This window comes from Rhinolophus hipposideros, assembly GCF_964194185.1.
Source record: "Rhinolophus hipposideros genome assembly, chromosome: 4".
NCBI classification, from domain to species: Eukaryota; Metazoa; Chordata; class Mammalia; order Chiroptera; family Rhinolophidae; genus Rhinolophus; species Rhinolophus hipposideros.
This window is the reverse complement of record NC_138050.1, coordinates 103,391,256-103,463,020: the sequence shown is the minus strand read 5'-3', so window position 1 is coordinate 103,463,020 and position 71,765 is coordinate 103,391,256. Positions and strand designations below refer to the sequence as shown.

The 71,765-nt window shown below is 43.7% G+C and overlaps 1 protein-coding gene across 3 annotated transcripts; it reads left to right on the top strand.

The window, feature by feature from the left end:
• The first annotated feature begins 15,099 nt into the window (after nucleotides 1-15,099).
• AGPAT5 (1-acylglycerol-3-phosphate O-acyltransferase 5) lies at nucleotides 15,100-68,551 on the top strand. Of its 3 annotated transcripts, XM_081046990.1 has the most exons (9): nucleotides 15,100-15,450; nucleotides 27,888-27,957; nucleotides 36,288-36,403; nucleotides 40,662-40,751; nucleotides 47,705-47,795; nucleotides 57,730-57,891; nucleotides 63,913-64,036; nucleotides 66,028-66,235; nucleotides 67,630-68,551. In XM_081046990.1, the coding sequence occupies exons 1-9, from the start codon at nucleotides 15,232-15,234 to the stop codon at nucleotides 67,633-67,635; spliced, it is 1,086 nt and encodes a 361-aa protein (XP_080903116.1). In that variant the 5' UTR covers nucleotides 15,100-15,231; the 3' UTR covers nucleotides 67,636-68,551. The 3 variants fall into 3 exon arrangements, with proteins under 3 accessions (XP_080903116.1, XP_080903115.1, XP_080903117.1); XM_081046989.1 differs by lacking the exon at nucleotides 67,630-68,551 and having other exon boundaries at nucleotides 15,102-15,450; nucleotides 66,028-66,389; XM_081046991.1 differs by lacking the exons at nucleotides 15,100-15,450; nucleotides 67,630-68,551 and adding an exon at nucleotides 15,771-15,901 and having other exon boundaries at nucleotides 66,028-66,389.
• The last annotated feature ends 3,214 nt before the right edge of the window (nucleotides 68,552-71,765 follow it).

The following is a 71,765-nucleotide window of genomic DNA, read 5'->3' as shown; positions in this document are numbered from 1 at the left end:
AACAACACATAACAAAACGCTGAAAAGGCTCAAAAACACATAATGGGAGCTGTGCTAGAAGGTATCAGTGCTTGTCCAAATGAAGCTATGGGAAAGACTGAGAGGCCGGATAATGAAATGGTCATAGGCCAAGGCAAGTGACACATGTCCAGGGTCCTCAGAACAGATGGAATGACATTATATAGGATGGCTGTAGACATCACTTGGCAGATAACAAGGGGAATTATCATAGGGATTCTCTACCAGAGCAGAAGAGTGATTGATGTTTAGTCGCAAATAGCTGTAGTTCATTCAAATGGTGTGTCTCCAGTGGTTGTGTTTTCTTTACAGAAATGAAAAGAAAAAAAAGAGGAACAGGAACATTTCCAAAATACATATCTTTCAGCACAAAAAGAACAATGTGTTTAAATGCCATAAATTATTAGATGAGTACAGATTAGAGAAATGGTATGGCTGAATCTTAGCAGTCGTGTTTCAGAAATGTTAAAGCAATTGATAAGAAAAATAATTTTAATAATTTTCAACATTTGTTTTAAAGCATGAAATGCCTTAAGCACTGAGTATAACAATACCGTCACCATTTCTAGCAAATGTAAGTATTACTAGATTATAGACATAAAAGAAAACAGGTTGTGAGTGGGAGTGTCGCCGAGGGAGAGGAGCACTGGTGACGACAATACCCAGAAAGGAAGCTGGAAAGCCCTCCCACACCCTGGTGACCTGGTCACCTTGCCCGACCAACTCAAACATATACTTTCATTTGCAAATTCCTCACTTAACTTGAAAGCAAGTCTTAAAATGTGATTGTTGTTCTACTGGGTGAACTATAATAAAATGGAAGTCAAGGTACAAAGTTTAGTATAAAGTCAATTTTATCTGCCAGGGTGAACAGGAGTGTATGAAGCCAAATTCAAATCTGCATGAAAATATCATGGATTTCCCCGATACGTAAACACACGGGCCACATGTAGATACAGTGTAAGAGTGAAGGAATGGAAACCAAAGGCTTGGAGCTTGATCCCAGCGTCACCTTCTACCAGCTGTGTGACCTGGGCAGACTCTGACTTTCTTGTGCTCAGTTCCCTCATCGTTAAGATAATAGGCTAGTTCAACATTCCAACGGTCCTTCCTAGCTTCTCTTCTAACTTTTGGATGGGTGGGATGTTCCTCCTTTTACCACAGAAAATAGAAGAATGCATATTTCTGTGTCTGCAGATGCAACCTAGCCCTGCAACCTAACTACCATGAGAAAAAAGAGCTAGAGATCCATTATCCTAAAGCACAGCTGTCACTTTTAGTAGGTGCCTTCCAGCTCGTGACGAGTTTTCATGTAATCATCACATAGAGCAAGCCAACTTAAGCGAGGTGGGTAGGAGAGGCTGAGACGGTCTCAGCGTAAGCCACGTGCCTAGTGGGGCAACCCACCATTGGGAGGGAACCTAGGGACCCAGAGCTCCCTGAAGAGTGAAAGGGTCCGTACCCCACATCAGGCACCCCAGCTTTTAAGAGCTGCACCAGAGAGATGAGTCCCCAGAATATCTGGCTTGGAAAACCAATGGGGCCCGTGTCCACAAGACCCAAAGGGCTATAGTGAATGAAAACCTGCTTTTAATGAGGTTGTACTCAGACTCACCTCCCCGCAGGGCCCAGCACTGAAGCAGCTATCTGAAAAGCACCCAGAATGTATGTATGTGGAAAAGATTTATTTTCTAATCTTAAAGCATCAGCAGGATGGGTAGGGTGCCTATTGGGGTGCTCTCTGGGGGCAGAGTCGCTGGCAGGCCTTTCTTGCTCTCTCCTTCTGCCTTGCTAAAGCCAGTGGGTACCATCTTTGCATGCTCACTCTGCCTTGCTCAGACTGGCAGGCGTCATGATTGTTTTTTCATCTCAGGTGCCATCTTTGACTTTTTGTGCCCTCGTTTGGGAGACTACAGCCTAGGGGACACCTGTTGATTGCCTGGTTGTCGAGGCCAGGGCAGGGCTGTGTTCCGGGGTCCTATGAGACTGTAAGAATCAGAGAGACAGGTCTTGGCTGACTAACACCCTAGGTCATCCAGAAAACAGGCCTGTTTGCTCGTCCAGGAACTTTGGTCTGGCCCTTCTAAGGGCCCGTGGAAGTGCTCTAATGGAAGGCCAGTGGACCCGATCTCCGTGCTCTCCTCTGCCTCACTCCAGCCTGCAGGTATTTCACAGAAAGGAGCTCACATCCTTGTCCGGTGCCCTGATTTTCGCTGCTGATGCCAGAGGACACTTCCATAGCACCTGGCCTGGAGTCCACAGGGCTTACAGTTGAAGGCCAACAGGACTCTGTGTGTGTGTGTGTGTGTGTGTGTGTGTGTGTGTGTTTGTACTTTAAAAGCTTCTGCCTGAGGGTCTGGCTTCCAATTGGCCTGAATCTAGGTGCTGAGAGCCCGCTTTGGGACACTGACAGGTCTTGGCATACCCTCCAAAATTGGGAGCTGTTCAAAATAAAATAGGCTGCTTGGATCATCATAAGGTTTGAGAGCCAACCAAGAGCTCAGGAAAAGTTGAAGGATGAGGCTCATCTCCGATGGAAGGCCACTCCTTCAAGACTGGGAGACACAGCTGTTTCCCTAATATAAAGAAACAAGTAGAGAGAGACAAGCAAAATGAGGAGCCAAGGGCATATGTCCCAAACAAAAGAACAAGATGAAACCTGAGGGGAAGGGAGGGAAGGGGAGTTTGCGGGGGGGACCCTTAATGTAAGGGAGATAAGTGATTTATATGATAGAGTTCAAAGTAATCATCATGTACCAAACTTGGGATAAGAATGGAAATGAGAATTGCAACAGATAGAAAATACCAAAAAGAAGTCACGGAGCTACACAGCACAGTAACTGCACTGGCGTTTCCATGCCCATCAGTCGATGTCAGCAGTGGTTGCAGCGTGTGTGGGGGGCTTCCCCTCGGGGGCTGTGAGCGTGTGGAAGCATGGTTGTCTGCTTGATCAGTGTGTTTGGCTGGCTCAGCTGCCCACTGGTACCTGGATCCGACAGACCACTGGAGAGCTTCTACCTGGTCAGCCTCCCATGCTGCCGTACCGACCTTAAGCTATGCACTTTACAGGCAATTGCTCCTGACGTGTGACGTATCATTCAGTTATCCTCTGCTGTTAGATTACTTGTACTTCTCCCGAGCAACTTTTATGGACACTGGGCTCTGAAAGCCGGGAGCCTCCTTCAGGACATGGCTGCGGCCTCGGCACAGAGGTCTGCGCGGCACAGACCTCATCTGGCATCATGGTACCCGCCTCTCCTTAAGTTCTCATTTTATTACTTGTTTTAGTCTCTCTTCTGCATGCATCGTTGTCAGTTCCTGGAGTTTATTTGTATTTGTAACAAAGGGAAGTGCGCCTCCAGCTAACAAAAACAAGTTATCACCATATGTCAAGTTTAAATATTTCATGGGGAGACGAAATTCGAAAAGAAGAAACGCAAGTGAAACCAAAAGCCTGCAGGAGTCGTATCTGAAGCAGGAGGCCAGGAGACACAGGTGTTCACTGTCACCAGATTGTCGCTTGCAGGGCCGGATGGCAGGCACATGTGGGTCAGGCCCTGCTTGAGCATGCAGCCTGTGACCGCCCTACCCCCATGGTGCCTGCACAGGACTGTGGCTGCAGGCCCGGATTGTGCGAGGCCGGGGAGGCCGCCGAGAGAGTGTGACTTGATCCTTAGAAAAGAGGTGTCATTGAAAGGTTCTCAGAGGGAGAAGGGTGAGGCCAGATTTGTTTTAGAAAGGTGGCACTGGCGGCGGTGTGAGAACGGATTTGAGCTAAGATGCCAGCCGAGTCCAGGTGAGAGAAAGTCAGGGGCTCGGCAAAGTCTGTGGCGCCACAATGGAGCAGACAGGCCAAGTGCAAAGGCACCTCTTAGAAAAGGAATTAGAGGAAAGGCACTCCACCAGCCAGCTGAGTAATAGAGGGTGGCGTGTGTGTGTGGAGGAAACCACAGGAAGCCTGCAGGGCAACTTCCAGTCTTCTAGCACCAAACAGACGATTCGGGAAAGAGCAGGGTTGTTGTGGACGTACTCTGCTAAAAACATTTCAAATTCTTCTAGAATTTCCAGGCTGAGATGTCAAGAAGGCACAGTAAGGAAAGACAATGTCTGCAGCTCAGGGGAAGTTATTTGTAGACTTGGGGGCCGGCGGCAAAGAGTGGGGCAGCTAAGCCCAGAGATGGGCATGGACTCCCTGAAGAACGTCTGGGGACTGGAGTGGCTGCGTGTGGCCGGGTGTCTGCAGGAGACCAGGCTGACCACAGCCAGCCTAGAATGCTGAAGGAAGGACTGAGCCGCTGACGTGCAGAGGACAATGGTCGGGCCGAGGCTACAAAGAGGAGGGAGAGATGGCAGCCTCACAGCACCTCCTCTGGTGGGACAAACACCACCACGCATTTCAACCAACTGCAGTAACTTACGGTAAGTCCCGCATAGAGGGACTGTTCGGGGGCAAAGGGGGACTTCATGCTGTGGGCCATGGGGAGGGGACAAGGCCCCAGCGGGTGCACTGGACAGGAGGAGCATCTAGCAGAGTGAATTAGAGGACAGCATCGGCAGAAACGATAGCACCCACCACGGCGTGAGGGCACTGAGCAGCACGGCGGGAGAGGAGCACAGGAAGGAGCCTGCATGAACGGACGCAGGTTATTAGGCAGCAGTCAATGTGGTGGCAGGGAGGAGCTGTGGAGCAGACCGGAAGCGCCAGAGCACATACCCGGGAGAGATGTCAGGACTTCCCGAAACAAAGAATGCAAACCCACGCAAAGGGGATTAGGCTAAAGTTGATTTATATGAAGAATCAAGGAACTTTCTTGAACCCAGTTGCTGGACCTCAGGTGGAAATCACGAGACAGACAGTGGGATGATATCTCTTCCTTCTCTCTCCCTTTTGGGGCACCTGGGCTGAGTGCATGCTGCATGTTTCTCTCTCTGCAAGTTCACTTGTTCCCACTCTCCCAAAGCGTCCACACGTGTGCCGGTGGGGGTTTCCATGACGCCAGTATGGCTGCAATTCTGCACCACTGCTGTGCTCTAGTGCTTAGTTGTTTGGCTCGTCGTCTCTCTCTGAGGATCTGTGACTTCATTGCCCTGGATCCGACACTGGGGGGGACAGAGGGGCCCCTTGTATAATCCTGAGTCTATCCTCTCTCTCATTTAGCAGTGTTTCTGGGCAACAGTGACAGAGAAGGGGACACGGGTTAGGAAAGCACCCCATAAGTATATCCATAGTGGCAGTGTGCCAGGGGTAGCCAGCGTATCCTAGGAACCAACACGACGCATCTTCCTGGAGTGCAGATTTCCTCTTTAATTCATCAAATTTTCATTGACCTCCTGTTGTTCGTGAGGCATTGGTCTAGGCTGTAGAAATTCATCAAAAATCAAGTCCCTCCTCTCAAGGAGCCTGCATTCTAGTGAGGGGGAGACAGGTAACATGTCGCATAGAAATATAATATAAAGCAGGATCAGGGAGCCTGTATTAATCAGGCTGCAAATAACAACAACCTCAAATGAGCTTAAAGAAGTTCAAATTTTCTTTTTTGCTTTCAAGAAGTCTGGAGGCGTAAGGCCAACGCTGGTGTGATGCTCCATGTCAGGAATGAAGTTTCCTTTAGTTAATCTTCCCTCCATAGGGAAGAATATTCCAGATTCTGGGAAGGCCCATTCAGCTCCATGCACAGAAGAGGTCAGAGTGGCTGATGCTTTAAAATGACCACCAGTGTAACACTGATGGAGAAGAACGGGTTAGTTACTATCGCAGTAGGAAGAGAGTCATCTAGATAGCGTCTTGGGGGGACCCGGAGGGAGGAGAGAGGGCATTTACGGAGTGGTATAGTCTGGGTTTGAGTAGTTTTAGGGACGTGTTTCAACGTGGTACCTAACTGGGCTTGGGCAAAGTTTGTGATGGCAGGTTCACAGCTGAGACAGAGGCCTCGCAACCGTCTGCGGCAAAAAAACAAAAAAGAAAAAAAAAAGACTTTGCCGAGTGCCCCGTGGGGACCTGTTGTCCTGTGAGGGCAGTTTACCCCGACGAGCCCTCTGTTCTGACAAGCACTGGCTGCGCAGTCTATTGTCTGTACCATTGGATTTCTAAGTGATTCCGGAAAAACACAACGAAGTTTCTTACTGGTTTACAGCCTTATCTTCCTGGCAAGAATTTCCTGGGATGAAGAGCAAAGTCATATTTAGAATCACTCATGGGAAAGAGTAAAGGTGGGCTCGGTCCCATTAGGCTGCTGGCAGCTGGAGCTCGGGCGAGGCAGTGCTGTTGCAGGTGCAGGTGGGAGCCGGACCGTGGGGACCCGGGCAGGAGAATGAGGATTTTACCGAGATCTGTGTATCTTGAGCAGAGAAGTAACAAGATACGCTGCTGTACTCATTTGCTGGGGCTGCCATCACACAGTGCCACAAACGTAAACAGCAGGAATTTGTTGTCTCGGTTGTGGAGGCTGGAAGTCTGAGGTTAAGGTGTCGGCAGGGCTGGTTCCATCTGAGGCCGTGAGAAAGGAGCTGTCCCCGCCATCCCTTCTTGGCCTGTAGAGGGTCATCTTCTCCCTGTGTCTCTACGTCATCTTATCTCTTTGTGTGTCCCTGTCCCACTTCTTATAAGGACACCAGTCACATGGGATGAGGGCGCACCCCAAGCACCTCATTTTATCTTGATCACCTCTGTAAAGAGCATATCTCCAAATGAGGTCTGGGATACTGGGGGTCAGGGCTTCACTGTCTGAATATTAAGGACACAGTTCACCCCCAACAGCTGCTATGTAGAAGATAGAATGAATGGGATGGGGTGTGGCGAGGGTGGAAATGGGGAGACATGACAGGAGGCTGCTAGTTACCTAGGTAAGAAATGGGGGGTGCCCGGGATGAGGGTGGTCACGGCAGGGTGGACAAAGGGCATGGACTCTGGGTGGGTTTTGCTGGTAAAGCCAATAGTTAACTGATGGATTGGATCTGGGAATGGGATGGGAGAGAAAAGAGTCAAGAATGTCCATGAGGTTTAATCACTGGTGGATTAAAACTGCTGCTTACTTGAGCTCCTGCTTTCTTGCCTCAGGACCTTTGCACGCTCGTTCTCTCAGCCTGAAATGCTCTCATCTTAGATCTTCTCATCGTCCCAATTTTAAATTAAATGTCTCCTCCTTAGAGAAGCACTTCCTGACCTGATGATTTAAAGGAGCCACTCCACAGCTCTGTCTGACATGAGCCTATTTTAACTCACTGCTTGCCCTTAGAACCCACTGAGGTGGTTTTATTTATAACCCATCTCTCACCACTGACATGAAGAAACACTAAGACAGGGACCTTATCTGCCTTGGTCACGGCTGTATGACCAGATCCTAGTGCAGGGCCTGGCACATAATAAGCACTCAATAATTGATTGAATGAATGAGCGAATGAATGAATGACCTAGCACCTGAATGTCAGCAGGTGAGCACAGAATAGTCTCTAGCTCTAGGTTTCCAGCGTGATTGATGGATAGATAAGAGAAACACCCCCTCCATCCTGACTTTAACAAAGACTCATTTGCTCCAATAACTATTGGTTGGTGCAAAAGTAATTGTGGTTTAAAAGGTTAATGAAAAAACCGCAATTACTTTTGCACCAACCTAATAGAAGGTTGAGAAGGAAGGTGGGGTTCACAGATGGCTTGACTCCAGAGCCAGAGGGGTTCATCGAAGGCTTCTTGTCTTTATTTCTCTTTTCTGCCTTCTGGGTGTCAGCTTCATCCTAATACACTTCCCCTATCACGGCCAAGTGGCCAGGCAGTTTCAGGTTTCACCCCAATTAAGTCACCAGCCAGAGGAGTGTCTCTGTGAAGAGCCTTTCACGGCTTGAACAAGCTTTTGCAACATTCCTGAGTCTCAGAAGCCCTAAGGGGGTTCCTCCCTAAACTAATTTCTTTCTGTAGAAACAGAGGTGGGGCTACTTTGATTGTCCTAGCCTAGTAGTTCAGGAGCTGATGAGAGAGAGAGAGAGAGAGAGAGAGAGAGAGAGAGAGAGAGAGAGAGAGGGAGGGAGGGAGGGAGAGGGAGAGAGAGAGAGAGAGAGAGAGAGAGAGAGAGAGAGAGAGAGAGAGAGAGAGAGACTTATACCGATTGGTATTTACTGTACTGAAATTAAAATGGGAGTTTTAAAAATATTTAGTAATTCCTTTAAAATAACAGTAATAAGTTCATTGCATATAAACATTTTTATGAAGAATGTTTTCAAAAACAAAACATTTACTAAGAAGAGTAGCCACTGTTGTACTTTTTCTTTTTTTTTTTTTTCAAATCTCTACTGTCCGGCTTAGTTGAATACAGCCGGATTCTCTGCATTCAATCTGTTGCATGTTTTTTTGGTTGAGGCATATGAAAAAAGGGTAGCCTCAATCAAGATATGTGACTGGGAAAGGGTGGAGTATTTTAATAACCTTTTCAGGTAATGTGAACATTCTTTCTCAAATACTAAAACTCGGGAACTGGTAATTTCCCAAAGGTTATTAACTACATGGAGTTTAAAATGTATCGATAAAATTTTTGTACCATTACATTAGAGTCCATCAGTCTGTCTTGCACTCCGAAATAACCGTTTACCCATGCCAAGATTTTTAGACACCACTGATTTATAGTCTTATTACACAGATCTGCTAAATGCTGACATGCATACTGAAGAACCCCAGTGATTCATATCACCACAGCATTCAAGAGTTATTAAGTACTGGCAACGTGTAACCCTCATGGGGGCAAATCTAAGTTTTCCAAAATTGTAATTTTCATTTGAAAGCTCAAATTTTAGTAGTGGCAATACCATCAGTTGTTTTCCTTGAAGTGATAGAATCATTCTGTCCACTTTTGAGAAAATGTCTGCCAGAAAACCATAGCTTATCTGTTCTTTCAAGTAAAAGTGATGTCCCATGAAGAAAGCAGCTAGTTCAGCTCGCAGATCGAAGGTTTATCCCCCAAGAACTATAACATCTCACATGCTTCCTGTGTACGTCCTACTCACGCACACAGGCTGTTACAGGGATGTGTCCTCCAGGGCTCAGATTTAGTAAAATTAGTATAGTATCTTTGTATTGAGCATCAGGGATGGTCTTAAGTGAAGCAAGTGTGTTTCCTGCCACGAGCACGTGGTGATGAAGACCACTGGCCATTAGTACGCTTTGGTATCACTGCCTGAGGCTGCCAAGTGCTAGCAGCTTTACCCACCATCATCACTGCAAATCCAACACAGTGAAGAAGCCAGTCACGGCTCACTGTCTTTAGGAAGATTTTTGACCTGGGAGTACCCAAAAGGGGCCCAGGGAGCTTCAGGGAGTCAGGGTCCACACTTCAAAACACACTAACAAATGCTGCCTCACACTGATCCGTGGCCCATCTTTTAGAACAAAAATGCCTTCTTGTCTTTGTTTTACCAAAAAAGACGAGCATGAATGGAAGTTGACCAACCAGAGGCAGAGTACCAGGCTACAGTTTTGTTCGTGAACAGAAGGTATTCTTGTGCAGGATCTTTCCATTCCTTCACAGAGACAGGTACGTTTCTCCAGCTGCGAACGGCACTGCACTTAGACAAGCACCTTTCTGGAACCACTCAGGATAGTCAGTTTACAGCACAGCTGATTAGGTTTCAGCTTTCTTTCGTTACACTCCACACCTAATGTGGGTGTTCCCCCCAGGCCCTCAGCGACACACTACAGATGTGTTTGTGGCACAATCACAATCATTTATTCAGATCTGCTGTCACCTGGCTCTGTGGAGATTCCAGAATCTTTATAGGGCATCAGTACTCTAATGATTGCCTTAGGATCATTCCAAGTAAAGTCTTCACCTGAACATTGTAAAACTATTGCCCTGTATTTTTTTCTAGTATGTTTGTCGTTAGCTTTTGAATATGTTTAAATCCCCTCTGGCTTCTATTTTGGTGTAGGTTGTCATGTTTGCTTATAAAAATTTTATAACAGCGCTAACCTCATATTTTGACTAATTCATTCTTTTCCCTTGGATTTTAGATGCCACTTTCATAAGCTACAACACAAAATGCACATGGTCCGTTGGTTTCTGGACTCTTCATTTTGCTCATCAAGCCACTAATTTCTGCACTAGTGACACACTGTTACTGTTGCTTTACAGTATATTTTGGTACCTGCTAGGAAAACCCCGCATTAGTTCCTGTTCCTGCTATAACAAATTACCACCAGTTAGTAGCTTAAACAATGTAACTTGGTAGCTTACAGTTCTGAGGTCAGAAGTCCAATGTGGGTCTCACTGGACAATCACGGTGTCAGCAGGGCTGGTTCTTTGTGGGGCTCTGGGCGGGGGAGAGGGGGTCCTCTCCAGCTTCTGGAACCTGCCATCCTTCCTTGGCTCCTGGCTCCTCCCTCCATCTCCAAAACCCGCAAACGGGAGCAGAATCCTCCTCACACTGCGTAACTCTGGCTCCTTTTCTGCCTCCTCCTTTCATTTTTAAAGACCCTGGTGATTACATTGGGCTAACCTGGATAACCCACGATTATCTCCAGGTCATCTGTCAATCCTAATTTCCGCTGTGCCCTAAATTCTCCACTACCGTGTAAATTAATGTATTCACAATTTCCAGAGCTTAGGTGGGTGTCACGAGGGGGGCATCATTCTACCTGCCACACTCAGCGTTCCTCCTTCTCAACACACATTTTTGAGTTGTTTTCCTACATACATTTTAGAACGTATTTGTTGAGGTCCCGTTTTACTCTGCTACCCTCCTCCTTCACACCTCCCCCTACAAAAACACCCTTGATTTCTGAGTGTTAAAGTCATAGCATGAGGCTAAGTATTTTATACATCCTAACAATCGATGATAAAAAACAAATTTGTTTATCATGCTAGAGGAAAGAGAATTACTATTCCTTCTATATAAAGAAAATATTACATGGTTTTCATAATCAAAGGAAAGGTATACTCTGTTCCAGATATATGATGGCTACATAATGTTACTTTTCTGGTTATGTCAGCTTTTCCAGTCTTATTTTTTAAGAGTTTTCTCATTCTAAATAAATATCCATGTCCAAATCTAATTTTGCATTTGTAAACTTGTGTTCTTTTTCTTAAAGGGCTCCCTACTTCACCAGCTAAGTTCCATACCCCACAGAACCTGTTTCCACCCATCAGTAGATGAAACCAAATTCCAGTGTTCAAGCCTGAAACATGGAAAGCATTCTTCATTCCTCCCTCCTCCTCCTTTATCACCTATCACCACCAGTCAATTTACTCCTGTAGATCACACCTTGGAAGAGGTCCCCTTTTTCTTTATTCATCTTTTTCCCCCCTCTTCTTCCCCCCCCCCCACTCCGGTTCAAGCCATTTTCTCAGTGTGGGGACAGAGTCCGAGAGAGCAGTTTCCGGGCTCTCGGCCTCACATGGAAAGCTGCTGGCTCGGTTATTAGATGACCATCAGCTGTAATCAGATGGCCATCTGCTCTGGCTAGGTGGCTGCTACTGGTTAGCCATTAACCACTAATGCCGTGGCTACACTAGCGGGTTGGTTGGTAGGCAGAGAAGCAGATGGAGGATTGCAGCTAGCAAGTGCGGTTAGCAAGCGTGGACGGCGGACTGCGGATCATACTTCCTGTGTCTCGCCTGGCTGCCAGCAAGACTGGGGTGCAGGAAGACCCCTTGTTGGGGTACTGACGGATGTTTGCTTCCGGTATCTCCAACCTAGCCGCCAACAAGAATACAGTGGTATGAACCCCCATCCATGGCTCCGTGGGTGTTCCTTTTTGGCCTCACCATGGCCTGCGTTTTGGCCTCACCATATCCTGCGGGGAGCGGGAGCTGAGATCCTTCGTTACACTCAGTCTAGGTGTGTAGGACACAGCTCCCTGGCCCACGCAGGTATTATGAGCCTTGCGCTGCCCCCGGCTGAGACAGGTAGTAAGTCGCCGGTTGTCCACTCACGGCAGCTCTTGCTGGCTGCTGGTCACTCACGCTGGATGCCGGCTGCTCATGGCAGCCCACAGCAGCTCACAGCAGCTCAGGGCAGCCCAGCTCCAGGGAGAGCTGTTGTTCACAACCTTAGCTGTAGAGTGCAGCTCACTGGCCCATCGAACCAGTGACCTCGGCATAAGGGGCACAGTGCTCCAACCACCTGAGCCACCGGGCCGGCCTCTTTATTCATCTTTAATCACCTGTAAATCCTAGTAAATCCCACTCCCCACCACACCAAGGGTCATAACCTCCGGGCTAAATCTGCCTCTGTGACCCAGCACTACATAGGTGGCATACGCAATAGGCACTGACAACGTATTTGTCAAATACGTAATATAAGACCCGGTCTTATTTTAATATAAGACCGGGTTTTATATTAATTTTTGCTCCAAGGGACGCATTAGAGCTGATGGTCCAGGTAGGTCTTATTTTCGAACACGGAAATAAGAAAGGATGTGGCCATGAGGAGTTTAAGGGACCCAATTTTCAGATGCTTAACCTTCTTAAAACTGATCTCCCTGTGAGACTCCCTTAAATCCAGACCCACCTTGCATTTTGCAAAGGCCCCCACCCATCCCAAATCTTCTCACTACATTGTCCTGCGTTGACATAGAAAGCTGTAATAATCTTGATACCAAAACATAATTTGACAATTTCTTTTAATTAAGGCACCACTAAGACAGGCATTTCAAATAAAACTTTACTTTTATTTACAATTACATATCAGATTTTATGATATATATTAATTATATATTGCTAACAATAGTAATAAGCTCAATCCAGAAGAAATTTTAACTCTTAGAACCTTGATAAACTACTCTGATCAATGAAAGGCTTTGAAGCAAAAACAATACTCCACTCCATTAAGATAAATTATGTGGTATAAATGGAAAGAAAATGTTTTCAAGGAGAAAACGGAAGGATCAATGTACAATTCTAATTGGTAAAAATATTAAGTATTTTTTAAATGGATGACGGTGGGTATTACATCACTATGGTATTTATAACTCATGGGGTCCATGTAAAAAAATTACGTAACCACTTATTTTAAAACGTCATTTACAACTCATCAGAACTTCTTTTGTAACTAAACTTACGATGGAAATAATTGTAGATACTAACTTAACGTGTGAGGGAAAGACAAAGCACTCCTTCATGGGCACCTACATTAAAGCACAGAAACGTCTGGCCCGTCAGTGCTGCCCACGGGGTCTCGGCGCCTTGGCCATGCTGCACTCCTGGCTGCGGGCCCTCAGACACGCTGTCCCGACTGGGAAGGCGCCTCCTTCCCTCTCCCTGCCGCTGTGACCAGTATCCCGTTACCAGAGGGCAGGGCACCCCGGTCCGTGCCGGAGGGAATTCCGGCCCCCCCGGAGCAGCGGTCTGTCTCCCGACTCAGTGGGATCTTTACGCAAGTCCACGCGGTTCCGTGGCCTTCCCCTTTCCCAAGACTCACCGCACCCCGACCCCTGTGAGCAGCAGGTAAGCGGGCAGTCAGTGTCCACTGCCGGCCCCAGGTGGACACGGAGGCAGCGCGCACGGGGACACACCTACAGGGAGAGAGAGCGAGGGCAGACGGTGCGGCTGCCGGCAGCTCGGGGTGGGGCCGGACGGGGGGCGAGGGTGGCGACCGCGGGCGGGGCGGGGCGAGTAACCGCGCGGGTGGGCACGGCGGCCGGCACCCCCGGGGGACACGGGCACTCCGTGCGAGGGCACGACGTCACGACCCGGCGGCCGATGGCACCGCGGGGGGACAGGCTCACACTCGGACCGGCTTCTTGTTCACTTAAAGCGCGTGGCGCTCTTTGGAGGTGCACCTGCCTCCGACACGGGTTCCCGTGGAAGCGGAGCAGGGTGTCCGCAGCGCCGCGGGACCCGGCCTCACAGCGGCATCCCGGCGGCCGTGGGCGCCTCCTGCGGGCTCCACGCACGTGCAAGGCACAACGCACACGACACGCGGTTCCTTAGGAAATCAGGAACGAGTCCAGGGGCCAGGCCTGGGGCCGCGACGCGAGGACCGAGTGGAAACGTCCGACACGACGCACGCGGAAAGCACCGCGCGCGCAGGAAGGACAGCTGCGCGGCGGGGCAGAACCACGGACCACCGGGGTCACGCGGGGCAGACCACCGGGCGGCGGGGAGGCGGCGGGGGCCTAGCTGGGCGCGACCGTGACACGGACGGCACCCACGTCGCCAGGCCGCGCCGCGGGCGGGGAGCGGGGCCGCGGGCGGGGAGCGGGGCCGCGGGCGGGGAGCGGGGCCGCGGGCGGGGAGCGGGGCCGCGGGCGGGGAGCGGGGCCGCGGGCGGGGAGCGGGGCCGCGGGCGGGGAGCGGGGCCGCGGGCGGGGAGCGGGGCCGCGGGCGGGGAGCGGGGCCGCGGGCGGGGAGCGGGGCCGCGGGCGGTGCAGCGCCCATGCCACCCTGCTGGAACGTCTCCGCTATTTCGTCGGCCCTTTCACACGGGCCGGACAAGTACCTCTGACCGCGCGCGTCCTCTCGCTGGGGACGGCGGCCGTGCAGGGCACGAGGTGCGCGCGGCGGGAGCCTCTCGGCCTAGCGGCGCGCCTGCGGGCCGGGGGCGTCCCCTCAGACCACCCCGCGCCGGGGTCCGCCCGCGGGGCAGCCGGCTGGCCGGCCCTCGCCTCCCTGCGTCTGGCACCCACCTTCACCTGTTCAGCGCACCAGTCTCCGCTTCGCTTCCCGCGTCCACCGCGAAGACAAGCTTTGGAGCATGCGCAGAGGGCACAGACGGCCGTCCGCGCCTCCCGGCAGCAGTTGCGCCTCCACCGTCTGTCGCACTAGACCAACCAGAGGACGTGTTATTTGCGAGGGGCCCCGCCCCCGAACGGGTAACTATGGAAACGGGCGGCCAATCAGAAGGCTTGTTGTTGATGTGGAGCCCCGCCCCCGACAGGGGCACAGAGTGACGGGCGAGGGTCATGGGGTGTGAGCGCTCCTGAGCTACCGGGCCCCCGAAGGGCCGCGGCGTCCTGTTGCCCCGAGGCCGCCAGGAGCTCCCGGGACCCCGCGCTCCTCAGCCCGCCTGCCCACCCACCCCGCGGCGTCGGCGCGGCCCATGCGGCTGGGGGCGGAAGCCGGAGCGGGCGCGGGCCGGGCGTCGCAGGTGCGGCCGGCGGCCCGGGGAGGCGAGGGGGTGGCGGCGGGGCCGCGCGTGGCCCGGTGATTGGCCGCCGGCGGCGGGCGGCGGGCGGCGGGCGGCGGCCCCGGTGGGGAGGAGACGCGGGGGCCTGCGCGCGGAGCCGGCACGATGCTGCTGTCCCTGGTGCTCCACATGTACTCCCTGCGCTGCGTGCTGCCGGCCGCCGTGATGCTGGGCACGGCGCCCACCTACGTGCTGGCCTGGGGCGCCTGGCGGCTGCTGTCCGCGCTCCTGCCCGCCCGCTGCTACCAGCTGGTGGACGACCGGCTCTACTGCCTGTACCAGAGCATGGTGCTCTTCTTCTTCGAGAACTACACCGGGGTGCAGGTGAGGCCCGCCCCCGCCCGCCCCGAGCCCCGCGCCCCCTCCCCCGGGCCCGCGGGGACTCGGGCGGTTACGCCCCGCGCGGCCGCCCCATCCGCCCCTCCCGAGGTTCCGCGTTCCCCCCGGAGCGGTTGGCCCGGTGCTTCCTGGCCCTCCGCGCGGGCCGCTGCGGGGCCGTGGGGACGCCGTCCCCGGCTGCGGGGGCTTAGCCGTCCCCGCGCCCCCTCGTGAGTGGCCGTCCTAGTGCTCGGGGGCCGAGGAGCAGCTAGTGGGGCCGCTTCCCGCTGAGAAGTGGTGCTGTTGGGACTCAGAAGTCCGCCTCTACAAGTGGGAGCCCTTGTCTTGCAACATTGTTACTTTGTGGACCAGAAGGACGGCTTTGTGTTGCCTTCTGCCGCCGAGGGAGTGAAGGCCGGGCGAGGAAATGCAGCGGGGTTACTGTAGAGGCCCCACCGTAGGTAACATCCTTGCCAGCTTTGACTCGGCTTACGTGCGGGGCTCGTCTTCTGTCTCATTCCATTCTGCTGCTTTTTCTGTAGAGACTGGATTCGTAGCTTAAATTTCTAAAACACACAGAAGGATCACAGAAGGGCCTCTGAACTTTGTTTAGTTCTCTTATACAAAACTACCAACTGAGCATTTTCCCTTCACTCCTCAGTTCGAGAAGAGAGCATGATTCTGGGTCATTCCTCTTGTTGAGTTAGTCCTCTGTGTTTTCTTTTATCTTGGTTGGGACGGTCTGAGGGAATGGCTTGGCATTGTTTTGCCTTTTTGCAATTGCCTTTTTTTTGCCTGGAGCAGCTGTTTTCACCTGTTGTCAGCCAGCTGCTGTTTTGACTTCGCTGTTGATGCTGATGACTTGAGTTTGCCACAATGGGAGGTTATTTGGAGCGAGGGATTAGGAGAACCAAGATCTCCATTTAAACCAGTGTCTGTGTTACTAGGGGAGAAAGAAAGATCGCCCTTCCAGGAAAGTGATTTCCTGATAATTGACTTTTAAAATGGGCCTCATTTAAAATTGTCACTAACCGCAAACCAATCGTTTGCCCCCACGCTTTTCACTTTTGTCTCAATGTATGGTTTTATCATGATTAAGTGTTTAATTTCTCATCATTTGACAGCTGGCCAAGGCTAACATACAGACTCAGAACATATGACAGAAAAATAATTCTACCTGTGCTGGGGTGTTTCATTTTTGCTCAAAGAATATAACATTAGTTCCATGAGATATAATATACAATATAGAAATTGATATAATATACAACATCGAAATGCTTTGTGTTTAACAAGGGTCTTATATTAAAAAATGATTGTAAAATTTCACATTGTTTCTGAAATTGTGTGTGTTACTCTATACCCTGTTCAGTATAGATTTCAATTTACTTGTGAGTTCTCAGCACTTGGTTTTTAAAAAATTTAATCTTTTGATGATTGGGCAATCAGTTCTAGGATTCCTAACAAACTTCACCAGCAGGACCCACATTAGATACAATTTTGAATTATACGTGAGGGCCATCAGACATCCTTTTATGAATGTGGGTCCCTTAATAAAGTTTGTTAGGCATCCTGGAACTGATTGCCCACTGATCGTCAAACGCAGGTATGAACACTTAATAAAAAATGTAGACCCCATAGTTTCTTGTCCACGCGTTATTTAGGAGGCAAGGCATTATTTGCTGGTTAGTAGCAGAGAGCAGGGCATTTTAGGGGGTATTTTTCTGTGATCTGGAATTCTTACGTAGATAAGGCTACCCTCCAGTATTTCTAATGGTTTCCTTTAAGATAAAATCAAAGGAAAAGTCGTATTTTCAAATATAAACCCAAAAGTAAAAGATTTGTAGGAATGGACATACCACCTTAATCTTAGTTTTTTCTTAATAGTTTTCTTCAGTGACTTTGTCATTTCAAAGTTTCTATTAAAAGTTTAGCTCGTTTGTCTTATTTTGCTAGGGGACCTTTTTTAATTGAATAGTTTATCAGCTTTCTTTGCAAGGCAAGGGATGATGCTCTTGTTCTGTATGAAATAATGTCGACTTCTGAAGAAGTTTTAGTAATTTGAGAGGACATATGTTTTTGAATGAAAGGAAGTTCACAGTTAAATTGTATTCATTGCAGGATTATTTTCAAACTATAATTGTTTTTTTAAAGGGCATTTTAATGCTTTTAAATTCTAGATTTAAAAAAGAAATGGTTCGGAATAGTTGTGAGACAGGGTATTTCCTTATGCGTTGAATTTTTAAGCTGAACACAAGTAGGTCCTTCAGGTTCATGATCTGTGCTTGGCAGGTAAACCTGCTCCCAACAAGTGCACTTGGATGTTCTTTTGGATTCTAGGTAAAATCTGTTCTTTCCTAATTTCACTACTTTATTTTCATATGCAGCTTTGAGACAGGAAAACATTTCAATAGCTATTGCTAAAATTACTGTTTATCGCTTGTCTTTTTAGGTTCTTCTAGAGTCTCGTTAGTACTGAAACTCAACGGGGTACCTTCTTCACCATTTATTCCTGTGGAATAAGCAATAAGGATTTTAAGTTTGATGTAGCTCTCTTAATTTGAGGTCCGCTGAGATTCACACCTCTTTCCTCTTGTGAGAGCACTGATTCAAGTACCTGTAGTACAGTCTGCTGGCTGCCATAACAAAGCACGTCAAGTTCAGTGGTTTAAAACAATAGAAATTGTGCTCTCCAGTTCTGGAGGCTCAGTGTCGGAAATCAAGGTATTTGCTGGCCTTCACCCCTCCTGGAGGCTCTGGAGAAGAATCCTTTCTTTGTCTCTTTCAGCTTCTGGTGGCTGCCAGCCGGCCCTGACTTGTGGCCACATCGTTCCAATCTCTGCCTCTGTGGTGCCCCTGCCACCGTCTTTGTGTCTATCTTAAATTTCCCTCTGCCTTTCTTTTATAAGAACACTTGTCATTGGGTATAGGGCTTACCCAGATAATCCAGGGTGGTGTCCCCAATTCAAAATCCTTAACTTAATCTACAAAGACCCTTTTTCAAAATAAGGTCACATTCCCAATTCTGCGCTTAGGACGGGACACATCTTTTTGGGGTCATCATTCAAACCACTACAGTAACAGCTCCTGGATTCAGCCTAGTCAATGTCTTGTTTCTTAGTTTTAACTTTGCCTTATTTCTTTATATTAAAGAATTTGGGTCTCTACTTTTTTTTCACATACTAGAGTAAAGGGAGCTTGGTTCGATATGCCAAGGTTACTTTTAAAATAATTTCCCATAAACTTTTACTTTCTAATTTTCAAATTGACTTTCACATATTCCTCAAGTAGAGCATTTGAGTAATCTTATTTTCAGAACCAGTCTTCATTCTGTATAATAACCAATGACTTATTCGTGTGTTGGTGTTAATTCTTGATTCTTATGTTACCATCTTGTGATAGCTTACCATAAACAAAACAGCCCTGATAAATAAGATGTACTATAACTTCCAAACTAAGGATTGATTTATGCAGTGTGCTGAATACACCGACATTTGGTTATGGTCACCACGGTAAAACCCGTAGAGTAAGAAATAACTTGAATGTGGGGTGCTTGGAGACTCCAGAAGACCCCGCATGTATATCTTGGAGCCGGAGTTTAAAACTTGTCGGAAGTTAGAAAGAAAGTGGAGCGTGCTGGTAGAGAAAGTGGTTGGGACTCATGTAGGAGTGGAGGTGAGTTGCTTACTATAACCTCTAGTTGAGGTGAAAACAGATTGATTGTAGTTTCGGTCCTAGAATTCTAGCCTAAATGATATCACTGCATGAACGACACTTGGAATAGTTATGATAGATCATGAAAAATCTTATGTGTTGTTTTGGAAGCTGGTAAAAGTTAATATAATTTTTTCTTAATGTCAGAATTCCTTACTCTTTACTTTTAAAAAATGTTCTACTCTTTCCCCTACTTCCAGTGGAATATACTAAAATTGATCATGGATTGTTGCAGGCCAAAAATATCTAGTGATTATGATACATGCACCTAATAAATATTTTAGTCACCGTTTTCTTCCTGCTTCAATCAGTTGAAATTTACTTTAAAATATATTTTACACTAATCACTCTGTCTGCTAATTCTCTCTTCCCCAAATGCTAACGTGATACATTATAACAATAAAATGTGAAATATGATATAAGTTAGTTTCTCAACTGACCTGCTTCAAGTGTGAAATAGTTCAAAAAATACTGGAAGCGGGATATAGAATTTGTAAGATTTTGATATTTACATAATCCGTTCAGTTAGCATACTCTTAAATTCTCTAATAATACATACTTTTAATTGAAACAGTATTTCAAGTTCTCAGAAACAGTCAAGGCCTTCATACCTAGAGATCATTTATGACTGGTTCTTTCTGTCACATTGTTTCCTCAAAAATGGTCCTAAACTCTTAATGGGTTAAATTTGTATTGTGTGTCTTGCTGTAAAGGCAGCTACCCTATTAGAACAAAACATGTTTATTTAATTTCGGAGAAAGGACCTTACTGGTCCAAGCAACCCCTTTTTATCATGTCTGGATTCTCTGCATTTCTGCTCAAATGTCGTCCAGAGCCTTCTCCAATGTCAGTAGTCCTAAGAGAATATAACTTGTCGTTCATATCCTTAATTTTCTTTTTCTCTGCATATGTATCATCCATGTGAAGATTTTAAAAAGATTTTAGCTCTGTCCTTCAGTTTAGCTGGGGGTAGCAGAGCGGGCAGGTTTGGGTTTGCCTCTATATTTGCATAAGTAGAATGACACTAGCCTATGGCAGGAAATCAAACATTTCCCAATCAAATACTATTTCAGACTAGCCACAACTTAAATCTGGCTGGGGAATAGACTTATAAGAAAATTTTAGAGAAATGTAATTAGAACTCTTTTACACTTTCTGTAAATGTAAGTCCTGGCCTGTGAGGAAACCAGTTTTTGGGGGGTTGCATTTTTGTAAGATTTTTTTTTAAGGTCTTATTTTTCCATTGTAAATCACAGCTGCATTGAAACACTGCCAAAATATCTTGAGAAAGTTAAAGTTCCCTTACTTACATACACCTTTTCCAGGTATGCAACAATTTGGTGTCACTGGGTTTTTCCAAGAGCTTTTAAATAAATGTGTGAATTGTGGGAAGACTCCTTCCCTATTGAATTAACTTTTTGGGTGGGTTTTATAGTAACACTAAACATACCTATGTGACACTTATGTTATTATGATGGAAAGCAACGGAAAACATGACTCTATATACATAATTTACTTTCGTTCTCTCTCTTAAATTTGTCTGATGTTGTTAAGCTGAATAAACTGAGAGTTGACTTTTCTTAAATGGAATTTTACTATGGTTTCTCAAACAAGTTGATATTAATAAACAATCCAAAACTAAGTAGTAACTTCTCACTAGGGAATCCCTAGAACCTGCTCTTCATTTATTCATTCATTCATTCATTCAGTATGGGAGTGTGCATCTCATTCTAGGTCCTTTGCTGGACACTGCAGGATACAGTGAAGAAAAACATGGACAAGGTCCGTGCCCTTATGGAGCTCATATCTAGTGCAACAGGACACAACAAGACAATTAAGATGCACTGTGCTTGTCAGATTGTTAGCTTAGTGGGGAGAGTGGGGTGTTGGGGAAGCTTCCTAAGTGAGTGCTGTTTGCCTGGAGCTCTGAAGAACCAGTTTGGGAGGTATTCTAATCCAGGGAATTCCATGGTCTGAGTGGATGTGGAGAGAATGCAGAATCCCAGGTCCACCTTAGAGGTAGCTGGTAGGGCTTTGTGACTGGATGTGTAGGGAAAGGGAGAGGATGGCAGGAGTAGCAAAATTAGCATTTAGCAAGTGCTGACTGTGCCAAGTATTGTTCAGTTGTGTAAGTCATTTCCACAAGGGAGCCCCATGCTTCCCATTTTACAGACGACTGAATGAAGGCATAAATAGTTCACGTTTGTAGTGGTCAAGCCAGGATTCAGCCCAACGCTGTCTGGCGTCAGGGTTCATTTTCTGAAGATGCTTCGCTGGTGGTGAGGTCATACTGGTTGAAATGAGGTCCCCCTCTCTCTGTATTTCCACTAGGAAAAACATGGACGATTACTATAGAAGAGAATACTGAAAGTGGAGTGTTTGTGTTTATTAGCTTTGCGAAACAAAGATACAGTGACTTTGCTTGGGATATTCAAGAAGGCTGTATCAATCGTTAGAGCTGCTTGGACTCTTGAAACAGGAGGAAGTAGCATGGCTTGTTTAGGAAAAAGAGGTTCTCAACTGGTAACCAAATAAAAACCAAACTCCTACATTCTGCCCCGGCTAGCTTTTCCACTTAGGGGTCTCACTGGCCCACCTGCTGCTTCCTCTGCAGAACCCCCCAAATGACCAGCGCATGCTCACCGATGTGCCTTTGGACTGCTCTTCTGTGCCTCCTGCCTGCAATCCCAGCCCCCGCCATTCCTCATCTGTCCTTGTCTCGCCCCATCTCAATGTCAGGATCAGTTATGTGTAACACTGACATTACAGCAGCATAGCTTAATGTATGTGTTGTCCTCGCTATGAGATTGTAACCCCTGGGAGGTGGCAATAAAGGGGAGAATGACTTGGTGATTTTTTTTCCTTGTAGCAAAAGGGCAGAGCCGTCTACAGGGGATATTGGTCTGTGTTCTGTGCAAATGTACGTGAATCTCGCCTGTAAGGGGGAGGGTTGTTGAATGACCGGCCTTGGTAGTTGACAAGTTTTGATCTAACAGTATCTACAGGTGTAGTGAGTCCAATTGCATTCTTCACTTGGATAAAAGAAGAGACATGACCTCCATCCTCAGAAGGAAGACTGAGAGGGAATAAGGGCAGGGACTTTATAAAAGGGAGGGAATTCTGGAGCAGCCAGCAATACAGAGAAACCTTTGTTTACTTGCCCATAAAAACTTGTACTTTTTGCAATTTTCGAACCCATGCAGTTCTCTCAGGTTTATTGTTCTGTTTCTCGTCGGAACTGGCAATGCACACCCCAAATAAGCAACAGTCGCTTGGGGGTATTAGGGGGCTGGCCGGCTGTGTGTATAGTGTGAGTGACATTTGGAAGACAGCTCTGCCCCATCTCCGGTGGGAGTTCCAGCAGCATAAAGAAATGGGGGGTAAGGGGGTGATACCTGGAGAGGGGATTGTATTAAGTGCTAACCACATGCTGGGCACTAGTGCTTTAGCTTCATTAAATGGTCTCCACCCTCAAATAACACACCCTTTAGCATTGTAGAAAGAAGTTAGTTTAAAGACAGGCGAAACTGTATAATGAGGTTACAAAACAAAATGAACAAGGCTGAGGAAACACGGGAGTAATGGAGCTGATAACCAGGGGTCACCCAGCTGCGTGGGAGGTGTGCGCACGTCCCCGCGCCCTTCCCCTAAGTTAGATGCAGGAGCTGGAGTGTGTGGCTTTGCTCCCGTTCTTAAGTTGTATTTCTGTAGGAAGATTTTTTATGTCGGTTTTCCATTTTTTATGACAAGTTTTTTTCTCTTTTGATGAATATTCAATGTGAAAAAAATTATATACGTTTCTAATGTATGAGAAGCCTTCTCATTAAAATTTTGTATTTGGAATTTTTGCAGAGAATAGATTTGTTACATTTGAAAGATTTTTGGATCTTGGTGGGAGAAACCTGAATGTCACTCCTAGTTCTCTGTCACACTGTATGTCAGCTTCTCAACTCCTGTTCTCATCCTTGAGTGGAATATTTCCCTGTTACCTTGAAGACTAAGTGAGATGGTCCGAGTAGCTTCCTAGTTCAGTGACCGTATCTCATAGATGCTCAGCAAAAGCACACCCTTAGAGTACGGACCACGCCCAGAGACACACGTGATAAATGAGGAAGAAAGCTTTGTGATTTGTGAGGTTCCACTTACGAGGTGTCATCAAAATACACAGTGAATGTTTAAATAGAAATTCATTACAGTAAAAGACACACTGCCATTAATCCCCCTCAAAATACCCCCCCTCGCTTCGAACACATTTACCTGTGGTTCATGCCACTTTCTGCAGCAGTTCTGGAGGTCCTCTTTCCTGAGTGTCTTTAGTTGCACTGTCATGGCTGCCTCGATGTCCTGAATTGATTCAAAACGTTTACCTTTCTTGGTTATTTTGACTTTGGGGAAGAGCCGGAAGTCGCACGGTTCCAGATCCGGTGAATAAGATGGGTGAGGAGACACTAATGTTTTTATTGACCAGAAATTGCCATGTACCAGAAGTGGTGTGTGTGACATGGAGCGTTGTCACGATGGAGGATGAAGTAAAGACACTCACGAAAGAGGACTTCCAGAGCTGCTTCAGAAAGTGGCAAGAGCGATGGGATGAGTGTGTTCGAAGCGAGGGGGAGTGTTTTGAGGGGGATTCATGGCAATGTGACTTATAATAAATATTTTAAAATTTAAACATTCACTGTATCTTTTGATCACACCTTATAAATGTTGCATGATCATATTGCATACTAATTATTAGACAAATGACTATATTTGATCTTGTTTTAAAGGGTCATCATAACTTTTCTACTCAATAAAATTTTTCACATTGGGCGGAAAAAGACCATAGTTTTTGTATGCATTACAGTAGAAATCTTGTACTGGTGGGTGATATATTTCATTCGCATAAAAATGCATTTAAAAATACATTTCAAATGATTATAAGTGTCATAATTAGATTATGAATTATACATGCAATCTTATTCAAACTGAAATTTTTTGTCACTGCACTATCAGAGACTTTTCTTTTAGGAAGGTAGACTACATAGCTGTTTTTCTTGTTCATTAAGCACTTAACATAGTGTTGAATAAAAAATTTCACACAAAAAAAATTTCACAAAATTGGATGATGATAACAGTTCACATTTTTTTTTAGATTACTATGTTCCAGGCATTGTGTGAAGTAGCTTATATGTATAGTTACATTTATTTTACCACAACCCTACAAAGAGTAGTTACTGTTACCCTGTTTCCCCCAAAATAAGCCCTTCCCAGACAATCAGCTCTAATGCATCTTTTGGAGCAAAAATTAATATATATTATGTGATGTTATGTTATGCTATGTTATATTTGTTATGTTATATTAAGACTCGGACTTATATGTCTTATATTAAAATAAGACTGGGTCTTATATTAATTTTTGCTCCAAAAGATGCATTAGAGCTGATGGTCCGGCCACGTCTGATTTTCGGGGAAACACGGTAGCATACTCCTGTTACAGGTAAAGAAATAGGTGTGGAGAGGTCAGGTACTCTTGTTCAAGTTCATGTAGTTAGTAAGGTGATGGACTGGGCTTCAAATCCAAGCTGTTTGCACAGAAGGCTCCATCCTGCACAACCAGTTCTGTAAATGCATCTGTCCCCGTCCAGACAGCTGGCAACAGTCGACTGACCAAATGAAAACGAGGCTGTGTGACAAAATCTTTCTGTATCGCTGTCTACTGAAGTTACAGTTTACCCTTCCTGAAAATGAACGTTTGCGTTTCATGTAGTGAGAGAATTAAAACAGTCCATTGGCCAGTGAGATGTTTCTCATCCTTGCTCAGCATTTCGAATTGTTGCGTGATCACTTCTGAAAAAGCAGTTTGTTTTTAATGAAACCTGTGGTGTCACCACAGCAGACACAGCAGACCCCACCCACCCTTGGTAGATGCCTCCTCCCCTGACTAGTGTGTGAGCAGGTCCTGTCTCTCCCTGAGCAGCCTGGCCTGCACCACGCTCCCTACGGGGCTTGGCTGGTTCTGACCTCATGCACCAGCTGGCTGGGAGGCTCCATTGGGCATCTGGGGGTCAGGATGCTCAGAGTGGGGCTCTTCTCCCCAGTTCCCCTGCCAGCCATGGAATCAACTGACACCTACGACATCTGGCTCACCTGTTTTGCCCAACTGAATTCATTACTTATGTTGCTTTCTCTAAATACCATTAAATACTGAGCATATTTCGCTCTGTGAAACTAATCGAATAGCACATTGAAAATGCCAGGCCTTTGGATGCCATTCAGGGGTAGGGGAAAGGAGCCAGCCTTCCAGGGCGTGCAGAGAAGGCTTCTCCTGCCAAGCTTTCAGTTCAGGTTTGTGTCCACAAACAAAATAAAGTGTGGCATTTCAAGGCCAACAGGGTATAGTGAATGGACTAAGCCCAAAGAGTGGAGCAGTGGGGGCGTCTTCAGCTGGTGGTGTCGTGAACTGACTATGGGTCCTGAATAAGGCGCCCACGGCCTCCTTCAGGGTCAGGTTGGGGGGTTGGGCCCAGAAAGTGCCATTTCGTGTACAGTGAGTGTATTCACGACGGGACAGTGTTTATCGTGACAGTAGATGTTCATGCTTATGTTGGTGGTTTCCTTTCTGCCTTCACCATCTCATTTTATTTAAAAATGGGATATACCGTATTTCCCCCAAAATACGGCCTAGCCGGACAGTCAGCTCTAATGAATCTTTTGGAGCAAAAATTAATATAAGACCCGGTCTTAGATAAGACTCGGTATTATATTGTTATGTTATGTTATGTTATGTTATATTTTATTATACCTGGTCTTATAGTAAAATAAGACCGGGTCTTATATTAATTTTTGCTCCAAAGATGCATTAGAGCTGACTGTCCGGCTAGGTCTTATTTTTGGGGAAACACGGTATTTAGTTTAATGGAAGATAAAATTTGCAGTGCTATGTTTTCTATGATTGGTACTATAGCCCTGTGAAAAATGCCTATTATTTAAAAACATGTTATTTTAACAAATACAAAATCGTATGTATTTAAGGTGTGCGTTGTGATGTTTTGATATATGAATACACTGAAATTACCACCACAATCAAACTAAAATGCCTTTTAATCGCTTGTTTGTCATTTACCTTCAAAGGCTGCAGCCGGGCAGTCTCTTAATTGGTCTGAGAGCAAGAAGGGATGGGGGAGGGGAGCTCTTCTTGGATGGTTCTGGTGCTGCCTTCCCCTTGGGGCACAGATCTCCACAGTGGTGCTCAGGCTAAATCAGTCACACCTCAGCCTTACATGTGACATCCTACCCAAGAAGGTAAGCCAGAAGTCCCCTGCCCTGTGGCTACAGTACCTGACACCAGTGTGTCACACCAGCTGTCTGGAAGCAGCTTTGGCTCACAGCCAGAATGCCACTTCTCCCTGTGTAGATTGGCTGTTGGTTTGCGGTCTTGTTTGCGGTCATGTTTGTTTTTGTTTTTGCGGGTTTGGGGCACCGATAAACTTCCTTAATAAAAAATTGAGCAAATACTGTGAACACATATGCATAGCACTGCACAGTTTTCTAAGGAAGACAATCGAGACCTTAGCCTGAGTTCCTGCTTCCAGAACTTTGTCATCTAGCTCCATTTATCTACAGAAATGTTAGGTTAATGTCCTTTTCTTTCTTCTGTTGCTAAGATATGAATGAGTAGTGTCGTGAACAAAAGATAATCTCTGGGCATCTAAAAGATAGATCTAGAAAACCTTAGCTAATTCATAATCTTGCGTGGTCTTTAATGATAAGCTACAGAAACCAAAATACCTTGAACAAAAAAATACCACTGTTAGCAGTCCTGTCCTTTGAAGTCTTTTAAAATGTACTTCTCCTTTCTTTAAATAATTTATTATGCAATATTTAAGACACACAAAACTGCAGAAAGACTCCTGTAATGAACACTTATGTACCCACCACCCAGTTTAAGAAATGAAACTTGACTCTCAGAGTTGAAGCCTACCATGTACCCCTTCTTTCTAGCACCCACTTTTTCCTAGAAGTCACCCTTATCCAGCATTCCTTCTATTCCATTCTTTATAGGGATAAAAGAGTCCTGACCATGGGACACGTTTCCCTATAACATACAAAGTCTTCACCTTGAGCTTGCTCTTCAGAAGACTGTTTATATTCTGGTTCCGGTCTCCCTGCTGGCCTCTTCGCCCAGGCCCCCTCTGCCGGCAGCCTGTGTCTGACTGGGACACTGCCAAGTGTACCCCAAAGGGCTCAGGCGCTGTCACCTCCATTTCATTGTCGATCTTTCCATGAGCATTCTCCCTTCATCTTACCTGCTGAAATCACACCTAATGAGTAGTACTTCTGCTAGGCAACGGACAGTTCTTGACAATAAAATGTGTTGTAGTTTTATAATATTTGCATTATGTCTCATGACAGTTATTGTATACACATCTCTCTTCCATTACACATTAGGCTCTGAAAGAAGATGTATCTCATCAGTAAATTTCAGCAGTCAGTAAATACTTACATTTTTCTCATGAGAATATTGGTCATTCTTTATGACCATTAACCTGCTCTGCAGGTAACTACTTTATAAACATGCATCATTTATGCTCTCTGAGACTTCTAAGAGAAAGTTAGTTTGGGTTAATCATGGTTGGAATATTCATGACATCAGGTGTTGGTCAATTTTTTGACACTGTCCTACTTTGTGTGTTAACAGTGGTACATGCTTTAAAATGTCAAAGTCATGTTGTTTTTGTTTTATCTTTTAGGTATTGCTATATGGAGATTTGCCAAAAAATAAAGAAAATATAATATATTTAGCAAATCATCAAAGCACAGGTTTGTATTTCATTTGCATGAAACAAGTTTTTCTGCAGAAAGTACATGGGCATTCAAAGTAATGTTCTTGCATATTTAAATGAAAAATTTTTTTTGTTATTGAAACATGAATTTTCAATGCACATATTATACATGATCTTGTATTTTTCTGATTTTACCTTTTTGGAAAGTCAGGAATGTGAAAGCTCTGAATTTCCTATACTTCCCTTTCCCTCTGATGGGGGTAAATAAGCTGTTTTCTTCCTTTCTTTTTTTCTGTGTCTTTGAATAGTTCCTTAATAGTTGATGTCTTCTTCTTTTTGTGAGTTATGTTTTTGGAAGTGGAATCTGTGGGTCAAGGGGTATATCCATTTTATATTTTTGATTTTTAAGTACAGAAAGGTTGTACCAATATGTGAGTCCTCATTTCCTAAATACAGCCTTTTTTTCCCAGTGCCCGCAATTCCTTTTGCCTCTTCAAATGGTTTAGTTTAATTATAGCTTGTTATTATATAAGAGGAATCGCAGAAGCCTGTGGTCTCCAATACTGTAGAATATGTATTAGGTTGGTGCAAAAGTAATTCCGGCTTAAAAGGTTAAAAATGCAATATCCGCAATTACTTTTGCACCAACCTCATACTTTAAAGCACATCAGGGACTTTTTTTTAACTCTTTATTTTGTAATAATTATAGATTCACAAGATTTTGCAGAAATAGTACCCCGAGTCCCACGACCTCTTCAAGTAACGCCCCCCAATGACATCTTACCTAACTGCATACAGTATCAAAACTTAAGAAATTGACGTTGGTTAAGGTAATTTTTAGTTCAAGAAATAATTCATTTCAAAACTATCCCACTTCATATTTTTCAAACCTGTAACTGCCTTTAATGCATACTTCCTAAATTCCATTTTTATTACTTTAAAAACACAGCACCTGGAAGTTGACATCTGGAAACAACCTGACCAATGATAGCACCTGCATGGAAATCTCTTATGTCCATGGCTGTCCTTTATCTTCCTGCTGTCAATAGTCACTTCGTGGCTTATTTGCTTTATTTCTGCCCACACCATAGATACGGTACAGAACGTAAAAGGAGTCAAAAGCATCCTTCTCAACTTAGCTTAGTAATGATTACATTCAGGTTTATAGGCCAAGTGTTGACGTTCCCGAGGGTGGATAGGAATTTTGATGTCTCTGTGTAGTTTCCTCATTGTATCAGCATGACTAGCTCAGAGGATTTGATTTCATTACATGTGCTGACTTTAGCAAAGCAAGCAGCCCTGTGGTCAGCATCTGCTTCTAACTCTGGCCTACAAAGGAGCCTCTCTCCTTCCTGTATTTTGACTCTTTCTCCAGACACAATTGGGGTTTTTACTAGTGGCACAGTCTTGCTATTCCTATCCTGTTGCTGATGGCATGTTTCCACCAGGGTTCCCGTATCCGAATACAAAGGATTTATGGGCCCAGGGAAAGGAATGGATCAGGATAACCTGAATTCCCTTTATGTTGATCCAATCGTTAATTTCATTCATAGCATTTTCTTTCTGTTTTACAAACTCTTTTTTTAAAATTCCTTGTTCGTACTCTACCAACTTCCCCTTTTCCAGGTTTCAATGGAAATATAGTTCTACTAAGAGCTTGGTAGTAGTGTCACGTGTGGAATAAGTACTCTGAATACTCCTGGAGGTGGAACAGTAATAATAATACAATTACAACCATTAGTGTCATTGATGTGCTTACTATGTGCTGGCCATGATCGCCATCACTCCAGAGTGAGGACTTCTGGGAAAACATTGGGAAGGAAACAGATTTTTTAAATTCTTCTTGAGTTTGTAACTGGAAGGTCACCTGGGAAGTAGGAGCGCCACAGTCAGCCCACAGCTGACCTGAAAAGTAGAGAAACATTTCCTGCCCCTCGCACCTTCCCTCCAAGGACCTTTCTAGTGAAAGGTTCCGTGGCAGTCAGCTTTCAGGACTTGAGAAGGCTACTTTTTAATGCCTTTGGTTTTTTCTTTAACTTTTTGTTTTAAGGAGGGCGCAGCTCACCGTGGCCCATGTGGGGATCGAACCAGCAACCTTGGTGCTACCAGCACCGCGCTCTAACCAACTGAGCTAACCGGCTTCATGCCTTTGTTTTTTTAATCCTTAATTTAGGAACACAACTAGGTAGTGATTTTAAATTATTTTAGAATTGCAGACTTCAGTCAGAATTATGATAGGAGAAATGGAGCCTTTTCCCAGAAGAAAGTGGGCACATAAAACTTTCCATGTGGTATTAGGTTCTAGCGGCCCCTAAAGCTCATCCATGGACTTGGGTCATTAACCTGTTGTATCTAGGTCCCCGTTTTAAAACCGTCTTGAGATATTAAGGATCACTACTGAGTTTCTCAAAAAGTAAGTATCAGAAAGAACATTTCAAGGACTGCTGTTCAATCATTTTAGACTTCTACCGTATTTCTCTGAAAATAAGACTAGGTCTTATATTAATTTTTGTTCCAAAAGACGCATTAGGGCTTATTTTCATAGAATGTCTTATTTTATCATGTACAACAATCTACATTTATTCATTTATTCATGTACAAAAATCTATATATATTTATTCAAATACAGTCATGTCATCTTCTAGAACATTGTCATAACTCTCCAAACCCCGAATTTCAGCTTGAATTTCTTGCGACTCCATTTCCTGTAGAACCATTGGCCCCAATCTCTCATGTCCAGCAACAGAACTCTCCTTAGATGAGCACTTCTTGTTCATGTAGCCTGCTCGTAGTGCATTGGCAACACAGCTCTCAGTGATTTTATCCCAGGAATTCTTCACCTGTCATGACCTCTCTATTCTATTTTCAATATAGTCATTGATTTCCATGCACAAATGGGCCTTGAATGGTTTGTTTATGGCAATATCAAGAGTCTGGAGACAGGCAGTCATTCCTGCGGGAATCATTATTTCATCTATTCTTCTCTCTGCAAGGAAGTTCTTCATGTCTTTAGCACAGCAAGTGCTGGCTGAATCCCAGACTAGCAGACCTCTTTGGCCACCTCACAAAACAAGTGGCAGCATTAAATCGACCCACTTCCTTATACCTGCTTGTTTGCACCAGATTTTTTCGGTTTCAAGAACATAAATGCCTGAAACACATTCAACCTTATCTTTCTTGCCCTTAGTGATGATTAGAGGTGGGGCTTTCTTTCCATCTAGACGAATTGCCAAAATACAGGTAACACATGGTCTTTCGTAACCAGTGGAGGGAATGTAGATTGACGAGGCACGCCTCTGATCAATTGTCGTTTGAGATCCTTGGCTCATAAACACTGCAGTTTCATCCATAGCAATCATGTTGGAGAGCTGGTATTTAGAAAAGTCGATGCCATCAACAAAGGGCTTGAATGCAAGCACATGTTTAATAGTTTCAGTATTTTCTAGCGTGAACAGTATTGTCGTTCTTAGAGACAGTTCATATCGCTGAAGGAAGCCATCCAGCCAGTGTTGTGATGCTTTGAATTCTCCTGGGAATATCTCTAACTGTGGTGCCATTGCAAGGGAAGATGCTTGAATATCAGCCCTGCACACAACCAAAGCCTTTGCTCTCCTTGACGCAATCCATTCACAGATAATGCCTTCCAGCTCAGGAAATAATGGTTGCCGACCTGATCCACACTTGTGCTTCTTAGCATTTCCCTTGTCTACCTGTTAGCTGAGGTTATCGTACTCTGCTCGCCATTTTCAGACCATTCTGAGATCCAACTTCTTTTTTGCAGAAAGCCGTAAGATTCTTGCTCTCTTGCGAGGTGGCCAAAGGGAGTCCTCCACGATTCCTTTCTTGTACTCGACGGAAATAGCTCTTTCTTTTTGCACTCATCTTGTCTGGGGGCCAAAATATTTTTCGCTTTAAACCTACCATTAAATCAAGTGTTAATTGAAGACATACGAGACAGGAGTGGCAACAAAAATGATGACAGTGAAGAATGATGGTCCACACAAAAGTGACAAAAAATTGCAGGCACCAAAATTCAGAAAACGTTTCTTTATTTCACACGAGTGCATTAAGTACGTCCATTACAATACTTGTATTGAATTATGAAGATTGATATTAGACACAACCATGTCCGTTCATTATCAAGTGTGCATGTTATTCGTGTGTTGTGTCTGTACTCCGATTGGTCATTCGGCAATAAGTCTCAAGTTCATCTGTTTACAGAGGCATTTACCTGTCGTCCAAAGGCACCTGCTTGGGTATTTAGAAATACTTAATTATAATTTATATTATCATTTATTTTAAGTATTAATGTCAATAATATTATTTATATTTAATTATATAGTAATATTATTTTATAATTCAGTACGTCTGTTGTGTGTTGCAATGGACATACTAAATGAGTCTGTCTGGCTGACAATTTTAACTGGGGCTTATTTTGGATGTAGGGCTATATTACGAGCATCCTGAAAAAATCATGCTAGGGTTTATTTTCCGATTAAGTTTTATTTTCAGGGAAATACGGTAGTTTACCCTTGCCTGTGCCAGCCGAACACAAGTCTCTTCTTAGCCCGATGTCCCAAGGAATCGAGTCTCTCTCCTCCCTCATTTTCACTTACTGTGTCCTTGCTGTCTCATCTGTCTTCGTCTCCCTTACCTTATTTCTCTTGAGTCGGCAAGGATGTAGTGGCTCTTTGTTTTTCTTCCCTCTCACCCTTGAACTATCTGCTTTGGACTCTACTTACCTCGGTAATCTCATGAAATGCTCTCTTTTCTTGTTTTACGTGACCTTTTTTCTCGACTAACGTGTGTTGAGTACATTGTCATAAAAAGTCTTGGGCTTTGGGGTCAGAGAGAGCCTGGTTCATATACTCTCCTGCAATGGGCTGTGTGTCAGTGAACAGATTGCTTAGCCTCTCTAAGCCTTGTTGGTAAGGTGTGAGTAATATCTACTTGTCAGGATTTTCAGGCAGTTTTCATAGTTGCCTCGTAACCTCAGAGTGCTTGGCTCATGGGGACATTTAACAGCAGGGGTGATGAGCGCTCACCAGGGTGCCAGGCAGGCACTTCCTGCAGTATCCCTCTGGGACTACACCATCCCCTTATGAAGTAGGAACTCTGGTCTCATCATAGCCAAGACGAGGGAGTTGCTTTTCTGCCTGCCTCTCCTCTGCCCTCTCCCCGTCTCTTCCAAGTTAATGGGGAGGATGGCTCTGCTTTGGCTGGATCACCATGGAAGAATTCTTACATAGCTACATTTCCTGATATCCTTTTTTTTTTTATTATTGGGAAAGGGGAACAGGACTTTATTGGGGAACAGTGTGTACTTCCAGGACTTTTTTCCCAAGTCAAGTTGTTGTCCTTTTAATCTTAGTTGTGGAGGGTGCGTTCAGCTGCAAGTTGTTGTCCTTTCAGTCTTAGTTGTGGAGGGCGCAGCTCAGCTCCAGGTCCAGTTGCCCTTGCTAGTTGCAGGGGGCGCAGCCCACCATCCCTTGCGGGAGTCAAACCAGCAACCTTGTGGTTGAGAGGATGCGCTCCAACCAACTGAGCCATTGGGGAGCTCAGTGGCAGCTCAGCTCAAGGTGCCGTGTTCAATCTTAGTTGCAGGGGGCGCTGCCCACCATCCCTTGTGGGACTGAAGTAATTCAACTGACAACCTTGTGGTTGAGAGCCTACTGGCCCATGTGGGAATCGAACTGGCAGCCTTCGGAGTTAGGAACACGGAGCTCCAACCACCTGAGCCACCGGGCTGGCCCCTCCTGATGTCTTAATTAAATCATTTATACCAGAACACAAAACGTGAATGTTATTGTAAAGGTAAAATAAATTACCATCTCAGCTGTCAGTTTCTCAGCCTTGTCTAGTGTTTCCTATCTGAAACCTAGTTGTAAATGAACAGGAAAAGTAAAAAAGATAATGGAGTAGGAAAAATTGATGGCATAAAGCGTGTGTCTTTTGACACTTAACTTAGTTCTTCAACTTCTCTAGTAAAATTTTCCAGGGTTTAAGGGCCTGGTCCAGGACAGTTCATTACAAACATGACATATTTTTAAAATGTTACACTTTATCTCTTAAAAGGTTTTGGAAGATGCACCCTAGGCCTTAATAGAACCATGTGTGTTTTAATATAAAAATGCATTAAAAAAATTTTCCCCAACTTTAGTTGTTCAGGAAAAGATACCAAATCTTATTTTTAGCCTTGTAGCCCAAATGTGTTCCAGGTTGTATGTTAGCTTGAAAACTATACACTTAGTTCTCACAATTTGCTCAGAGTTGATGTACATTAGGTACAGTTATAACAAGCTTGATTACAGTGGTACCTCCATTTTTGAACGTCTCCGTTGACTAACATTTCTGTTTATAAACGCCGTAAATTTTGTGGCTCTCTAAAATTCTAGATAAAATCATTAGATAGTAAAATTCATGCTAAATTTGCATTTTTAGGGGTTGATTTTAAAGGTCTGGAACGGATTAATCCATTTTGCATTACTTTCTATGGGGAATCGAACATTTCAGAACTCTAATGGTCTTCAGAACTTCGAACGGAACAGATTATGTTAGAAAACCGAGGTACCACTGTATTTAGATTCTAGGACAGAATCAGAAGGAAAACTTTATCAGTAACTGTCTAGTTGATTTGAACTAGAGGGAAGGGGACAGGGCAGGGCGTCTGTAGGAAGTTACAGACTTAGAGAAAAGTGACAATTGATAGTTCCATAGCGTAGGTCTCTCCAGCTGGTAGACACTGTGCCAAACAGAATTCACTGTAGGGGAAAATCTTCACTTCACTATTTAAAGGAGCTGTAATAGAATTTATATACTCATGTGTAATAATTGTAACTCTTAAACCATCATGAGTTAACTTGTGAATGATAAAAAGATTGAAAAGGGATTTATAATACTTGATAAAATGTTTTTCCAAGGGGATAATATTTAGTGTTTAAGTTGGGTAAATCTTCTTTGGGGTATTCTGTCTAGCGGTGCATTGCCGGAAGGATTTCACAGAGCTGACGGTTGTAAGGTGTGTGAGATCTTTGGTTTGAATGCTGCTATAACCTAGTATTGGGTCCCGAAACTCACTAGTAAAGGGTCCTTGCCTTTTGTGGAGCATGTCAGTGTATATATAGGAGATTTAGCCGCCCATGAGTTTTGTTTAAACATTTTTTGCTTATCATTTTGTCACGTTTTCTGTAACTGTGCAAAACTGTCCCTTTTGGTTAAAACATGATTGTAACTCCATTAAGTTCTCGGCTTTTACTTCCTACAGGTTTTGATTTGTGTGTTTTAAGACATTTTCCCCTCTAACTTCTTTTGTTCTCTCATTTCCGTGGCTTTGAATCCACTTGTGATCCTAGGACTATATTCCTGTCACAGATTCTTAACCAGTTTTTTTTCCCCAAGTATCCCATCGTCCAGTTCATCCATAGATACTAGAAAAGTCTCCCTTACATTTCTTATTCTTATCAAGAGAGGGTAGTTGTAGCCATTTACTTTCAAATCCAGACCAGTCTGGTCTCGGAGACCCTTTACCATTTGCCCTCTGCTTGTCATTTAATTTCCTCTAATCTCTCTCCTTTAACGGTTTGCTCTGTGTACTACTTACTGTCTTCTGCACTCCACTCAGTTTTCTGGTTCCTGTGTCTTGGCAAGGGAGGGTCCTCCTGTTCAGAGTATCTTGTCTTTGAAAGCTCAATTAACAGCTTACTTCTTTCTACAAATGTTCTTGTTGTTATCAACTCACTCATGCCTTCTTATTTTTGCTTTTGCAACCCTTTAGTAATAACATATCTGTGTAACTAGATTTGTAACAGCCTGGATACGAGTCCTTTGGTCGTGTTTGTCTGCCTAGCACTATTGTAAGGTGTGTGAGATCTTTGGTTTGAATGCTGCTATAACCTAGTATTGGGTCCCATAACTCACTTGTAAAGAGTCCTTGCCTTTTGTGGAACATGTCAGTGTATATATAGGAGATTTAACCACACATGACAGTTTCGTTTAACCATTTTTTGCTTATCATTTTGTCACTAAGTTTTCTAGACTAAGAATTAGGGAAGCTTGTTTTATTCCTTGTTCATGCTGCTTTTGGATTAATTTGGGTGGTTTGTGACTTTTGACTTGTTCATGAAATAAGCCTTTCAAGAAATGCAAAAAACAAACCATCCAAACAGCAACAAAAAAACAATTTTTTTTAAGAAACACAACATTTTTGTTTTTTAAATGCCTGGTGTTGCTTTAAATTTTTAAATTCTGATCATATTTTCAAAGCATATTCCTTACACAGTGTTGTGAAGAGGCTTTTTCGGGTTCTGTGAAGGTAGTGCTGGATTCACCTGTGGGTGGTGCATGCACTAACCGGGGCTGTCTTTGCAGTGGACTGGATTATTGCCGATATCTTGGCCATCCGGCAGAACGCTCTGGGACACGTGCGCTACGTGCTGAAAGATGGCCTCAAATGGCTTCCGCTATATGGCTGTTATTTTTCCCAGGTAACCTTTTCTATTCTATTTTCTTTATATATATATATATGTGGCTTATAAAAAGTTCAGATTTTAAAATTTAGCATACACTTAATTTAAATGTATGGGTTCAGGGTGGGGGGTATTTTTATGAGTTTAATAGCTTATTCTAAATTGAAGTTATTTTAATTCATGTTTAATAGGGTATATTTATATACCTGTCTGATTACCCAGATAGTTAAATAGCAAAAATGTAAATGTACAAAAATCAAACAAATAGGAAAATTTAAAAGCATAGAATTTGATAGACAATTACCATAAGAAACTAAAAGTAATTATGAACTGTAGGATATAAAAAAAACAGTGAGCTCTATATGTAAAATATTGTGCTGAGTGTGAATGCCAGGTACATAATAAATATTCAACATGTGTTATTGCCCAAGATGCCCTTTAAAATTACATAAAACCTTCAGGGCACGAAACTGTATAACAGGTTCTTTTATATTCAGAAAGGGATTACTAGCATTTTTCTATGCCTTTTCTGAATAAATTATCTGATGCTGAATGTTCTAATTATCAAGTGTAAAATTTGTATGGAAGTCATGCCTGGTAATAAGACTTTAATAATAGATGAAAGAAAAAAGGCTAAAGTTACAAAGAGCTTTGAGAATATGTAGCTCAGAAAGTGCGTGCCTGGACAGATGCCAGCAGTGCCCCCAAGGCCTGTTGTCCGGAAGCCGCTGACCAGTGTGTGTGTGTGAGGTTGGAGTGCTCCAGTACTCGTTTCCTTTCTCCTCTTCTCCCGAGTCTTTAAAGGAAAGTCACTTTCGTATGTATTTTGATGAAAAGCATGGTAAACTACTGGGTGCATATAAAAAGTGGGGTAGATTACTAATAGGTGGACTTCACGCCAGGAAGTAAATTTTCCTTTTAAAGGGGCTCCTTTTCCACGACTTGAGTGAAGCAGAAAGAATGCTATTCACAGATAGCTGTTTACAAGCAAACTATGAGGAAATGGACTTTCAAGTTTTGAATTTCTTATAATTATTGTATTTATAAAATACTAAATATTTTCTCTGAATAGAAAAATACATATTAATATAGTACAGATATTCCGAAAAGCAAACATTTCAGACCGCCAGCTTGTGAACATTGTAAGGTGCAGTTTACCTTTGCAATCTGTTACCAAGTTCTGTTCCCCTCCCTGCAACCCCCCACCCCGCCCCAGCAATCAAAAGCAGGCATCTTGGGAACCGTATTGTTGTGTTAAATTTTTAAAAAATAAAAGTGCCAGGGAGTGCTTTTGCTTATTTAAGCCTTGTGAAGATAACTGGAGATATGTATAACAGCTGTGAGTGACCTCTCATTTACTCATTGATGTCATTTGTAACTGTGCACCTGTTTATATTCTTGTGCCCCAAAGCTGATGGCATTTTAAGTAGATCACAGATGAGTATTAATACATGAGTTGTAAATGATATTCTTCATGGAAAGAATTGCTTTTCTCCCAAGTGTTTTATTTTTACAGTTTTGCTTATAGGTATTATTTCTTCCTTTATTCTTTTAAACACAAAAGTCACTATTACACTTAAGTAATATTTAAAACAGAGTATTTGGGACTTCATTAGTCCTTCCTATAAAATGATGAACATACCTATAAAGTTTAAATGATTTTATAGCAGATGTAACTGTCTGATTATTAGGCAAGTTGAGGAAGGCCTGACATTCAGAAATAGAGGAAAGAAATGTGCTTTTTCTGAGACTTTGTTGCCTGATTCCATGAGGAGTCCTAGTGGGGTAAAGCTTTTTATGTGGAGAGAAGAACATTTGTGAATAGATTCTATAATGTTTTGCAAGAAATAGGAGGCGGCCAATGCACCTTTTGAAATAAAAAGCCAGTTTACACCAAATGTTCCCAGTCAGGGGCCTTGTGTCTCGTTTCCCTTTTTCCTTCATGTCCATTTTACTAGGATCCTTTCTTTGTCTTTCCCTCCTTGACCTTCTCAACCCTAAGACAGGCTAGGTTCTCAAAAAAAAAAAAAACACAGAGTAGTTTCAAGAAAATATCTGCAGACGAGCCTCACACATTCAGAATTCCTGGAAGTATGCTTAGTTTGGGGGGTTGTTAGGATTATAACCATTTAAATAGTGATCTGGAGGGTTATTGCACAGAGTAGACTGGGGATCTCGGATCTTTTTGTAAGAACATTAAGCTCCCATGACCAACCACAAAAGGTTTTTAATCTTTCCATTGTACTAACTTGAGATCAAACGGAACGTTTTAGGCTCCTCAAGCGGACTGGGGTTGCTTCAGACCAACGGGGTTGGTCATGCCTGCCATGACCACGTGAGGAAAAAAATACTTTTTCCCTGACTTGTGCCTGCCTGGCTGCAAAGTGTAACTAACATCCAGAGCCCAGGAATTGTACTTTACTTTGCACTGAATAGATGTGCCCTATTCTTTTGTTTCTCTGGGAGAAGAGATCAAAACAAGTGGGTGTGCTCACCATCTCGCAGCTCCAGCAGTGCCCAGGGGCTCATCTGCTGTGCTGGACTTCAGATAGAACCGGCAGTTTCTAGCCACAATGACGCTTTCTCTCTTCTCAAACCACACATGTAGTCAAGCCACTGAGCTGCTCAGAATTGTGTGTTTTCCAGCTGCAGCAGGTCCCGTTCCTCACATGTCACCTCGTCTACCCTGGTCTGTTTCCACGACCTCACGCTCTAACCTGAGTCTGTTTCTCACCTCCATATCCTTCTTCAAGTTGTTCCTTCAGTTTCACATAAATCCCTTTTCTCCTCTGCCTTTAAAGCCCAGGTTAGAGGTCATCATGAAACCCTTCCTGAGCCTGGCAGTTACTCTCCTTCTTCCATTCCGCTGTTATTTTGGGCTGTCTTTATTAAAACACTTACCAAATTCTCTTTATCTCTTACTTGTGTGCATGTTTCACTTCCCGACTAATCAGTAAGCTCCTTAAGGAAGGATACCTGGTCTTCATTTCCATATCTTTCCTATACCTGTGAAACAACTCCTCCGACGTTTTGAATTATAATAGACTTTCAAAGCAAGGTAAAAGGTAGGGAAGAAGTATTATGTAAAGAACAGATATAATGTCAGTGGAAGCTTGGGGAAATGTTTGCATTATATGCGTTCTGTGGCTTTTGGCTCTGCCATTGATTCTGTCTGGGCACACAGTGCCGGACGTTCTAGACAGCACTTTGAGCTGCTTCTCTGCACTCAGGCAATCGCGCTCATACCAGAATCGCAGGCCGTCACGCTTCCTCTCTGCTTTGGACTGTCCCCTCCTTGCTTTTCTCTGTCTATGTCCTTTTCTTGATTAAGGCAAAATCAAGTTCAGCCAGTCCATTTATTTTACAGATGTGTTCAAATTAGCACAGAGGAAAGCAACAAGTGTACTGACCCACTGCGAAGTTTTGATGACGTGCACTTATGCAGCGTCATTAAGGTTACCTGAATTTTTATAAAAGTGCCTGTATTAGCCTGCTAGGGCTGCCTCCCCAAGGTACCACAACTGGATGGCCGGAACAACAGAAATTGATTGCCTCCCAGTTCCGGAAGCTGGAAGTCCAAGACGGAAGGGTTGGTCTCTCCTGGGGCCTCCCTGCTCGCCGTGCAGTGGCCACCTTCTCTGTGTGCTCCTTCTGCGCACTCACGTGTCCCGTCCTAGTGACCTCTTCTCCTAAGGCACCAGTCCTAGGAGGGCCGACACACCCATCCTCAGGGCCTCATTTAACCTTAATTACTTCCCGAAGGTCCCGTCTCCAAATACCATCACCTTGGGGGCTGGGACTTCAACCGAAGAGTTTGGCGGGTACAGTCCAGTCAACAACAGGACTACATACGTATCTGTACTGGGTCAGTTTTTAAAAACCCTAAAGATCATGCGTGTTGACATTTTAAGGACACCTCTTAGTGATTCTACAATAAGTCAGTAGAAAAGTTGAGAACTAAAATTCATCTGATTAATTGAGTTTTTATATTAAAAATGTATTTTTAAGAAAGAAAGCATTTTTTACTGCCAACAAAACTAAATGTTAATATATTTTCCCACATAATATGCAGTTTTACTTGAATTATGTTGAGACATAGGAGAATTTTTTCAGCTAATGTTCCTTAGATGCTAATATTTGAACGTATTAAATTTAGTTTAATTCCTACAATGTAATTTTATTCTTTACTCTTTGGGAGTAAAGTTACCTTTTAGATGCCTGGCCATTGGATAGTCTAATAGTAAATACTTTTTCCCTGATTGTTTTTATGTGGCAGCATGGAGGAATCTACGTAAAGAGAAGTGCCAGATTTAATGAAAAGGAAATGAGAAAGAAGCTGCAAAGTTACATGAACACAGGAACTCCGGTAAGATTTCACTCATTTTTATTATTTTCTTATCAACCCTCATTTTTCAGTGGAAGAATTTCGTTCGAATTTAAGAATTGCTAGGAACATACATTATCCCATGTGTAATGAATAATTCTGAATTTTGTTCCGGCAACAACATCCTCTAAACCTAGGTAGGGTCGCTTTGGGCCTCAGGAAGGTTGCTGCAGGCGACTCGAGCCTCTCCCGGGGGCTGTCAGTCTTGACCTTGAGGAGCAGTGGCAGGAAGGACACTGGTATCTTTCGACTATAATTAGAAAATGGGACTCAGCTTGTAACCTTACACTGGAGCTGCTCAGAGTAGCTCTCACTCCTTTTCCGCTTTAGTATCAGGTGGAATTTTAGAAGAAACCACTCTTTTCTGTCTGTGAGTATAAACTTGGCTTTCCTGTACATATTGAGTTATTTGAAAAGCCAAAAGCACTATCCATATCTACCCAGAATCATTCAGTGTAAATATTATTTTATAAAATTTCGCTCCCCCCAAAAAGAATCTCAGCCTTCTCTTTGAAGGAGGCCAGTTGCCGCCCAATGGCCCTGCCCCTGGCTCCCCGAGGACAGGGCAGCATGCCTGCCGTGACCACGTGAGCTTCATTCAGTCCCCAGACCCCGGGTGTGACACGGTTTGCGTCCTGTTGCTCAGAAACACAGCTCCTGGGTCCCAGTGCTGTTCTTTTTCCTTTCGTGTCCCCTGCCTCTCTTGTCTCCTCCTTTCTCCTCATCAGGGCTCATGGGTGGCAGCCAGAGCTTATATTGAAGGCAGCTTCCCAGTCAGCTGATGAAGTGCCCTGATGTATCAGCTTTTCACCTACACACATCCTCTAGTTTTTGCATTAGGAAATTGCTCCTGCTTTGGGATGACCTGGAGTAGAATGTAATGAGATGAACAAAACTTCTTTATCCTGTTCCTACTCACCCCTGAGGACAAAGCGTAGCTTTTCGAAAGGGTCTGTTTAGCCTGAAACCATTTGGTATGTTGGGGCAGAATTGGGGTCATTGCTTATTGGTCTCTGTAAGACAGAAGAGGTTGTCAATACATATATCCACTTTCCTTTAGAAAAATTATTTAAAATTTCAGCATCAATTTGCACATCAGAGAGTCCATCCCACTTGTCCAGTCCTGCTGTCTGGTCACCCCAGGCACAGGTGGCGGCCAGGAGGTTTCTCCTGCCATAGGTGCTGCATGCCCCGCAAGGCAGTACAGTGCCATGTAACGTGGATTGTAGCGTGCTGAGTGCTACCCTGGAGTGCTCAGGACTGTTCAGGCTGAGAAGCCGTCCTGTGCCTTCATGACTTTTTTCTCTGGCTGCCTTCATGAGTTCCTCTTTGTTTGGGATTTGCAGCAGGTGAACTACTGCATGCCTGATAAATATGCCTCCATATTCATCTTGGTTGGTTCTCTGAGCTTGGGTCTGCGGTTTGATATCTGTCTTTAATTTTGGAACATTCTTGGCCATTATTTCTTTAAATGTTATTGTTACCCTGTTCTGTCTTTCTCCATCAATTATACATGATTTGGCCCATTCGCTATTGTTCTGTAGCTCTTGAATGCTTTTTCTTTTGGGGGGCTGTTCTTGCACATTCTGTGTGTGTGTGTGTGTGTGTGTGTGTGTGTGTGTGTGTGTGTGACAGAGAGAGAGAGAGAGAGAGAGAGAGAGAGAGAGAGAGAGGGAGGGAGGGAAGGACAGAGGAAGGGAGGGAGGAGAATGGGTTATTCCTGTTGACCTGTCTTCAAGTCCACTGACCCTTCCCTTGCCTTTGCCTGCTCTATGAACCATTCCAAGGCAGTCTTCATCCCCGTTACTGTTCTTCCTTCCTAGTATTATTTCCTTTTGGTCCGTCTCATAGTTTCCATGTCTGTGTGGAAAGGATCCCCCGGACTGAAGGTGTCCACCTTTCCCATGGCAGCCTCCACGTGCCACCCATAGTTAAGCCCCTATCTGGTCATTACAACCCCGGGGCTGTTTCTGAGTCTGAGGACCATGATTGCTTTGTCTCTTCCGACTGCTGCATCTGCCCTGCGTTTGTCCCTCCTGAGCTTTTGTTGAGTAAGAAGCACAGCTGAGATTGAAGTCAATAGTTTTGCTACCTGAGGATGGATACACCTTCCTTTCTCTGGCATTGTAGGCCTGAGTCAGTGTAGTCAGGAGCTGTGCTGGATTTGGGTCTTCCTATCACTGGAATTCTTCCTGCAGACTTCACATTCCTGTAGCACCATTACGTTGTGTGTGGGGAGGGAGATGTTATGCTAGAGCTTTTCTCAGCGCCTGTTCAACACTCAGCCATTTTGTGCTGCACTCACAGTTGGTCTCCCTTTTCCACCTGTCCGGGAATAATCCTCTGATACCATTACTTAGCTCTGCTTGGTTTGGCGGTGGGAGGAGGAGAGGGGAGGTGTGTGTGGCTGTCCTGAGGAACTCCTGGCGGTGGAGCCTTCTCTCATCCTGCCTGGCTCCTAGCTGTGCACCTGCGCCCAGCATGCACTCCTCCACTGCTCTGTCCAGCGTTTTCCTTTCTGTGCAGCCCCCAGCTGCACTGGGCTTCAGCCATGTCCAAGGGCAGCAGGGCCTTGTTACCTTTCCAGCAGAAACTAAAGACTGTTGTCCATAGGAAGGGCAGTGGAGCAGGGTCTGGACTGGGCTGGCTGCCTTTCCAGTGCTGACTGCCCTTCTCCTCCCTCGGGCTGTGTCGTTAAGATGCGTGCTCAGGCCTCTCGCCCAGACCCGGGTTTTCTTTCTCTGTGAGTACACAGTGAAGTCTGTGGAATAGAGCCTGTGCGTTCTGGTAAATTCTGTCTCTGTGGGCCCAGGGCTGCTTCTGTTTCAACAGCTCACACTCAGCCTTTTGTAATGTGTTAAAAGTTGTAGCTGAGTCTTTTCACTGGCATCTGTTGGCATTGGTCCCAAGTAAACAAGTGCTTGCTTCTCATCTCTCCTTTGAGTTGCCTTTCTTCCCTTCGGTTTTGGGTGAGATGGGTGCCTTGTAGCCTCAGCTCTCTGAAGGGTTCAGTTCGCAGATTAGCCAGTGTTCTGTTGTTGTGGGGTTGGGAGCAGTACTCTTAGCATTCTGCTTCCTAAATGGAAGCCTCCCTCTGTGTTTTCGGTAACAAATTGAAAAACTTGGAATAATCTTAGATTTACAGAAACTAAATGAAAAAGCAGCCTGTGAAAAGGGAGAATATACTTGCAAACCACATACCCTGCACGGCGTCAATTTCCAAAGTACATGAGGAGCTCATGCAACTCACTAGCAAAAAAATCAAATAACCCCAAAATGGGTGAAAGACTTGAATAGACATTTCTCCAAAGAAGACACACAAAGGGCCACCAGACACATGAAAATGTGCTCTGTGTCACTAGTCACCAGGAAATGCCAGTCACAAGCACAGTGAGACACCACCTCACACCTGTCGGAAGGGCTGTTATCTACAAGTCAGAAGATAAATGCTGGTGAGAATGTGGAGGAAAGAGAACCCTTGGCTGTTGCTGGTGGGCCTCTGAATCGGTACAGTCATTATGGGAAACAGAATGGTGGCTCCTCAGAAGATGAAAGCTAGAACTACGCTATGATCCTGCAGTTCTATGTCTGGGTGTGTATCCAAAACATACATACTTACTGTCTTGATGAGCTATCTGCATTGCAGCAATGGCACCGTAACCAAGCTGAGTGTCAGTCAACAGATGAGTGGGTAAAGAAAGTATGGTGTGTGTGTATGTTTGTATATATGTATTCAGGATATTTTTACAGAATATTTTTCAGCCTCAAAAAAGAAGGAAATCCTGTCATTTGCGACAAGATAGCACAGGAGATGTCTTTACTTCCTGAAGTGTTATTAGTGAGGTCTGAGTGATATACAGTAAGCTACAGACATACCTGTGGTGTAGGGTTAGCTGGGTTTTGCTGTGTGCACGCACCGTGAAACCATCCCCATGGTCACGAAGATAAGCGCACTGTTACCTCCAGCAGCCTGCTTGTGCGTCTCGGTGCCTAGTCTGTCCCGGGCAGTCCTGGAGCTGCTTTCTGCTACTACAGTTAGTGTTTTCTGGAATTTTATCTAAACGGAATCGTAGTTAGCACTCTTTTTGAGGGGAGTGGGTCTGGCTTCTTCCACTTTGCATAGTTATTTTGAGATTCATTTATAACATAGTGGGGATCAGTATTTTTGTGTCTTTCTACTGCCGAGTAGCATGTAATTACATGGGTACACCACAGCTTGTTCCTGGTTGGGGCTTTAAAAATGAACTTCTAAGAATGTTCCTGTACAGGTCTATGCATGTGTGATTCGCCTCTTTATATTTATAACAGTGTCTTGAAGAATCAAAGTTTTTAATTTGTCTTAAGTTGAATTTGTTGACTTTTCTCTCATAATTTCTTCTTTTAGAATCCTGTTTTAGAATTCTTTGCCAAATTCAGAGTTGTGAGATTTTTCTCCTGTTTTATTCTGGAAGTTTTATAGTTTTAGTTTTACATTTAGGACTCTGATCCATTTTGAGCTAATTTTTGTATATGGAGTGAGGTCAAGGTTCATATTTCTGAGTATGAACATCCCTCATCACTGACTGAAAAGGTCGTCCTTCCCCACTGTTTGCAACAAATTGGCTGCCCAGGTAGGGTCTACTTCTGGACCATTAATCTGTTCCTCCAATCTATATGCAACCCCCTGGCTAATGCCAGCACTGTCTGGATTACTCTTGCTTTATAAGTTTTGAAATGTGACTTAGTTCAATCTCCTAAATTTGTTGTTTTTCACAGTTGTTTTGGCTAATTTAGATCCTTTATATAGGATCTCTATATATGCCTTTATATAGCATCTCCATGTAAGTTGTAGAATCGGCTTGTCAGTTTCTACATAAAAGCTTGTTGGCCTTTGAATTTGGACTGTTTTGAATCTTAGATCAATCTGGGGAGAATTAATGTAACAATATTGACTCTTCAGATCTATGAGCACAGTCTATATTTCTGTTTATTTAGGTTTTTAATTTCCCTCAGCAGTGTTTTGCCATTTTTTTAGTGTACAAGTTTACACATCTGGCAAATTCATCCCAATGTTCCAAATTATGAAATTCTTAATTCATATTTTTGATGCTACTGTAAATAGCATTTTAAAAATTTTAATTTCTGATTGTTGATAGCATCTAGACATACAATTGATTTCTGTATATTGATTTTCATCCTGTAACCTTGCTAAACTTATTATCTCACTATCTGTAAAAATATTCTTTAGGAATTCCTATAAAGACAATCATGTCATTTGTGTATAAACAGAGTTTTACTCCTTTCTTTTTCCCCTGCATGTCTTTTATTGCTTTCTTGCCCATTTTCCCAGGCTAGAGCCTGCAGTGCAGTCTTGATAAAACTGGTGACAATGGACAGCCTCGCCTTATTCCTCGTCTACTGGGGAAAGCACTTACTTGTTTATTTATGTTACCATTTTTTAAATCAAGGTCCCATCATCCATTTTATGTAGCTGGCACATAGTAGGTGTACAAGAAATGTTTCTTGAATGTACCCTGAATGAATAGTTTATTCTTGCTTTCTTGCTGACCATCAGTCTTCTTTAAAGGAAACATCTAAGAGACAGAAAATAATACCACAGGACTTATTAACCGTTCAAGTCATGAATCATTTTGTTTATAAATGATTGAGCTAAAGGCTAATAACCATAAGCAAATGCTTTCATGACTTTGAACACAAACTTCACTGACTCAAAATGTATTCTCACGAGAAGGGGTTTGGGAATTAATGTTAGTATTTTTTTTTCTTTTACTTCTAGTTGCTGGAATATAATAAGGAATTCTTTTTTTTTTCTTAATTTTACAAAGTTTTCTACATTTCTTGACCACTCTGGTTAATCATCATTATCAAATATGAAGACGCATAACGCAAACTATTAATTTCTAAGTTAGGCAAAGAGTGGGTTTTGAAGACTATTTTTATGGATGACTGAAAGCTTATGGATTTGCATGGAAGCTGAAAATGCAAAATTTTAGAGCTACCATTGTACCTGTTTTCAAATGAGATTGTGGAAGAGATTGATCACATGTGTGTCTAATGAAAAAATTTTGAACTCTCATGTGAGTTCATTAAGTAGGTTCATAGCTCATTTCGATAAGGGAGAGCTTCTGTACTGACTGTGTAGGTAGACGGTATTATCTGGGGTCTGGGGAGGATTGAACAAATGAACGTGGTTTGAAAAGATTTGAGGAAAGTCTTATTTTGTCTTGTCTACCAAACATGTAAGTTCTAAAGTTAGGAGTTTTTCTCTGTATAGTTTTACTCTTTCTATTTTCACTTTCCCGGGCAGATAAATGTAAAAGCTTAGACTCAATGATTACTCAGTAAACATCCAGCTTGATATCCTCCTTTATTTATAAGTACATTATTTTAATTTATGAAGTGGCTTTTAAATTGAGTCACTTAAAATGTATTAAAGGAGCTCTACAAATAAAATAATACTGTGTGATTTTTGAAATGTGAACGCTTACTACCTTTTATGTTGTGGAAATGTATATATTTTGTACTGTTTTTCTCAAAGAAGATGTACTTAGGGACACAGATGTCTAAAATTTGGACCTTTTTCAAAGTCATCTTGCAGAACTTAGGGGGGAGAAAAGCTCTTTCGTTAATAACTCAAGGCTTTGTCTGAGTCAACATTTCGTGGTCAAATCGTTATTTCGTGAACGTGAGCACATAATTAGAAACGTTTGATCCTTAATGACTGACCTACCCGTGAATGTAGGACTGTGTTTTGAATACAGTCTGTGTTAAGACTTAGCTGAATGTTTGTACTTGACAGGAACATCATATGGAAATGAATAAACCCTTTTCCCACCCCAGGAAATACTCTCTTAGCATTAGTAGGGTTCACACTGGTAAATTAGCAACAACAAAAAATTCACACAAACAAACCAAACATTCTTTATGCTTCACAGATGTATCTTGTGATTTTTCCAGAGGGAACAAGGTATAATCCAGAACTAACAAAAGTCATTTCATCTAGTCAAACATTTGCTGCTCAAGAAGGTAAGTAAACATTTGACTGTATTGGACAAAATAATTTTTAAAGATAATAACCTTTTTAATTTTTGTTCCTAGACAAGATACTTATGTTTCGCAACAATTGAAATGAATGAACATATTTATTCTTTGAATAAATGTATGCATTACCTCTTGGGAAATGAAGTTTCTTCTCGTGAATTCATATGCATGTTATTAAATATCTGTGAGAGATTAAATTCAAGTGCTTGCTACAGATTTTGATGCCATGGATGTAAGGGAAATCTATCTAGGTACAGGATTATGCACGTGACCCTTTTCAGACAGTTTGGGTTCTGTATGATGGAAAGGTGTCTAATCTGTACATTGACAAACGTAGATTGGAATCCAGATTTTGGCGTTTGTTAACTATCGGGCTGCATGCTGCCTAACGTCACTGAGCTTCGGTTTCCTCATCTCTTAGAAAATGTATACCTCACAGCTATACCTAAATGTATAAGAATGCCGTTCAACGATATGTGAAGTTCCTGTTGGAGAATATTACACACAATGAGTTCACAGTACTCGGAAGCCATTTGGTGTCCCCAATAAGGAGAATATTCTTGACATCCCTATTTAGACAGTTGGCTAACTGATACACTAGAGTAAGCTCTTCGATTTAAGCAGGTGGGGAAGTAAACATCACCAGTGGCTCTGCTGTATTACCAAAGGTGTCTTTGAAGATTGACTGTGAATTAGAATGTGCTCTCCATTCGTGACGGACAGGGGCTCACCAAGCAGATGCCCGTGATAACGTGCCAGGGTCTGTGCAGTGCTGTCTAAGAGAACTTGCTGCCGACGGTGACGTTCTGCCTGCTCTGACCTACGTGCTAGCTGCCGCCCCCTGCGGCTGGTGAGCATTCAAAGTGTGGCTCGGCCCTCATAGGAGATGACATGTCAGTTTTATTTATTTTTACTTGGTTCATTGTGATCCGATGTGAATCCATCCAAGAACTCGCACACAGTGACCGCCACTTATTTGCTCATAGTTCTGTACTTTGGGGCAGGGCTCCACAGGATGGCTCATCTCTGCAGCCTCCCTTCTCACTGCACGTAGGCTGGAGCTCTGGGGGGGCTAGAAAGTCCTAGGTGGCTACCCGTATGTTGGCTGGTAAGGTCCTAGCTTACTTCACCAGCGTACGTGGGCGGCTGTCCCAGCTGGGAGAGCTAGGCTCTCTCCAAAGTCCTTTTCAGCTTCTCCTTGCAGTGTTTATCAAGTATCACTCTGGTGCCACCATGTAGGTGGACAGGACCACTAGCTTTGCACTGTGACCCCAAGCACGTATGAGTTACAGCACTAACCTTAGATGGTTCCTTTCTTTCCTTTGCTCCATTTCCTCACTTGTAAACCTGGGATTATAATATCTCCTCCATAGGGCTTTTGTGAGTTTCAGTGGCATAATGTTTACAGAAAGCAACTGTAAAAGGCTGCCTGTGTGCATTGTTCTACGCCATTTTGTATAAGGGACTTGAGAATCTGGGGATTTTGTATCTGCTGGGGTCCTGGAACCACCTCCCGCAGGTACTGAGGGACAACCGAAGTGTTCGTGGAGTTAGAAGTTATATGGGACTTTTGACTGCGTGGGGGTTTGGCACCCCTAACCCACGTTGTTCAAGGGTCGTGTGTGTGCGCACGTGTGCGTGTGTGTGTGCATGTGTGTGTAAATACTTAGCATACTTTTTCCAATTGGGTAAAACAGGTTTATATGCAAATAGATTTATTTACTGTGTTAACTGTATTCAGAGTCATAATTTCAATCCAGGTTTTATGGCCTGTGTCAGTCAACTGAGGCTTCCATTACAAGATAAAACAGACTAGGTGGCTTAAACACCAGATTTTTAAACAATTTCCTCAGAGTTCTGGAACATGGAAGTCTGAGTTGCAGGTGTCATTACAGTCCGTTTGTGGTGAAAACTCTCCTCCTGGCTTGCAGAGGGCTGCCTTCCTCCTTTGTCCTCACATGAACTTTCTTCAGTGTGCTCACACAGAGATGTCTCTTGTGTCTCTTCCCCTCTTTATAAGGACACCAGTCCTAGCAGAACAGGGCCCAGCCAGTATGACCTCATTGAATCTCAATTACCTCGTTAAAGGCCCTGTCTCCAAATATAGTCGCATTGGGGTGAGGGCTTCCAAATGAATTGTGGGGGGTGGGGGGCGAGCTGCTTCAGTCCGTAACAGGGCCTTAAATATTTTTGTTTGTAATTAGATTTAATGCTAATATTTCTTAATTCATTTCAAAATAATTTAAGATGAATATTTACCTTTTATTGTTCAATCTCATTAACTGAGATGACTAGTTAATATACCAACTAAGAGTTACTTGTGTTTAAAACTCCACAGCAATTTTGTAATGCTAAAACAAGTACTTTTAAGTAATTCTTAAAATAGTGCAATAATGATACATAGTCTAGCTTTTCAATCTAATAACACCCTAGTCACCTACAATTGATCAATTATAGGTCTGTCATTTTTCTGAGTCATAGATCTTTCTCGAAGTTACCAAAAGGGGAAAAAATTTGTCTTGTGAATATAATTTTTAAATGCTAACTCTTCTTTAAATTCTATAACTGGGAAAACTGTTGCTACCTATTAGAAGTATAGTTCCTTGTAACTGTAAAGGTAATTATTTTCCACCATACACAAAAGGAAACTGATTTGTAAAACAGTATATCTAGAAAAAGTGTTTCCTGTTTTCTTTCCTCTTAGGTCACAACTAAATGCAATTACTTGAAAATAAAAACAAAAGAACGATTACTTGAAAATAAAAATGAAAGACCTTGTTTCTCCATCTGTTAAGCTAATTTTTCTTCGCGAAAACTGAAACTATTAGCTCTTGTTAGCATATCATATGTTTTGTTTCAGAACATTAAGTTTGCTCCTAAACTACCTTCATTTGAATCTGAATTAAAAAACAAATAGAAAAGCAAATCAAAACCAACATTTTTAATTTAGACTTTTAAAGTTTGGTACTTGTTTACGCGTCTAAGTCACTGTACGGTATACCGGTCCTCAGTTCTCTGTGGGCAGTGGTATGGGCTGGCTTACTAGGCACGGGCGGTGGGTGTGGCTGTGTCTGTCTTACCCCTGAATACTTCACGGCCGTGGTTATCACGATTTCCTAGAAGTATTTTGCTTCAAAAAAATGTCAGTCTAAAATATTTTCATTCCGTATTAAAGTTGTATTTAAGATATACTTGTGTTGTAGTGTCATGAATTCTTAATATTTTTATTACAAGATTGTCATATTAAAGTTCTCTAAATTTCCTTCTTACTTGAAACTAAATGTTAGTCATTTCTTTAAAAAATAGTTATTCACAGTCCCAAATAAATTAGTTAAGACTGTTTAAAAATGATCTCTCCAGGACAGAACTGAAGATTTTGAGAGGTCTGAAATATAGGTAGGGTCTTTGTAAAACTATCACCTAGCAAATAAGCAAGGCATATGTTGAAGACTTTTCAATGTTGTCATATAAATTAGAAAAAAAGACAATTTTATTTTCAGAATGGCTGACGTGGAACTTGCAATTTAAGAAAACAATGGTAAAACAGTAAGGAGAGCATCATACTATGTAAAGATGATAGCATTATATAGCATAATAGTATATAAATATAAATAGTATAAATATATACATAGCATGTACTGTATAGCATACTGGTATTAGTAAATACGAATAAAATAATATAGTAAGTAAAAACAATCTTTCTATAATTATGTTTCTGAAACATTTGTTTATTAAGGGACCAGTGAGATTAGGTTATGTAAGCCCCACCCCACAGACCTGCCACGGAGCACCCTCGTCCTCTCCTCACTGCCCTGGCTGTTATTTCTTTGCCAGCCATGGAGCTGCTATCGCTGGCTGGTCTTGTCAGGTTTCTGGCCACCTCTGTAGTGACTTGCAGAGTGCAAGGGGATGCAGTCTATTCCTAGTGAGGCCACAGACTAAATCTCATAGGCCCCGATTGCTATTGGATCAACGATTGTTCAGGATATAAGGACGGAAAAGAATCAGATGGGAAGAGCACACTCAAACCTGCATGCCCAGTCTAGAATGTCTTGTTCTGGTACACTAGTCATTTTTAAAAAGGAAGAGGAATGAATAAAGGGGATGAACAAGCTTTCAAATTACAGTTATGGTGATACTCAAGACACCCATTTTTTTTTTTTCATTTTGCGTATCGACTTCTCCATTTAAGACTAAACAGCAGCTGTATTTCATGTCTCGTCCTTTGGCCTCCTGTTCTTCCCAGGTTCTGTAGCCTGGTTCTGACGGGCCCCTAGGTCAGGTGACAGGATGGTAGCAGCAGGGAGCTGCTTGTGGGCCTGGGAGGACTGGGGTGGGAGACAAGGGCACCTGTCACACCTGTATAGTGCTTTGTATATAGCAGATGTGCAGCTTGAGAGGTGGCTTTACCTCTGGGCCATTTCCAGACCATTTGCTCACAGAGTTGCACCAAATAAGTGATATTACTGTTTAATTCCTCCTGTCTTTTCACACTCCTCTCAGCTTCCCCGTGGTGAATTCTTGATGGGCTCAAACCACGGTCTGAACTCTAAAGCAGCAGCTGTTTACTAGTGCCTGAGGCAGCAGTACCTGCCGAGTCCAGAAGCTTACTTGACATCCGGACTCCTGGGACCCACCCTAGACCTTTCAGCCAGACATTCTCGGGGTGAGGCTTAGCCCTCCAGGTGATTCTGATGTATCCCGAGGTTCTAGAACCCCTGGTCTCCTCGCTAGGATTAGTCGTGTGTCAGCAGGTTCGTTGGGTCAGAGTTCTGTGTTTCAACCAGAACATGTGGAACTAATATGTAGTGGTAAACCTTTATTTCGTACTTCAGTTTCATTAAGGAAAAGAAGAACATGATACCCACTATATATATACCCACTATAGGAAAGGTAGAGATAGAAAGAGCCCTCCATCACGGTCCTGTAAACGTTCAGGTACTGCTTTCAGGATTGAAGTCTTTCTCAGGTATATGAAGTGTTTCGTTTTAATTAGTTTTCCTTAGAATCATTTTCAGTGTTTTGCTTTCAGTGGTTGCTAAGGAATTTGGAGTGGGGTGTATCTCATCTTCCTCCTGACCCTATGAAAGTGAGCCCTGCAGTGGGTTATACTGTAGCAGTTAGCAAGATGACATGAACTTTTTGAGCCCTAGTACTAGAAAACAGGAATTAAGTAATGCATCTGTAATGGCAAACCAAATACCTAGAATGTTCATGTTATTCAGCAAAAAACTGTTTTTCTTAGCACCTGGAGTCTGTCTCTGACTTGGCATAAAATGCTTAGCGCCCCACCGATGAGTCAGCGCCACAGCCTGTCTCTCTAAAGCTCTTACCAGTGTGACCCCAGTGTCTTACTCCTTACTAGCTCTGTGCAGGGCCTCTTCCAGCTCCCGACCTCTCCACCTCTGTTCACATGTCTACCTTTCCCCCACTTGGAGCCCTCATCTCGGCCTCTCTCCCTGTCTACCTTTTCCTGAAACTTCCACTAATCAGACATGAGTGATTGAAAAATGTCTTCAAGTATGAGTATTATTTTTATATTCTAAGAATATTTTGTGTCTCTTTTAGGACATTCTACCATGTACTGTAGCTATTTAGGTTTATTTTATTGCTTTATGCATCTCTAAGCTCCATGTTTATAATTGTCTTGTTAATTCCTGAATAGAAAAAGTACTAAACAAAGCATTATAAGGTCTTTCTAGCTGACTTTGAGCAAGTCATTTTACCTCTCTGAGCCTTAGTGACTTACTTTGTAGCAGTCAAAATAGATGATAATATACATATAATGTAAGATTTTTTACATGGATCAATAAAGATTTTCTGTCCAGTGTGTTTATGATTATTTATAATGTTTCCAAAATTCCAGTTAAGCCAACCACCACCATACAAACCTCGGGGAAAAGCTTGGTCAGAGGGTAAGAAGGTGGATTTTCATTAGTACCGAGAAGTTCAGGAGACCTGGAGATGGAAACAAGGCAAAGCGGGTGCTGACACAGAACCTAGATACTGACCAGGAAGAAGCAACTTCATTAGCTACTGTCCGAGTCAGTTTAGGCTTGGGCTCTTCTGTGGTTTCCTGGAGGAGAGTCAGATCTCTCAGTACGGTGGGCTCAGGTTTGAGGAGTTAATTATGAACACCTCTGTACTGAAATTCTAATTGGCTTCTCTATCATTGTTATGAAATTTTGGTTTTAAAACAATGACCCAGGGTTTGGGGATCCCAGAGCCCTCCTCACAGTTTGTCGCTGAGGACCCCTTGGTCAGAGATTGTAAATCATTGTCTGCAGCCCATGCACGGGGCCTGAGGATTGGGAGGTGCCTCTGATCATCAGAGAAGAGCCAGGCTCTGTCTGTTGCGATGGTAGGGGTATCTTAGTTTACTCTAAGCCTTGGAAAATGAATAGACCATGTGTTAATAAGTACATGCAGGAAAAATGGCCGTTTTCTCACCTTGTATTGACACCTCACTTAACCCATTCTTTGAGCTTCCGTTCCTACCACTCCACTGAAAATATTGATTCAGGTACCATGTAACCTCCCGCTTCCCAGGTCCTCACTTCTCAGTTCTGGCCCTTTCAGTGTCTTCAGCGAGAGTACGTGACCGTTTCCTTCTCCTTGAGACGTTTTCGTCTCTGCGCATCTGTGTTACCCAATCTCCGTGTTTTTTTCCATCCTCATTTCCATCCTGTTCCTTCTCAAGAGCTGGAAGATAAAAGCTGGAATATGCAGGAGATATGGATTGGATCTAGGAAATGTGTTTTGACTCATTAGTGCTGCTCCTACGTAATACGTTCCTCAGTGAGAAGAATTAGTGATACATATTCATTTATCACAAAGCTGATATTATAACTCATTTTTTGAGAAATATTACTTTTTTGTCTTTTAATCTTCATACTAACTTATTCAGATTCTACTGGGTCCTTGTTCTTACTGAACCCCACAGGGCGATTCTGTGGACCTGTGGACTTCAGATCGGGTGAGCTCCATTAGCAAAGAAGGGCGTGCTAACCAATTTGATTGACAAATAAATGTTTCCCAGCCCAGTGCACGACTCAGATTTTTGCTATAAGATTGTGAATAAATTAAACTGCTCCTGCCCTGGGGACTACGTCGGCCATGTGGTGTGGGAATCTTTGTCTTTCCCACACCACTCTGCATTTTCAAAATTCTTCTGCAGGAAGATCCCAACACACTGTGGCAGTTCTTCCTTATGCAGATGATTTTCCCTGGAGAGATAGAGTAGAAATTCCAAATCAAGTTTTTTCTGGTCTATTTTCATGTCACTTCTTCAGAGAGCTACTCTTTTCTGTTAAATTGTCAGTAAATATTCTAATTCAGGAAAAGAGAGGCAGTAGGAAATAGGAAGGGGAGACGAACAAATTCTTAGCACTAGTAGGAGCAGTAACGGATATGTGATTAATTAGTCTATTAAATTGCAGTATGTTCTCAGTTAGAGAAGCTTTTAGAAAAGCTTTTTAAAAAATGTATACACACCCTATGTCAAATACACCCAAGAGAACTGAAATCATGTTCATACAAAAGCTTGTTCATGTGCAGCATTCATACATAGTTTATCTGAATGCTCGTAGCAGCATTTTTCATAATAGCTAAAGGGTGTCTCAGCTCAGATGTCAATGAGCTGGTCAATGGATAATAACAATGTGGGTCTGTCCACACAATGGAGCATTACTCAGCCATAAGAAATAATGGAGCACCGGCACCACTGCAACATGGAAGAACCTCAAAAGCATGACCCTAAGTGAAAGAAGCCAGACACCAAAGGTCACACACTGTGTGATAACATTTATGTGAAATGTCGATAACACAGCAATCTGTAGAGACTGAAAGTAGATTCATGAGAGCCAGGGAAGGGGTGGGGGAGGCGAGAGTGCAATGTCTACAACGGCTACTGGGTGTCTGTTTGGGGTGATAAAAATGGTCTGTAATTTGATAGTGGTGATGGTTGCACAACTCTGTGAATACATTCAGTTGGTGCAAAAGTAATTGCATCTCTGGGCCATGAATTTTAAATCATTATAGCTAGGCTCAAACATATCCTTATTAATCAAAATAGGAACCATTACAATCAACACATTTTTGCCAACAAGAAAAGTTTGTTTATTCCTGGAGCATAAAAACCCGACAAGGTCTTGAAAGCATTTTCTGCACCCTCCTAGTTGCGGAAGCGTTTTCCCTGCAAAAAGTTGTCGAGATGGTTGAAGAAGTGGTGGTCGGTGAGAGGTCAGGTGAATATGGCGGATGAGGCAAAACTTCGTAGCCCGATTCGTTCAACTTTTGAAGCGTTGGTTGTACGACGGGCGGTCGGGTGTTGTTGTGGAGGAGAATTGGGCCCTTTCTGTGGACCAGTGCTGGCTGCAGGCATTGCAGTTTTCGGTGCATCTCATCGATCTGCTGAGCATGCTTCTCAGATGTGATGGTTTCACCGGGATTCAGAAAGCTATAGTGGATCAGACCTGCAGCAGACCACCACACAGTGACCATGACCTTTTGTTGGTGCAGGTTTGGCTTTGGGAAGGGCTTTGGAGCTTCTTCTCAGGCCAGCCACTGAGCTGGTCATCACTGGTTGTCGTATAAAATCCACTTTTCGTTGCACGTCACAATCCGATCAAGAAATGGTTCATTGTTGGGTAGTATAAGAGAAGACAACACTTCAAAACAATGATATTTTTGATTTGCAGTCAGCTCATGAGGTACCCAGTTATGGAGCTTTTTCACCTTTCCAACTTGCTTCAAATGCGAACAACTGTAGCATGATCGACGTTGAGTTCTTCGGCAGCTTCTCATATAGTTGTAAGAGGATCAGCTTCGATGATTGCTCTCAACTGGTCGTTGTCTCCTTCGATGGCCGGCCACTATGCTCCTGGTCTTCAAGGCTCTCATGTCTCCTTTGCAAAACTTCTTGAACCACCACTGCCTGTACGTTAGCATTTCCTGGGCCAAATGAGTCGATGTTGCGAGTTGTCTGTGCTGCTTTACGACCCCTTTTGAACTCAAATAAGAAAATTGCAGGAACTTGCTTTTTGTCTAACATCATTTCCATAGTCTAAAATAAATGTAAAATAAACAGCAACTAATAAGTCATTAGCAAAAGAACATAAAGTGAGAAATGCGCATTAAGATGATATATAACATAACCATATTTATTTAAGAATGCATTCCAATATTAAATGGCAAATTTCAACAATGCAAAAACCGCAATTATGTTTGCACCAACCTAATACTAAAAATCACTGAATTTTATGCTTTAAAATGATACATCTTATGGTATATGGATTAGATCTCAGTTTTTGTTGTTGTTGTTGTTGTTATTTTGTTTAAGTAGACCAAGAAACTGGATTCTTGGGTTTAGCCCAAAAGTATCAGGCAGGTGTTTCACAGTATATGGACCACATCAGCTCTTACTTCAGATATTGTACACACTGGAGGTTGTTGAGCTAACCTGTTTGAATAGAAATAGCACTGAAAGAACCATGGACTTGGACTCAGGATTTATTATGAATTTAGATGAATTGTACTGCTGAATCTTGGGCACGTGACCATGGGCAGGATGCTGCCACCTTTATTCTGTTGCCAAACAAGGAGGATGAGATTTGCCCTTGTCAAGAGTTTACCAAATGGGACGGTTTCTGAGGTCAAACTGGGTGAAGGCCGGTTTTCGCACAGCTTCCCACAGTGTCTTCTGCACGTCCGTGTTTAATACATACGTATGAAGTAAGTGTTGATTTACATAGAGTCATGCGAGAGTGCTCTCCAAACTGAAAGTCCTATAGATAGGAGACTATGACATTCATATGTTCTGGTCTGTCTATTCCTGGACATTTAGCAACAATGTAGATGTTCTGTCACTGAGGTGTTTTGTAACTAATTTATGACCACACTGAATCAACTTCTTTTCTAGGCCTAGCAGTGTTAAAACATGTGCTGACACCAAGAATAAAGGCAACCCACGTTGCTTTTGATTCTATGAAGAATTATTTAGATGCAATTTATGATGTGACAGTGGCTTTTGAAGGGACTGTGGACGGTAAAGGGCAGCGAAGAGAAGCGCCATCCATGGTTGGTAAGTTTGTTTTTAATATAGTCATGTATGCTTATGAATGTATGATTCACTTTGTTAAAAATAGTGACGTGTACTCTATGACATTTGCCTGATATAGTTTCCAAGTAAATATCCTCAATATATTTTTCAAGTAGTTTTTAAATTTCCTTAGCCCTGCTAAGTTTGGTATTTGGTGGTTGCCATATTAGTCCTTCAGACCTGCCCGTTCGGCTCTTTGTACCCGAAGTTCACACACAGACATGGAAGCTGTGAGTCACAGGAGGGCGTGAGGAGGGCTGTGTTAAGTGAGCAGTACTGATGGTGCAGAGGGTCAGTGTTCGCCTTGAGATGCATGTTTCAGGAAACAGTTTTGAAATGTAGTGTCATTGGCAAGAAGACAGTGAAGTGTGACTGTTTTTTCAAATGTCCTATGTTTTAAGGATCTTTGGGCTGTTGTCTATGTGTGTGTCAAATATAACAAGAAAAAGTAGAATTGTAAGGAAGCGGAATATTTTAGAGCAATGTAAACATGTAATAGACAAACAAGGAAGGGTATGGAGGAGCCACCCCCTTCGCAAAGTGCCCACTGGAGCTGTGACGAGGCGGGAGAGCAGCGCGCGTCACACTTCGCCTTGGCGGCGGTCTGAAGGGGAGCCGACGTGCTCGGCACACTGCTTCTGTCAGTAGGATCTCTAGAAGGCTAGTGCCCCAAATCTGTTGAAAACGCGTAGGTAGAGAGCAGCTCCCCAGAGAGAGGATGGAGGGGTGAGGCCCAGCGGCGTGAGAGCTGGTCACGGTGGACGGCAGTGAAGTCTGATGAGTTACAGCTGAAGTAAGAATGACTGCTCTCTCAATTACCTTTGACAGAGTAGTCGTAAGGGCGGGAGCTGAACTTTATTTCATTTTAAATGGAATTTTTTGGACTATGTTATGCATCAAACAGTTTAAAAATCAAAACGGTAGAAAGTATGCCATGACAGGGCTTGGTTTCCAGCCTGCCCCCAGCTGCTGGTCTCCCTTCCCCTTCCCACAAGTAACCAGTTTTCTTCATTTCTTGTGGAAAGTACATGCAAATTTAAGTGTCTGTTCTTACTCCGCTGTCCCGCCCTTCTTTAAAAAGGCAACCTATTAATATTTTTCTTCCTTTTTTAGCCATCGAAGGCGTCCTCGACCTGTTTTTACATTTGAAAACAGACATGCATTTAGTTCAACAGTATTGTCATTACTTCATCAGACATTGTTTAAAGCATAAGAGTTAAACACGTCTTTATAGTTTATGAAGAACAGATACAATTCCCATAGTAACCTTTTTAAAATGCCACTTTCGCTGTGTCTCCCTCCGGGGGGTGGGGACCCGTTGGCTAGCAGTGCTCACAGGTGAATGCCCACCTGTTCTCCCTGCCGTCCAGGGACTCTGCGTCTTCCACCCTGAGCTCCTGCCTTTCCCGTGTCCTCCCACGCTGTGCCTCCTGGTGGGCCCAGCTGCAACGGAAATCCTCCCGCACCCCACACACCTTCTGGGGTGGAAGACTGTGTGGGCCGTCCTCCTTCCCCAGTGAAACCCAGGCCTTCGCCGCCCTCATCCAAGCCTACAGCTCCCTCACACTTTGTCTGCTCGAAGCCCTTCCTAGTCCTTTGCTTCCTCTGCTGGTGGCACAAACTGCCGGTGCCACAGTCAGCACAGGCGTGCTAGCTCGGCTCCTGTAGGGGACCAGACGCCTGGAGGCAGGGGGCCTTGTGAGAACTCAGGACCTCCCACTGCTCAGCTGCTTCTACTGCTCAGTAGCTGGCAGCAGCTTTGTGTATTCCTTACAAATCGCCTCTGTTTTGCCTTTTCTAACTCTCATGCCTAGAAGCGTTTCTGTCAATTAAGTATGAGTATTTCTGCAAGGAAAAATACATCGGAGTGAAGTCAAAAGACTGAGGACAAAGTGGGAAAATATTGGCAACTCAGATCGCAGAAAAAAAGGCTTATTTCCTTAATGTACAAAGTGTTCCTGCAAATTGATCAGATGATCAATAACTCAATAGAAAAATGGGTAAAGGATGAGAAAAGACAGTGCACAGAAAAAATGTTCTACCTCATTCATAGTAAGAAAACTGCAAATGTAAACTTGTAGTGAGATACCATGTTTTCACTATCAGATTGGCAAAAATCCCAATAACAGGTTTCGTAACAGACCCTGTGGGCAAGAAGAAGGTGTAACAGGCACTTTTACGCTTTGCCATTAGAAATCAGTGCAGTACACACAGCCTGTGTAGTTAGTTGTCTTGGCAATGTCTAGCACGTTACAGTCCCTCTGCTGAGGCATGAGTCTGCAGATATACCTGGGCCTCCAGGAAATGCCATCTGGCTTTCCTTCTGTGTTAATTCAAAATGTGAGTTGGGACCTATAGCTTGCAACACCCTTCTCTCGTTGTTCCGTAAATGGATTGATGTTCTGCTCTACTTAAAATAATCTAGTATAGATTAAGATTCACTTTAAATTATGATGTAATTTAGGTTAGGTATAAAATTCCATAGTTTAGAATACTGTAAGAAATTTGTGGTCACATTAATTATTATTAAGCGTTATCTCCATACATAGTGGCCTGTCATTGAATATTCATCTTGTACAGCCCAATTAAAACAATATTTTCTATAAAGTTGCTAGATTGTTCATTCATATGCCATAGGCCAGTGTTTCTCAAAGCATTACACGGGATTATCGCTCCATGGGCTGCACCTGGGTGGTGGTTGAGCATGCGCCTGGCTCTACTGCAGACAGCTGACAGCCGCACCCCAGGTGAGGGCAGACCTGTGTTAAGGAACGCTGCAGGGTTCTGTGATCACTGTCTGTCGGGAGGCTTCCTGGTAGAGAGCTGGGGGCTGTAAGTGCCTGTCCTTCCCGTTTCCTGGGGTCTCATTGTAGTGGGGGTGGGGGTATCGATTAGCACCCCCATCACCCCCATCCCTGTGTCCACTGGGGTCATCGTGTTTCTGTGCACAGTTCACTGGGCAGAGGTGAGGCTGGGCAGTTTGATTGTAATTTACTTTAAAAATCCTGTTTCTAATGTGGGTGGTTTACCATAATTAATTAGATTTTCAAGGACATTTGATACTCTATTTAAGCATTTTATGTGAGTCGAGGTGATTTTTTCTATTAATATTTTCTTACATGACAATAAAACATTTGGAGGGGAAAATTACAGGTAATCAAAAGAAGGGGGAAAACGCCACAAACTCATCTGTCCAGATGTAACCACAGTTAACAGTTTGGCTATTTTCTTCAAAATCTTCTTTTTTATAATGTTTACATGTTAGAGTATGTATGTGCCTTTATTCATTTTTTAAAAATGAAATCATATATATACATAGTTTTCTTTATATCTTGATTTTTGGGGGCTTAATAGTGTGTCATGAACATCTTTACATGTCAGCATATAGACTTTTGTAAGTTTTTAAAAGGCTACATAGCGTTCATTGATGTGAAATATACAACAATTTATCAACCCAGTTTTCTGCTATATAAGCATGGCCCAAATCCAACTGTGTGTGTGTGTGTGTGTGTGTGTGTGTGTGTGTGTGTGTGTGTGTGTCCGTCCCCTTCCCTCCCCCCCAGAGGAAGGGGAGCAGGTTATAAACCAGAAAGCTGGTGTTGGGAGCCAGGTGAGGACCGGCGTGTGCAGGCTCGCACTGCAGCATGTGCACGGTCTCTACACCCATGTCTGTCCCCACTTTGCTCCCTCCCTACAGGCACAAAGCAGCTGAGACTTGGTTTCGGCAGAGACTAGACCTCGTGACGTGCGCATGCTTGGAAGACTTTCGTTACCTGAGCCGTCAATACTTGCTGGGGCTCTCCCAGAAATGTCCTAGTTAGAAAAAAGTCTACCTTAATTAGGATGCTTTTCCCTGGATTCCTTAAAGATTGTGAAATATCTTTTGCTTATGCAATGTGAAATGTGCCCCAACCAAAACAGTTTTTGCAAACATAAACACAAGAGCCTTATGAAATACTGAGGGAAGTATTGATGTCACTTTTTGACTTTGGTGGCAGAACCTCCTGACTGTCCTTTTAGCTGTATCTGGTGACGGTCTTAGAGTCTGTGCTTGGACGCTCACCTCGGGGACTTGGCTCCACTACCCACGCTCTGGGCCTTGGTGGTTCACCCCTGCAGGCACGGAATGGTCCTTGCCCACACGGATCTGTGACGATCCAGTGAAGTAACGCACACAGCTGCTGTAGGCACCACAGGACCGCGTCAGCCTGAGGAGAAGCCCTGTGAGCTCCGGGGCCGGTCCTCAGCGCCCCTTCCCTCCTCAGGGACGTCCTGACAGGCATCGCCAACCCCCTCTGAGCACGTTTCACAGGTGTTTCAGCTCTGACGTTTGAAGGGCAGTCGGTTTCCTTTCCTTACAATCTGTAGCTGGACGCACAGAGCTTGAAATATCAGGGACGCGTACACTGCCAATGGGAGGATTATTTAATTACGGAGATGTAGACAGTTACGTGAAGGTAGGAAAACTGGGCTCTGCACGGATAGAAATAGAAATGAGAGGGCTGGAAACATGAGGGCAGCTAACACAGTGTGCATGTGTGCTGGAAATACTCCCCATACGGACCCCATTGGGCAGGTGCTGTACTGTTACCTGTCCTACAGACTTGGGCGCAGGTGCAGAGCGGTAACGGGTCTGCCCAGGGGGCACAGCATCGAAGCCCAGGCTGCCTGACTCACTGTCCCTGCTGTCACCAGGCCCAGCTCTGCTTCTGAACGTACTTCGTCAGCAGTTCTTTGAGTATTTAAATGAAAGATAGAACTTGAGGAAAATTAAGACAAAAGTAGTGAAAAGTAACTCTTCCGTATTGCCATATTTTTCACATTTATCCTCAAAACAAATTCACTCCTAAAAGTATATAAAAAATAAGATTATTTTTGATGGCCGAAATGCCGCATATTACCAAGGGTTGCCACCAGAAGTGAAGAAGAGCAGTTGCAGAGGGTACTCAGCACAGAAGGGACCTGTGTGGGCTCAGAAGGCGACAGACATCTTTAAGGAGAAGCTGCAGGTCCTCCTCGAGCTACAGAACCTGCCGGCCCCTCATCCGCAGAAAGCTTCTCTGAACACATTTCAGCTTGAGACAAAAGGCCTCAGCCTCCTGCTTGTGTACCCACCAGGGCACACAGTCTTCTCTTAAACCTCTTCAGACTATTTCCTGGTCCTCCAAGGAATTTAAATATGTTAATGTTCTCCCCACTCCTCCAGAGCCACCTACAAAGAGAGGGAGTACGCAGGCTCCAACTTCTTTCTTACATTGGAGTAAAGCCAAGCTGGAAAAGGACTGTCTGCTTTTATCAGATTAGCATGTCTTAGGAGTTGTACTTACTCAAGGGCTCACAGCTCTTCCGCGAAAAGAATTTTCATTCGTGAAGCAAGTATAACGTGTTACCATGTGGCACAGACCAGGAAAGCAAGCAAGTGATAGAGGAAGGGGGTCTGTCCCCGTGTGTTCCAGCTGCGGGGCAGTCAGTCACAGAAGGCTTCTCCGGCTCGGGGAGCCCCACTGACGGGGATGAGCGCCCACAGCACCCTGGCCTTGCCAGAGCAAACCGGGCGCACCCCATCACCACCCCTGTGGACTAGTCTGTGGGAGCAGTGGTGACCTTGTGTGACCAGTGGTATGCCTGGGGACGGGTGACTCGTGGTCGTGAAGACGACTGGGGATCCAATGGTCGGCATCCGGGTCCCTTCTCAGGGTGGGTGTGCGCTGCAGCAGGGTCCATCTGCCTAGTCCTGGGCTGGCTGCAGAATTACAGGGAGTTTACAAAAGTAACGTTGGTCTGTGGATTTAACTCAATGACCTCGGCAATCGCAGGGACTGGAAAGCTATAGCGTGCTCTCTACTTCAGCTGGAAACCCCAAACCGCAATTTGTAATCTTTATTTCAACTGTTTTTCTTTGCTAAAGAATCTATATTTTCAAACTGTTTGTTTCATTTCATTGTTATTTTATGTAACCACGAGTTCTAAAATAAAAAATGAAATGTTTTTGTTTTTTGTTAGAATTTCTCTGCAAAGAATGTCCAAAAATTCATATTCACATTGATCGTATAGACAAAAAAGATGTTCCAGAGGAACAAGTGTATATGAGAAGATGGCTTCACGAACGTTTTGAAATAAAAGATAAGTGAGTAACAACCGTTCCAGCACTTCAGAAGCTTTGCTTCAACTGAATGTCACTCTAGTAAACAATTTGAAATGAATGTAAACAGTTTTATTATCTTAAGAGTGCTTTTTATAAAGTGAGGTCAGCTCTTGTCCTGTGCATAATCTCGTTTTAACCTTTGCTGCTACACGCCACTGTAGGAGCGCTTGTGGGAGGCTATCCGTTCTCATTTACAGAAGGGCACTGAAGGTGCCCCACATCAACCCTGCCAGCTCGGATAAGTGGTGGCGTTGCTGGAGGGCCGGCGGCCATGCCAGCAGTGCGTGGGAGAGGAAGGCTGTCACGTGGAAATGACCCCGGGATATTTGTCAGTGGACATTTTCCCAACCCAAATGTCTCTTTCCTATTAGAGTTTGGGGGCCTAAACCATTTCTGGGGTTTGCCTTGTGTCTGTCCATGCTAATGACACCACTTCGGGGCAGACAGCACTGTTGAACGTGGCCGAAAAGGAAGTATTTGTACCTCTTGGGTGAGGGGTAGCGTAAGGTGGGCCCACAGAGGCAGCGTGTGTGATGTGCCACTTAGTAAAGAGCGAGCCTTGGCGCAGCAGGTGACATCTGTGGCGGGGACTAGTATCTCTTTGATTTAATATAGATTTCTAAAGTTAGACATTTTAGGATTTTCTTTTCTTGTTAGGAAGATAAAAAGTCTTGGGTTTAGATATGATATTTAGAGGTTGAATTTTCTTGGTTGAAAACGTTGTTCATTTTGCTACCAGTGGAGGTTTTATCCTTTCTGATGCATATCCTATTTTGTGAAAGATACATTTTAAATATCTGTATTTTAAACATCTACATTTTCTATTTTTATAGAAAAATGGATCTATCCATCAGTTACAGGATATACCATTTATTAGGACCACATTGAAAAGTATGGGGTTTTTTTAAGACTAAAAAATACTTCCAAAAATATGTTTATATTCAGAAATTTTATCCAAGTGTTTTATCCTCCTAATATGCTCCTTCTCAGGAAACCGCTAATTTGCCTCCTTTCCTTACTGTATTCCAGCAAAGGATTTCCTAATTAACCCTCCTGGGTTAACTTCACCAAGTGGAAATTATTAAAAGTATACTAAACCTAGTACGTGAAACATTATGAAGTTTATAAACAAGTAGCTTTATTTCTGTATTTCACTGACTCAGCTGTACGTGACTTAATTTAGTAAACCAACCATTCAGTGCCACCCACTGTGGTTATGGAAGCAATTTTTAAAGTAATGTCTGTGGGTTTTGACATAAAAATCTGTTCTCAAAAAAACCCAAACAGTATGTCTAAGACCCAATGGAGTTTGTGTGATGGGTATTTGTATATATGTAGGATGAATCTGGCATGTTGTAACAGTGGTTCTCTCCAGAGAACATGACTTCTACTTTTGTGTTTGAGAATTTTATATTGAGTAGGTCCTGCTGTTAAAACTTGACGTTTTTAAAATAAGATGGGGAGTGAATTAACAACGCTCTTTTTTCCTGCTTTTGGCTGCTTTTACAATTACATGGAATAAGGGCTGTTTTGGAAGCTCCCTGTATGTTGTAAGAACTGCGGATCTTTCCTCTGATGTGCGATGGAGTGGGAGCTGTAGGAAGAAGTGAAGGCTGGGGAAGGCGGAGAGAAAGCTGGGCTGGCTTATCACCAGGTGTCAGTCAGCTTGTCGCCAAATTTAAAGACCTAAAGTTCATAAAAGAAAAACATCCCCACGCAATGACCTGAAGCCATCTGTTTTTAAATACTGCATATCATATAATTTATATACACTAATCATTGAGCATATTAGATTTTTAAAAGTCTGATAACTCCAATTAAACCAGGGTTGGGGTGTTTCCTTCTCATCTTTGTTTCCCAAGGACCTATCACGTCTCCTATGGCATAGGCACACAGTAGATATTTGTTGGAGTAAAACATTGAAACGACAAAAACTGAGAGTTAAAAAAACCTTGTTTCCATTCTGGCCATAGGTTGCTTATAGAATTCTATGATTCACTGGATCCAGAAAGAAGAAACAAGTTTCCTGGGAAAAGTGTGAATTCTAAACTGAGTCTCAAGAAGACTTTGCCGTCGTTATTGATCCTAAGTGGGTTGACTGCTGGGTTGCTTGTGACGGAGGCTGGCAGGAAGCTGTATGTCAGGACGTGGCTCTACGGAACCTTGGTCGGCTGCTTGTGGGTCAGTATTAAAGCATGAACGAGCCGCCGTCTCCAGGCAGCGGCGTGAGCTGCGCTGTGTGTGACTGGCAGCTGCACAGGACATCGCGTTGTTTCCTGAATTTAATAAGACGTGTAAATAAAGCCTTGTTGATTGAACAGTGGAGAAAATAGAATTTCTGACTAAAGGCCATATGCTGTTGGCCTTGGGCAAACGCATACGTTTCACAACTTTAGCTGAAGCTGCTGGAAAGGGAAAAGCTAAATAGCTTATGCTGTCCTGGGCATTTTCTATGAACTAATGATGTCACCTTCAGAAGATTATTAGGATTGTACAATTTGTGATTGTTTTATAATTCAGACAGCTGCATTCGTGAACATTAACTTGCAGTATATTTCACTGTATTTGTTATTTTCAATTTTTTACAACTTGACCGGTCCAAACCCTTATCACTAAAGTATTTTAGTATCCTGCAGCTATTGTAATACTTTGCTTTTTGCCTAATTTCTCCAAGTCAGTGGAAGAAATAACAATATTTAAGTATTGAGAGGATAGAAGGGAAGATCCAAGACTGTTCCTGGGGCAGAAGCCGTGGCTAGAACAGGCTTTTATTCTATGGTATTATCAGCGGGTTTCACTTGATGTTTGCAAAAGAATTAACATTGCTAATATTTATTGAAACAGCTTAATTTGCACATGCTCTATTCTATACAAAGGAATAATGTATAAAATGTGAGAATTCAGTTTAAGTTAAAAGTGTGACCCTGATTCTTGTAGCAGAACTTTGCTCGGCGTTTGAAGACTCAAGCTAAGCTGGTAGGACTTTGCAACATCTGTGCCACAAGTATCTGACAACCTTAAGGTGTCCTGTTTGCTGTCTTATATCAAAATAATCATGTGTACTTTTGTTGGAATCGGAATCCACAGATGTCTGAGGTGGTGGGAGCTTTCAGATATCTGACTGGATTTACTAGCATGTGCCTTTTGCCTGCTACTCTTGGGTTTAGCAAAATATTTCATACAAAAATCATGTTTTAAGTCATCGTGGTTGATTTCTACTGAACCCGAGTTCTTTTCCTTCGGATCAGTGGACTGGCGGGCAGGAAGGGTGCTTTGCCAGCAGTGTTGGTCCTCTTGGAAGGGGACTGAGCTTCACTGGCTGCCGGAAGACACTTTTCTTTTGTCTCTTGTCAAGAAATTCACCCTCCTTAAGCCACGGAAACAACGTAATCCACGACTTAATCCATCGGGACTGATTAGTTTAATGTGGCGACACAATTAATTGGTATCCCCTGAAAACAAGAGCTATGTTTCAGAAAGCAAATCTCACAGTTTTCTTAGTCATGGAACAATGGATCCTGTGGAACAGGCTCTTTTCACAGTGTGACGTGCTCTATTCCTGTGTTGTCATTTAGACTTGATTGCCTGGTAGTGCTGTAAGAGCACACGTCTGCCTACTGCCGATGGATTTGTGCTGCAGAATTGTATCAGTGCCCCAGGTGAAACACGCTAATTGAATCATGACAAACAAAATGAAAATTAAGGGAAATGTTTTCTGATTCTCCGGAAGCAGAGAGTAAGCCGTTTCAGGCAACACCTTTGAAGAGCTGGGACGTATGAGTTGGTTTGTCTATCAGGTACACACATCCACACACACACATTCCCGCGGAAAGTGGTTGGCTTAGTTATGAATTAATTGGTGGGATGTCGGTAAAACTTTCGAAAAGTGGTCTTATGCCAAATTGCAATTTTCTATTACCGGTAAAGTGAAATTTAGATCCATCATATGTCTTTGTTAAATACTTTTTTGTAATCCTGAAGTTAGACCCTATTTCTAATCAAATCAAAATAAAAGTAAGTTGTGCGACTTACTTTGAATATACTAGATATGCTCTAAATTTAAATTTTCAGAGGCAATACCATTAGACTATGTTGGTTATAACTGATTTTAGGAAGGCACAGTGAACTGCATAAGATCACTTGAACATCATGTTTCTTATGATTATACTTATTTTCTTCTCACAAAAAGTCTATAAAAGACTTGTTAGTTTTTAAAAACTTGTATCAAAATGTTTGGAAAATTAGAAGCTTCTTTTTAACGTGTATTGACATGACTTGAATTATTTTCTAAAATTAAGAGTGCTATATCTCCCTGTAAATCTTTTCACATAATATCGTTAAACTTTTGTTTGTTATTATTATTGTTGATTTACAGCTTAGTTATTAATTAGTTTTTCTTTATAAGAATGCCATCAATGTGCATGCTTTTATGTTTTTCAGAAAAGGGTGTGTTTGGATGAAAGTAAAACAAGAAATAAAAGCTTTCACTGTCTCTAATGTCTGTGCCATTTAACATTTTGCGACTCAGAAATTCACCAACAGTTTTCTATTACATGAAATAGGCATGATGGCTGGCCCTGCATTCTGAATATATAAAACTATAATGTTTTCTCTTAAGTATTGAGCAAGTTTCTAAAAATACATTAAAATAGTCCAAATTGAAGCGGTACATTAGTTTGGTTATATAAATCTCATCTGTACATTTTATAAGCGGTATGGCAAGTATGGATCGGTTAATTCTGTAATCGTTAGGATACCTCACTGAAACATGTCAACTGCCTGAAATTAGCCCAGGTGGGGAGTAACTGCCAATCTGACTAACCCTTACCTCATACATACTCGCGATTTCTTTCATGTCTCATTTCCACGTGATTTTTCTTTCATTTAGCATGGTAGTGTTACCGGGAATGACGTTGTACCTCGGCTCTTGGTCTTCTTGAAGGAAAGAATTCAGTCAAGAGATAGACTGTGCAACGTAGAAAGCAAAAGGTTTAGTAGTAAACGCCAGTACACCCCGAGACCTGGGGTGGCTGACCCAAGAGAGGGAAGCAGCCCCTCCTTACATTGCGTGAGGGTTTTTATCTTTGTGGGTAGAATTGTCCATGTCCCCCCACTCCCCCCAACTCCAGTACCTCTCGTTCTCCCAGCTGGCATGCCTCCTACTCCCTTCTTGCTGCCAAGGTTGTCTGAGCTCATTCCCATGGCTCTGAGAGGCAGGGTGTACATTCTGATACGCGGGATGGTTGCTCTCTCTCTCTGGCTTCTAACAACACATCCCTTTGATTTAGGGGCATGTGGAGCCCAGAATCCTGACCCAGCCAATGAGGCATCAGGTGCCCAAAGTGAGGGCAGCTGCAGGGGGTCGACCCAAGTAAGAGCTTGTGGGGGCGGAGTCCCAGACAGCAGTTTCCAGGCTCTCGGCCTCACGTGGAAAAGTGCTGGCTCAGGTAGTAGATGGCCAATAGCTGCAGCTGGGTGGCCATCAGCTGTTACCAGTTAGCCATTAGCTACTGATATAACTGCTGTGGCTGAGCTGGCAAGCACGGATTGTGGATTACGGATTGCAGTTAGCAAGTGAGGTTGGCAGGCAGAGAGGCAGACGGCGGGTTGTGGATCGTGTGGCTCCTGCCTCCTGCGTCTCCAGCCCAGCCGCCAGCGAGACTATAGTGGTATGACTCCCCTACCTATGGCTCCGTGGGTGTTCCTTTTTGGCCTCACCATATCCTGCGTTCTTGTGCGGGGAGCAGGAGCTGAGACCCTGCATGACACCCTGTATGACAGAGCTGCAGCAAAGGGCTTTCTATCCGGGGCTAAATTTCTCTTTCTGCTCATTTCTACCTATCCACCCACCCTATCTGAGACCTTGAGACCCTGAACTCTCTTAAGAAAGGGGACAATGTGTCTTTTCTGTATCTACTTCCTGCTGAAAGGGGGCAATGTCATAGTCAGGGTCTCATTCTCTGGCTCTGCCAGGAGGAAGGAGGTGTTGTCCCCGACTGTTGGCAGGTGGGAGGCGAAAGCTGTGCAACACTGTGGAGAGGAGACTGGTATAAATCTGAGTCTTCTGTTTCCAGAGGGACAGGTAGGAATCCCAGGAAGACCATCGTTTTTAAGTGGAACTGCCGTAATCTGGAGGAGACCAACTTGACAAGTAGATTAAAAAGACATGGGCTGAACAGTAGTAGAAGCAGTACACAAACTAAAGGTCCTAATAAGGGGAGAAACCAAGTCATGGGAGGTAGAATGCCTTGGACCGCCTGCCCGGTGGACGCAGTCCTTGCACATTCCTTTGCAAGATGATGAAGCCATTCAACCTGATGGTATATCTTGCTAATCTCTTTTTTCACTTGACTGGTGGCATTTACAAGTGCAGCAAGTATTATCGCAGCCACTCACTCCCCGCCACCGCCTCTGTTTAGCTAATAAGTGATTAAGGGCTAGTCAGTTGTCTAAGAACATTTGTGAGTGAATCGGACCTCCGAGGCCGGAGTTTCTGGAGGCAGCTCCAAGGTCTCGAGTGAGGGCAGCTGTGGAGCTTGTCAGGTTGGTTAAAGTAGCCTCATGATGGGCAGATCCTCCCCGAGGGGCTGCTAGACCGACGGGAGCCTCAGTGCTGGCTAGAATGAGTCCTGTGGCCGTTTGCTTGCGGGTAAGTGATATTATGTCCCAAGGGCCTAAAGCCCCGAAGGTGTAGTCTCCTAACTGAGAAGTGTCAGTACGTGGGTCGCCAGAGCGATGAGACGGGTGGTGGTAGACCCCGTCCACCAAATAAATATCCAGGGGGTAGAAGCTCGACGTGGGGAGGAGCAGGTGAAGCATGTGGGCAGAACTGGGCCCCAAGGAGGGGCTGCATTGCGCGGGGGAGATGAGAGGCTTCCCCTCAGCCCAGCATCCCTGGGACCCGTCCTATCCATCCTGCTCTTGGAGGTACGTGGTGAAGTTTCCAAGATGTTGCCTGTCCCTCCCAGTATGTGCCAATTCCTGGGGCGTGTATTCTGCTTGCCATCATGAGCTTTGTGACTAGGTGGACACCGGAAGGTGGTATTTGGAGTGCCCCTTCTAGAAATGTCACATGGAATGGTCGATGAGAGGTAGCCTCCCTCTCGATATGTACAGAAGTGACCAGGGCTGGACGTGTAGCCGAGGGGGCTAACCTGACAACCAAGGGAGTACTGTGGGGAAACTCCTTGGGGACCCCTGAAAGAAAGGTAAGGCTGAGATTAAAACGGACAGGCTGAAAGTGGGGAGAGGAAGGGTGTTTCCAGGCTGCGTGCGGCATGTCCAGCAGTCAGGCCATTTCCCTTTGCAGTTATGTTGGGAAAGTTTACAAGGGTGTTTGTCTCCCATTCTCCCAAAGGGGCTGGGAATGTGATGGAATAGGAGGAGGAATGTCATGTTGATGATTCAGTTTGATTGTACAAGAAACAATTATTGGGGGCGGGGGTGTCCCTGCAGGGACACAGTAAAAGAAGAATAAGAGCTAAGAGGAAAATTGAATAGTAGATAGGTCGGGTGTTAGTTGTCAGACACGTTCTATAATGTCATTTTTATAAGTTTTTGTATCTTAAAAAAGGGGAGGAGAAAGAAGATGGTACTGATGTATGAGTACATGCTCTTAAGCAAATTACCTTCCTGTCGGAGCCCTCCTTGTCTATAAAATGAGGGTACTACTGACCTGGAGCTTCATAAAAGTCTAATGAGATATGAGTTG

Coding starts and splice junctions, on each gene's coding strand:
- AGPAT5 (XM_081046989.1), top strand. CDS start 15,232: ATGCTGCTGTCCCTGGTGCTCCACATGTACTCCCTGCGCTGCGTGCTG. Junction 15,451..27,887: donor AGAACTACACCGGGGTGCAG/GTGAGGCCCGCC, acceptor TTTATCTTTTAG/GTATTGCTATATGGAGATTT. Junction 27,958..36,287: donor AGCAAATCATCAAAGCACAG/GTTTGTATTTCA, acceptor CTGTCTTTGCAG/TGGACTGGATTATTGCCGAT.